This window comes from Muntiacus reevesi, chromosome 9, assembly GCF_963930625.1.
Source record: "Muntiacus reevesi chromosome 9, mMunRee1.1, whole genome shotgun sequence".
In the NCBI taxonomy this organism is placed as follows: domain Eukaryota; kingdom Metazoa; phylum Chordata; class Mammalia; order Artiodactyla; family Cervidae; genus Muntiacus; species Muntiacus reevesi.
In genome coordinates this window covers 13,181,714-13,238,196 of record NC_089257.1, presented here as the reverse complement: position 1 = coordinate 13,238,196, position 56,483 = coordinate 13,181,714, and the positions used below count along the sequence as shown (strand labels likewise).

The 56,483-nt window shown below is 38.7% G+C and overlaps 3 protein-coding genes and 3 pseudogenes across 3 annotated transcripts; 5 read left to right on the top strand and 1 right to left on the bottom strand.

The window, feature by feature from the left end:
• Positions 1 to 839: 839 nt before the first annotated feature.
• On the top strand, positions 840 to 1,725 carry LOC136174062 (olfactory receptor 4C3-like; annotated as a pseudogene).
• A 6,351-nt stretch (positions 1,726 to 8,076) lies between these two features.
• Positions 8,077 to 9,005, bottom strand: LOC136173973 (olfactory receptor 4C45-like; annotated as a pseudogene).
• An 11,152-nt stretch (positions 9,006 to 20,157) lies between these two features.
• LOC136174033 (olfactory receptor 8I2-like) lies at positions 20,158 to 21,087 on the top strand. The gene has a single exon (XM_065943824.1). The coding sequence runs from the start codon at positions 20,158 to 20,160 to the stop codon at positions 21,085 to 21,087; it is 930 nt and encodes a 309-aa protein (XP_065799896.1).
• Positions 21,088 to 26,814: 5,727 nt separating this feature from the next.
• LOC136175214 (olfactory receptor 8H3-like) lies at positions 26,815 to 27,762 on the top strand. Its single transcript, XM_065945539.1, has one exon. It carries the CDS (start codon positions 26,815 to 26,817, stop codon positions 27,760 to 27,762), a length of 948 nt encoding a protein of 315 aa, XP_065801611.1.
• Positions 27,763 to 42,382: 14,620 nt separating this feature from the next.
• LOC136175218 (olfactory receptor 8H1-like) lies at positions 42,383 to 43,330 on the top strand. The gene has a single exon (XM_065945543.1). It carries the CDS (start codon positions 42,383 to 42,385, stop codon positions 43,328 to 43,330), a length of 948 nt encoding a protein of 315 aa, XP_065801615.1.
• Positions 43,331 to 46,981: 3,651 nt separating this feature from the next.
• Positions 46,982 to 49,385, top strand: LOC136175682 (olfactory receptor 8H1-like; annotated as a pseudogene).
• The last annotated feature ends 7,098 nt before the right edge of the window (positions 49,386 to 56,483 follow it).

Below are 56,483 nucleotides of genomic sequence, written 5' to 3'. Positions count from 1 at the left end.
ATTGGTTAAGACAGAGTATCTCTTCTCCCTCCTCCTGTAGCTTCCTTTATGTAGTGAATAGGTGGATAATCATAGAATCTTTCACTGCTGGTCACTTTTTTTTTAACTTTGACTCATCCCTGTAGACTCTAGAAGGACTGGAAGCCTTTAACTAGAAGGATTTCACCAGGTCCAGAGAAAGTAAAGCCCAGACATACATATAATGTGTGAATCAAGAGGGAAGAGTAATTTAACTTATACATGATACTGCCTGCAGCAGAGGCAGAAGTGGGAGTAAATGAACAAGCAGAGAAACAGAGAACTTGGGCTTCTCCCTACCCTACTTCAGTTTGCTTTGCATAATTTCTTTTACTATTGGAAGCACAACAGAAAATGTAGCAAACCTCACTGCAGAGAAGAAAGAGTTACTTCAAAGGGTATGAACTATGCATGCAGAGATTTCAGAAGATCCTAAGTATTCACGGGTTTCTTGAGAGCCCTTGTATCTATGTGGAACCCCACTGAAAACTGTCAAGAGATGTTCTCTGGTCAAGTTAGAAAATCGATGTCCACCAAATGTTCCACTTAACAAAATGAATTCTAGATAATTAAATAATTATTTTCATACAATAACTTAGGTATCTATTACCCAGTGATGCTAAAGTTAACAGACATGCTTACATTTTGTAGTTAACAGGATGAACTGGTACACAAATTTTGAAACAGAAAGGGTTAAGAGGGATAAAAAGAAGTGGGTTTGGTCAAAGGAAATCTTGTAACATTTTGTTTCTCTCTTGACTTTATAGCCAATACTGGACTTGCATCCTCAGTGTCCTTGGACTCTATGGAAATACCATACAATGTCAGAATTTTTCATGCTGGGACTCACAGAACCCAGAAGTACAAGAGTTCTCTTTGTGGCCTTTTTGACCATATATGGGATCACAGCTTGAGGCAATATTCTCATCGTGATCACCATCACCTTTAGGCCCACCCTGGGTTTCCCCTGTGTATTTTTTCCTGGCCAACCTGTCCTTTACTGATACCTGTTATTCTTCTTCTTCGGCCCCTAGACCCATAGCTGACTCCTTGTATGAGGGGAGAGCCATCTCCTATGAGGGCTGCATGGCTCAGCTCTTTGGAGCTCATGTTTTTGGAGGGACTGAGATCATCCTGCTCACGGTGATGGCCTACGACCTACGTGGCCATCTGCAAGCCCCTGCACTACACGGCCGTCATGACCCGGCATCTCTGTGCCCTGCTGGTGGGGCTGGCTTGGCTGGGGGGCTTCCTGCAATCCCTGGCGCAGCTCCTGCTGGTCCTGCAGTTGCCCTTCTGTGGGCCTCACGTCATCAGTCACTTTGTCTGTGACTTGTACCCCCTGCTGGAACTTGCCTGCACCGACACCTCTGTCATCGGCCTGCTGGTGGTGGCCAACAGCGGCGTGATCTGCCTGCTGAACTTCCTCCTGCTGGCCGCCTCCTACCTCGTCATCCTGCGCTCCTTGAGGTCCCACAGTGCAGAGGGGAGGCGCAGAGCCCTCTCCACCTGCGGGGCCCACTTACCGGTTGTTGCCTTGTTCTTCGTGCCCTGTATGTTTACCTACATGCGTCCATCATCTACTTTGTCTGTAGACAAAACCATGGCAGTGTTTTATGGTATCCTGACTCCAATGTTGAATCCACTCATTACACTCTGAGAAATGAAGAGGTAAAGAATGCCTTGACAAAGTTCTTCACACAGTAAGATCTTAAATGTAGCTAATAAGTTGGAAAGTAGGAAATAAAATAACTTTATTTTGGAAAGAGGAACAAACCAAAACCTCTTCCTTATTGCCATATACATCTTAATCCATCTTATCCATTCTTTCATCTTCACAGACTTTATGATTTACTTAGACTTTCATATGAATTGCCTAATTTGATAATAAAACAACTATATGAAATGCATATGGCATGAATGATTATTATTCCTGTTTTAGAAATGAAGAAACCATATCTATTGATGTGGTTAACTGATTCATTAAAATTATCTAGCTTTGAACTGCGTGAAACAAAACTCAGAATCAGTTATTTCTGATCCGTCTTACCGATCTTTAAATGGCGATCTATGCTGACATCATTGGAGTTTGTGATAATCAATTGAGTTATAGAAATGAGAGGCAAAACCTTAAAGCAAATAACCACTCACAACGATATGTAGTAGTCTGTGTGCATACAAGTCTGGCTTCTCTTCCTTCTCATCACCATTTATAGCATCAGCAGTACAGTTACTACAATACAGCAGAGGGTGAGATCTCAGTTCTGGAGACAGATCAACCTGAGTTTGAGTCTCATTTCCCATACTTCTTCACGGCACAAACTAGAGCAAGTGACAAAACCTTTGTAAGCTTCTGGTGCTTGTCTTGAAAATAGACATAAAATAAACATGTCCAAAGAATTATCATAAGAATTAAATTAGACAATCTATGTAAAGCTTTTAATCCAATTTATGGCACATATGGCCCCATAAATTTAGCTGCTATTTCTACTTCAACCTTCTGTAACCTTCCATAAAGAGGCTGTTTCTTTCACTTTTCTGTATCTATTTAAAGTTCGCAATACATACTTCATTTAGAACAGAATGGTTTATTTTTCGACCAGTGATGGAAAGTGACATTTCCTTATATATTTACTGACTCTTTCTGTTTCAAACTCTAAGGGATCCTCGTGTTCTGAAGTTTAAAACATGCACCCATGTTCATTTCATTCCTTTCCTGGAATGAGAGGAATGAAACTCTGACCATATCCATCCCAAGCTGCACCCTTTAGAAGTGTGGATTCCTATAATTTACAATAAGCTTATACCTTGTTTGACAAATAACTTGTAATTCACCATGCCACAAATATTGATTTTTTACATTAAAAAACCCCAAAAAACTAGAAATTAGCATGGAAAAATAATTTTCCTCCTACAAGTATTCAAAATCAGTCTCCAAGAACCATTAAGTTCAAGAGATAATTAGGAAATACTTATTGCTTTACCCTGAACTTCTATGCATAACAAAAACAACAGTTGCAGAATTCTTAGGCAAAATAATTGTCTTTCTTAACTTTACCACATTAGTTAATAGTTAATAATAGCTAAGTATAGCATATCTTGAGCTTTTACCAATTCATTTTTGCTGTTAGATTATAAAAATATAATTAAGCTAATTCTCCAATTAACTACAAAATATGAAATCATTGGGAGGGTTACTAAAAAGTAGCCAAGCCAGCTTCCCACAGTTAAATCTCAGGAAGCTTTATAGAAAAGAATACTTTTGAAATTCAAAAAGCACTTTTATTCTTATTACAGTTAAAATAGCAAATAGCCAAAAGGACTGATCTTTTTTTGTTGTTCACGTTATGATTAACAGTGGCTCAATTATCTTATGAATACTGCTCATTTTTGAAAAATTTCAACCTGTTGGAATAAACACATCACTAAATACCACCAGAAGTTTTCTAGATGATTTATAAATTATTGCTGATCTTGTTTACAAAGGAAGTGTTATCTCCAAGACCATGTAAGATTTTTTTTCCTCCTAAACACATATCTCTTAGAATTTAGAAAATAAGACACATGTGTGTGTGTGTGTGTGTGTGTGTGTGTGCATGTGTGAGTGACTGTTAATCCATTTATAAGCCCACTACCTAGAGGTAATCACCATCAACAATTTGATAAATATCCTTTGAATCATCACCATCTTTTTCTTCTCTTCCACTTATTCCTTCAGCTATTTCTACAAACTTGGTTAAGCTTCTACCATTCTAAAAGTCACTCTCTGGGGCTAAATTATTTATTTGTTTAGTTTACAAGGCATCTTAGGCAAACAAACATTTCTGATCCTCAGTTTGCACACCCAACAATGGGCAGTTTAGGGACTTCCCTTAGGGTCCAGTGGCTAAGACTCCACGTTCCTACTGCAGGGGGCCCAGATTCAATCCCTGGTCAGGGAACTGATACCACAACGAAGCCTGAGAGCACAGCTACTGAGCCCTAGGGCTCTGGGGCCCACAGGCCAGGACTAGAGAAGCCCACGAGCCTGAAGCAAGACCCAGTTCAGTTCAGTTCATTCGCTCAGTCGTGTACAACTCTTTGCGACCCCATGGATCGCAGCACGTCAGGCTTCCCTGTCCATCACCAACTCCCGGAGCTTACCCAAACTCATGCTCATAAAGTTGGTGATGCCATCCAACCATCTTATCCTCTGTTGTCCCCTTCTCCTCCTACCTTCAACCTTTCCCAGCATCACGGTCTTTTCAATGAGTCATCTCTTTGCATCAGGTGGCCAAAGTATTGGAGCTTCAGCTTCAGCATCAGTCCTTCCAATGAATATTCAAGACTGATTTTCTTTAGAATTGACTGGTTGGATCTCCTTGCAGTCCAAGAAACTCTCACAAGTCTTCTCCAAAACCACAGTTTAAAAGCATCAATACTTCTGCACTCAGCTTTCATTATAGTCCAACTCTCACACCCATACACGACTACTGGAAGAAGCATAGCTTTGACCAGATGGACCTTTGTTGGCAAAGTAATATCTTTGCTTTTAAATATGCTGTCTTGATTGGTCATAGCTTTTCTTCCAAGGAGTAAGAGTCTTTTAATTTCATGGCTGCAATCACCATCTATAGTGATTTTGGAGCCCAAGAAAATAAAGTCTGTCACTGTTTCCATTGTTTCCCCATCTATTTACCATGAAGTGATGGGACCGTATGCCATGATCTTAGCTTTCTGAATGTTGAGTTTTAAGCCAAATTTTTCACTCTCCTCTTTTGCCAAAATAAATATTTTTTAATTTTTTTTAATTAAATTTAATTTTTAATTTTAAAAAATTAATTAAAATTTTTAATTTAAAAATTTAAAAAGCAGGGCAATCTCATCCTTATGACCTTATGAAAGGAGATTGACTATGAAGAACTTTGTATCTAATAGGTGATACGAGTCTAATGAATTGTTGAAAATATACTTGTGGAATAAAAGCAAACTGTATCTGGTGTTATTATCCCACTGGTCATGGCTACACGGCTGTTGCTCAGCTGCCTAATAAAAAGCTCACCATCTCTCTGGAACTCCCCTACCTCAGGCAGAGCATTATTTTATTTATTTTTATATATTTTAATGGACAACAGCAGGATGAATACATATTCATACCAAATACATTTGTTAATTTTAAAAAATTAACAAAGGAAAGTACTACAGTATAAGCCAATCGTTATGTACAAACTAGTGCAGATGGAGAAGAAAATAATTTCAAAGGAATTTCCTGTTATATGGGAATCAAAAATTTTTGGAATCACCACCCAGTCACTAGGTGGGTCTTCTCAGACTCATACATTTCAGGTCTGTGAAAGAAAGTCCACTTTCCAATTGGTTAACACATGAAGGCTAAAAGGTTTCAAGAAGAGAATTCTAAAGATTCAAGGGAAACATGAGAGATTTAGTTTATTGGCTGTTTATGTTAGAGGGGTGCAAAATGGTTTTGGTAAAGCACTAAGGCTGTGGGTCACATAGGCTTAGATTTAAATTCTTTTTCAGCCCAACTTTAGATTACTGATCTCTAGTCATATAATTAACCTCTCTGACACTTCGTCTCCTAATTTATGAAGTGGGAACATTAATATGACTGCAATTATTGGGCTGTAGTGAAAATTAAATAAAACGAATATAAACCACTTTGCACAGGGTGAAAACACAAGTAAGAAAAGCTGTCATAATTCTTTACAGTAGCATTGATTTATTTACATTCACACCATCCTTAGCATAGGTTCACCATTATGTTCAGGTGAAGAAATATTTAAGACAGAAATAAGTTCTACAGTTTGAGACAAATTAAAGAAGGACATAAATTAAGGTCACAAATCTATTTCCTCCAAAACATATAAAATGAGTGAGTGCTCAGATGAAGACTTTATTCACAGAAAGGGCTCAGTAAACAGCTATCATTATCATCACTATTGTCTTTGCTTTTACATCATCCTGTTTTACTCCAGCTTTCTTGGGGACTACGACTAGATGTTTAAAAGATATATGTGATTTTTTTTAAACACAGTTGCTTACATATATTTACAAAATGATCACTCATAGGAGGTTATGGCAAAATAAAATATCTATTTTTAAAGCCTTTACATATACAGTGAGATCTAACCTGATAATAAAGTCCAAAGAACATGAGAAATGCAAAGCCAGCATTGCCTGATATTCAAATCCTTGGTTGAGAAATCTCATGAAAACAAGTTTCTGAGCTCTCCCTCAGAAATCGCAAGCTCTATACGGAGATCGGCCTTTTGGTCTCTGGAACTGAGCTGTCCCTTCTCTTTCTTCCAGAGGATGGAATCAGGACAGGATCCACCATCAGTGAGAGCTTCTGAAATAAGTGCTGCTCAAGTATCTCACAGCTGATTCCACCGGCTCTCCCACTTGTCACTGTACAGATATTTAAGGACATTTTAATCCCAGAATAGGGCGTCGGTGAGGACTAGCTCTCAATATTCAGAGACCTGCTCACGGGCTGACATGCCGCATTTTGCAATGAAGTGAGGCTGGGATGGACGTTTGGTCTCCCTGTGGTTGTGGTTAGTGAAAAACAGTGGTGGTTTCTGGGCTCCTCCGTCAGGAACCACTGTTCCCAGCATCCCATGTGTTCTGGTGGCATCTCTGAAGGCTACAACGTCTGAGCTATTTTAGATTTTCAGCAGACTCACTTTCCCAATTCAGTCATTTAATCCTCACAACTTAAGCAAGTGCATAATGTTAATTCCCTTTTACAGATGAAAAAACAACAACAAAAAAGCAGAGAGGTGAAGCAACTTGCTAACACAGACAAAGCTCATTCACGCTGTAGACAAGATGCGAAATCAAGACTTTTTAAGCCAAAGCTCTTAATCTCTGATTTCAAAACAACTGCCTGTTTCTAAATCTCTTGGAATTTCACTCCATTTATGGTACGGACTCTTTGCTGCAACGCAGATTTGTGATTGCTACCAAGTTCTGGGCACACATTCTTGCTCTTGGTCACTTAGTCATGTCCCACTCTTTGTGACGCCATGGACCGTAGCCCACCAGGCTCCTCTGTCCGTAGGCTTTCCCAGACACGAGTACTGCAGTGGGTTGCCTTTCCTTCTCCAAGGGATCTTTCTAAACCAAGAACTGAATCCACGTTCCCGGCTTGGTAGATGGATTCTTTACCACTCCGCCACCAGCAAAACCCTCTATGACACACACTTGTTCTTAAATCACTGGTAATTTCCCAAAAGAGCTGCTTCATTTTCAGACTCTTCTTTTCTTTTGTTGGAGTCTAAAACTACTTTAACATACAGGTACTTTCTGCTTTAACTGTACAGACTTTATAAATGATGTTTCTTTTATGCTCGCCAATATTCTATTTCCAGTTCTTTTTGTGAACTATGGTATACTGCAAGGAATGATGGAAATTTAATTTTTGAAAACTACTTCTGTGTGCAAATTCTCTCTTCTTGGGAAAGTGATAAGTAAAAAGTTGTTTTTTTTAATTACTGCAGTGGGAGAACATTTATAAACCTCGCAAACCTAGGGTGATCAGAAAAAGTATACTTTGATAAATGTACTTTTGGAAGATTTCCTTTACTGTATAACATTTTTTTCACGTGTAGTTGCTTTCCCTCTTTTAAAATAAAGCTTCACTCTAGCTGTCGTGCTGGGTATAGTGAGCATTCAACAATATTGCTGTTGGTCTCTTTCATACCCACAGTCAGGGCAACGTTATGACCTTTGTGAGCCCTTGGCACTTTCATCCTCATGGACTATTTCCTCCATAAAATATTAAAAATCATATTTTCTGACTGCATTGTTGTATAGAGGACTATAATCTGAGTTGAATTTAAATTATGTTAATTTTTTCTTGTTGCTTTAAAATTAAACCATTTCAGGGGTTTTTAAACTATTGTGGGCTGTAGGCACTGTGTCAACTATGCCTTAATGGATATCAGCCCTGGCTTACAAAATATGAGCCCCTGAAAAAAAACTGATCCAGACTAAAACAGGAGATCAGTTTCTATAAAATATCACTCGTGATTTTTTTTTTAACCTGCACAAGGTTTATTCATCACCAGTTTTCATTATTTGTCCCCAGAGCTTCTTCATGATATTTTTCACTTATGCATTTCTCAGGGTGTAGATTAAAGGGTTCAGCATAGGAGTCACTATGGTGCAAAACACAGTCACAGCTTTGTCAGTGGGGAAGGAGGTCGTGGGTCTGAGGTAGAGGAATGAACAGGGTACAAAGAATAAGACGACAACTGTGACATGAGAGGCACAGGTGGACAGGGCCTTGCGGCGCCTTTCAGAGCTGTGGGTCCTCAGGGAGCGCAGGATGGCAGCGTAGGAAGCCACCAGCATTGAGAAAGTCAGCAAACACAGTGACCCACTGTTGGCAGAAATCAGGGGCCCCAGAGTGTGCGTGTCCGTGCAGGCTAGCTCCAGGAGAGGTTTTAAATCACACATGAAATGGTCAATGACATTGGGGCCACAGAACGGCAACTGAGCCAGGAACAAAATCTGGACCCCTCCATGGAGAAAGCCTAAAGCCCCAGCCATTCCAACCAGGGAAGCACACACAGGTCGACTCATATCGGTCCTGTAGCGCAGGGGCTTACAGATGGCTACATAGCGGTCGTAGGCCATGACAATCAACAAGACAATCTCGGCTCCAGCAAAGAAGTGCTCAGCAAAGACCTGAGTCATGCAGCCACTGAAGGAATGGTGTCCTTTCCAGAGACCAAGTCAAAGATCAACTTGGGTGCTATGGAGGAAGAGTAGAAGCCGTCTATCATGGACAAATAGGACAGAAAATAGTACATGGGAGAGCCGAGGGCTGGGCTGGTGAAGATGGTGACTGAGATGAGCAGGTTCCCTGCCAGTGTGATCAAGTAGAGGATTAAAAACACAGCAGATAAGAGTGTCTGCAGCCCTGGGTTCCGGGTCAGGCCCAGGAGAATGAATTCTGTTACATTGCTCATCCTCTCCATCAGTTCTTCTTGGTCCATCTGGAAAGATTGCAATTGTCCTCAATGATGGTCCCAAATTCAATATAAAATAATTCACATGTACAGAATCAATCTATTTGCTGATACATAAATACTAACCACAGTTTTGTAAAGTGACTTTTGTAGTTTTCAGCAGCATCTTTTTGGGAACATTGCTGTTGTTTGGTCACTAAGTCATGTCCGTCTGTTTTGTGACCCCATTAACTGTAGCCCTCCAGGCTCCTTTGTCCATGGGATTTCCCAAGCCAGAATACTGGAGTGTGTTGTCACTTCCTTCTACAAGGGATCTTTCCAACCCTGGGATTGAACCCATGTCTCCTGCACTGGCATGCAGATTCATCTACCACTGAGCACCAGGGCACGCTTTATAAAAACACTGAGAAACATAATTCTGAATAAAATCTAAATTTGAACTAAAAAATAGATTTGAATTCTTGAGAAGGTACATGCAAATAAACAATCACTCTGCTAGTTTGGCTCTTATTTCATCCTGTCATTGGAAGGTGATATATGTATTTTCCATAATTGTCATCAAAACCACCACCATTTTCCCCACCAACTTCCTAATATGATAAAGGGTCCGTTATGTTAGAAATAGAGCTCTGTGATAACAAACACAGTAGCAGCAAAAAACAGCAACAGATCCAAGTTATCTTACTTGAAATTCATAGAGTTCAGAATTATAGTGAGACAAATATAGTTATGTGCCAAAAATTATGATGAATTTTGCAAGTATTAAATAATGTTTTGTCTTCCTACTGTCTGATCATAAACCTGAAAAAAGGTGGAAGTGTCCTGAATGAAAAGAGAGTTTCCTTTTGATGACTAAATCCCAGGTAAGTCTAATTTAACACCCTCTTCTTTTAATTATTGTGTAGTTATGTGTAATTCTCACATTGACACAGTTTTTATTTTTATACACCTGCACCTTCCAGTATGCTTTAAGAAAAGTGCCATTAATGACAGTCAAGACAAAATGTCTTCATTGACTAAATGCTGAATAAAGGAATGAATGGATAAATAAATAGGAGCACTGTGAACATGAGAGATACTAAGGGATTAGGTGTACTTTATATAACATAAGATTCCTTTGGGCTACTCAGGCAGAGTGCTGTATGTCTGAAATAAACCACATTATTATCATACCAGTTTCAGGGGCGGGGAGCCAAGACAGCAGAGGAATAGGATGGGGAGATCACTTTCTCTCCTACAAATTCATCGAAAGAATAACTGAACGCAGAGCGAAGTTCACAAAACAACTTCTGATCGCTAGCTGAGGTCATCATGCGCCCAGAAAAGCAGCCCATTGTCTTTGAAAGGAGGTAGGACAAAATATAAAAGATAAAAAGCGAGACAAAAGAGCTAAGGACGGAGATCCATCCCGGGAAGGGTCTTAATAGAGGACGTTTCCAGACACCGGGAAACCCTTGCACTGGCGGGCCTGGGGGAAGTGTTTGAATCTCAGAGGGCAACCTGACTGGGAGGGAAACAATAAATAAAATCCACAGATTACGAGCCTAAAAGCAACTCCCAGCAGAAAAGTACCCCAGACACCCGCATCCGCCACCAGCAAGTGGGGGCGGAACGGAGAGGAGCGGGCGGCATTGCTTGGGGCAGGGTCCGGGCCTGAGTGCCCTGAGGACAATCGGAGGGAGCTTTTGTGAGTTCCCAGCTTGAACTGTGGGAGAGCAAAGAGAGAGAGAAAATAAAGGGATCGAGATTCTGGATGGTCGACATCCGCCGGGAGGGTCGAGGCGAGACACAGGGCGCAGGCACCCCACCGGGGCGGGCGGAAACTGAGACTGGGACCACAGAAGGGAGTGGGCGCGCGCACCCGGGGAGAGTGCTCCCATCAAGCGTCAAGCCCCTGGCTGCCTGGACCGCTCTGACGGGGAGGGCACAGGGAGCAAGCGCAGCTTTCTGTTCCGCGCTTTTGTGGATCACCCGAGGGCTGGAACCCCCGCGCAGCGCGGGGCCGCTCCATACAGAGCAGCCGGAACCCTGAGCAGCGCGGACGGAGAAAACAGCACCAGCCCATCGCCGCAGCGCGACGGAACTAGCAACCTGAATAAGAGTCCACCTCCACCCGCCTATGTCAGGGCGGAAATGAGGTCCTGAAGAGACCGGCAAACAGAAGCCAAATAAACAAAGAGAACTGCTCCAGAAGGGACTGGTGCAACAGATTAAAATCCCTGTAGAAAACACTGACTACACCGGAAGGGCCTGTAGATATCGAGAAGCGTAAGCAGGAACGAGGAGCTATCTCAAACCGAGCCGAACCCACACTGACCGCAACAGCTCCAGAGAAATTCCTAGATATATTTTTACTTTTATTTTTTTTTTAATTAAGAAAAAAAAATTTATTTTATTTTATTTTTTATTTTTTCTCTTTTATTTTCCTTTAAAATTCCCTATTACTCCCCCATTACTCCTTAACTTTCATTTTCATAAATTTTTACGATTTTTTTTAATTAGGGAAATTTTTTTTTCTCCTTTTTCTCCTCTTTTTTTTTCTTCTTCTCTTCTATTTTCTATTTTTCTTTTTCTCTTATTTCTTTTAAAGTCCTCTAGTATTCCTCTACTACTCCGTAATTTTCATTGGCAATACACTATAACCTTACCAAAAAAAAAAGTAAAAAAAAGAAGAGAAGCCCTATTTTTAAACTGAACCTTATATATATTTCTAAAATTTTTTTGGGGGTGTTTTGGTTTTTGTTTTTAATATAGTATTTTTAAGAGTCTAACCTCTACTCTAGATTTTTAATTTTTGTTTTTCAGTATATGATATAAACTGTGAACATTTAAGAATCCAATATTCAGCTCCCATTTTTATTCAGGAGCGTGTTGATTATTCTCTCCCAATCTTGACGCTCTGTTTTCTACCACAGAACACCTCTATTTCCTCCTTTCCCCTTCTCTTCCCAATCCAATTCTGTGAATCTTTGTGGGTGTCTGGGCTACGGAGGACAATCTAGGAACAGACAACTACATAGATCTGTCTCTCTCCTCTTGAGTCCCCTTTTTCTCCTCCTGCTCATCTCTATCTCCCTCCTCCCTCTCCTCTTCTTCATGTAACTCTGTGAACCTCTCTGGGAGTCCCTAATGAGGGAGAATCTTTTTGCCATTAACCTAGAAGTTTTATTATCAGTGCTGCATAGTTGGAGAAGTCCTGAGACTACAGGAAGAATAAAACTGAAATCCAGAGGCAGGAGACTTAAGCCCAAAATCTGAGAACACCATAAAACTCCTGACTACATGGAACTTTAAGTAATAAGAGACCGTCCAAAAGCCTCCATACCTACACTGAAACCAACCACCACCCAAGAGTCAACAAGTTTTAGAGCAAGACATACCACGCAAATTCCCCAGCAATGCAGGAACATAGCCCTGAAAGTCAACAAAGAGACTGCCCAAGGTCACACCTAACACATAGACCCATCTCAAAACTCATTACTGGACACTCCATTGCTCTCCAAAGAGAAGAAATCAAGTCACGCTCAAGAACACTGACGCAAGCTTCGCTAATCAGGAAACCTTGACAAGCCAATCGTCCAACCCCACCCACTGGGTAAAAACTCCACAATAAAAAGGAACCACAGACCTCCAGAATACAGAAAGCCCACTCCAGACACAGCAATCTAAACAAGATGAAAAGGCAGAGAAATACCCAACAGGTAAAGGAACATGACAAGTGCCCACCAAGGCAAACAAAAGAGGAGGAGATAGGGAATCTACCTGAAAAAGAATTTAGAATAATGATAATAAAAATGATCCAAAATCTTGAAAACAAAATGGAGTTACAGATGAATAGCCTGGAGATAAAGATTGAAAAGATGCAAGAAATGTTTAATAAAGACCTAGAAGAAATAAAAAAGAGTCAATTAAAAATGAATAATGCAGTGAATGAAATCAAAAACACTTTGGAGGGAACCAAGAGTAGAATAACGGAGACAGAAGATAGGATAAGTGAGGTAGAAGATAGAATAGTGGAAATAAACGAAGCAGAGAGGAAAAAAGAAAAAAGGATCAAAAGAAATGAGGACAGCCTCAGGGACCTCTGGGACAATGTGAAACGTCCCAACATTCGAATCATAGGAGTCCTAGAAGAAGAAGACAAAAAGAAAGGCCATGAGAAAATACTCGAGGAGATAATAGCTGAAAACTTCCCTAAAATGGGGAAGGAAATAGCCACCCAAGTCCAAGAAACCCAGAGAATCCCAAACAGGATAAACCCAAGGCGAAACACCCCAAGACACATATTAATCAAATTAACAAAGATCAAACACAAAGAACAAATACTAAAAGCAGCAAGGGAGAAACAACAAATAACACATAAAGGGATTCCCATAAGGATAACAGCTCATCTATCAATAGAAACCCTCCAGGCCAGAAGGGAATGGCAGGACATACTGAAAGTAATGAAAGAGAATAACCTACAACCTAGATTACTGTACCCAGCAAGGATCTCATTCAGATATGAAGGAGAAATCAAAAGCTTTACAGACAAGCAAAAGCTGAGAGAATTCAGCACCAGCAAACCAGCTCTTCAGCAAATGCTAAAGGATCTTCTCTAGACAGGAAATGCAGAAAGGTTGTATGAATGTGAACCCAAAACAACAAAGTAAATGGCAACGGGACCACACCTATCAATAATTACCTTAAATGTAAATGGGTTGAATGCCCCAACCAAAAGACAAAGATTGGCTGAATGGATACAAAAACAAGACCCATATATATGCTGTCTACAAGAGACCCACCTCAAAACCAGAGACACATACAGACTAAAAGTGAAGGGCTGGAAAGAAATATTTCACTCAAATGGAGACCAAAAGAAAGCAGGAGTCGCAATACTCATATCAGATAAAATAGACTTTAAAATAAAGGATGTGAAAAGAGACAAAGAAGGACACTACATAATGATCAAAGGATCAATCCAAGAAGAAGATATAACAATTATAAATATATATGCACCCAACATAGGAGAACCGCAATATGTACGGCAAACGCTAAAAGTATGAAAGAGGAAATTAATAGTAACACAATAATCGTGGGAGACTTTAATACCCCACTCACAACTATGGATAGATCAACTAAACAGAAAATCAACAAGGAAACACAAACCTTAAATGACACAATGGACCAGCAAGACCTAATTGATATCTATAGGACATTTCACCCCAAAAAAATCAACTTCACCTTTTTCTCAAGTGCACACGGAACCTTCTCCAGAATAGATCACATCCTGGCCATAAATCTGGTCTTGGAAAATTCAAAAAAATTGAAATCATTCCAGTCATCTTTTCTGACCACAGTGCAGTAAGATTAGATCTCAATTATAGGAAAAAAATTGTTAAAAATTCAAATATATGGAGGCTAAATAACACGCTTCTGAATAACCAACAAATCATAGAAGAAATCAAAAAAGAAATCAAAATATGTATAGAAATGAATGAAAATGAAAACAAAACAACCCAAAACCTATGGGACACTGTAAAAGCAGTGCTAAGGGGAAGGTTCATAGCATTACAGGCTTACATCAAGAAACACGAAAAAAGTCAAATAAACAACCTAACTCTACACCTAAAACAAATAGAGAAGGAAGAAATGAAGAACCCCAGGGTTAGCAGAAGGAAAGAAATCTGAAAAATTAGGGCAGAAATAAATGCAAAAGAAACTAAAGAGACCATAGCAAAAATCAACAAAGCTAAAAGCTGTTTTTTTTAAAAAATAAACAAAATTGATAAACCATTAAAAAGACTTATTAAGAAACAAAGAGAGAAGAACCAAATTAACAAAATAAGAAATGAAAAGGGTGAGATCACAACAGACAACACTGAAATCCAAAGGATCATAAGAGACTACTACCAGCAGCTCTATGCCAATAAAATGGACAACTTGGATGAAATGGAAAAATTCTTAGAAGAGTATAACTTTCCAAAACTGAACCAGGAAGAAATAGAAGATCTTAACAGACCCATCACAAGCAAGGAAATCGAAAGTGTAATCAAAAATCTTCCAGCAAACAAAAGCCCAGGACCAGATGGCTTCACAACTGAATTCTACCAAAAATTTAGAAAAGAGCTAACACCTATCTTACTCAAACTCTTCCAGAAAATTGCAGATGAAGGTAAACTTCCAAACTCATTCTATGAGGCCACCACCACCCTAATTCCAAAACCAGACAAAGATGCCACAAAAAAGAAAACTACAGGCCAATATCACTGATGAACATAGATGCAAAAATCCTTAACAAAATTCTAGCAAACAGAATCCAACAACATATTAAAAAAATCATACACCATGACCAAGTGGGCTTTATCTCAGGAATGCAAGGATTCTTTAATATCTGCAAATCAATCAATGTAATACACCACATTAACAAATTGAAAGATAAAAACCATATGATTATCTCAATAGATGCAGAGAAAACCTTTGACAAAATTCAACACTCATTTATGATTAAAACTCTCCAGAAAGCAGGAATAGAAGGAACATACCTCAACATAATAAAAGTTATATATGACAAACCCACAGCAAGCATCACCCTCAATGGTGAAAAATTGAAAGCATTTCCCCTGAAATCAGGAACAAGACAAGGGTGCCCACTCTCACCACTACTATTCAACATAGTGTTGGAAGTTTTGGCCACAGCAATCAGAGCAGAAAAAGAAGTAAAAGGAATCCAGATAGGAAAAGAAGAAGTGAAACTCTCGCTGTGTGCAGATGACATGATCCTCTACATAGATAACCCTAAAGACTCTACCAGAAAATTACTAGAGCTAATCAATGAATAGAGTAAAGTTGCAGGATATAAAATTAACACACAGAAATCTCTTGCATTCCTATATACTAACAATGAAAAAACAGAAAGAGAAATTAAGGAAAAAATACCATTCACCATTGCAACAAAAAGAATAAAATACTTAGGAGTATATCTACCTAAAGAAACAAAAGATCTATACATAGAAAACTATAAAACACTGATGAAAGAAATCAAAGAGGACACAAACAGATGGAGAAACATACCGTGTTCATGGATTGGAAGAATCAATATTGTCAAAATGGCTATTCTACCCAAAGCAATCTATAGATTCAATGCAATCCCTATCAAGCTACCAACGGTATTTTTTACAGAACTAGAACAGATAATCTCACAATTTGTATGGAAATACAAAAAACCTCGAATAGCCAAAATAATCTTGAGAAAGAAGAATGGAACTGGAGGAATCAACCTGCCTGACTTCAGACTCTACTACAAAGCCACAGTCATCAAGACAGTATGGTACTGGAATAAAGACAGAAATATAGATCAATGGAACAGAATAGAAAGCCCAGAGATAAATCCACGAACCTATGGACACCTTATCTTTGACAAAGGAGGCAAGGATATACAATGGAAAAATGACAACCTCTTTAACAAGTGGTGCTGGGAAAACTGGTCAACCACTTGTAAAAGAATGAAACTAGAACACTTTCTAACACCATACACAAAAATCAACTCAAAATGGATTAAATATCTAAATACAAGACCAGAAACTATAAAACTCCTAGAGGAAAACATAGGCAAAACACTCTCCTACATAAATCTCAGCAAGATCCTCTATGACCCACCTCCCAGAATATTGGAAGTAAAAGCAAAAATAAACAAATGGCACCTAATGAAACTTAAAAGCTTCTGCACTACAAAGGAAACTATAAGTAAGGTGAAAAGACAGCCCTCAGAATGGGAGAAAATAATAGCAAATGAAGAAACAGACAAATGATTAATCTCAAAAATATACAAGCAACACCTGAAGCTCAATTCCAGAAAAATAAATGACCCAATCAAAAAATGGGCCAAAGAACTAAACAGACATTTCTTCAAAGAAGACATACAGATGGCTAACAGACATGAAAAGATGATCAGCATCACTCATTATTAGAGAAATGCAAATCAAAACCACAATGAGGTACCATTACACACCAGTCAGGATGGCTGCTATCCAAAAGTCTACAAGCAATAAATGCTGGAGAGGGTGTGGAGAAAAGGGAACCCTCTTACACTGTTGGTGGGAATGCAAACTAGTACAGCCACTATGGAGAACAGTGTGGAGATTTCTTTAAAAACTGGAAATAGAACTGCCATATGACCCAGCAATCCCACTCCTGCGCATACACACCAAGGAAACCAGATCTGAAAGAGACACGTGCACCCCAATGTTCATCGCAGCACTGTTTATAATAGCCAGGACATGGAAGCAACCTAGATGCCCATCAGCAGACGAATGGATAAGGAAGCTGTGGTACATATACACCATGGAATATTACTCAGCCGTTAAAAAGAATTCATTTGAATCAGTTCTAATGAGATGGATGAAACTGGAGCCCATTATACAGAGTGAAGTAAGCCAGAAAGATAAAGAACATTACAGCATACTAACACATATATATGGAATTTAGAAATTTAGGGTAATGATAACCCTATATGCAAAACAGAAAAAGAGACACAGAAGTACAGAACAGACTTTTGAACTCTGTGGGAGAAGGTGAGGGTGGGATGTTTCAAAGGAACAGCATGTATATTATCTATGGTGAAACAGATCACCAGCCCAGGTGGGATGCACGAGTCAAGTGCTCGGACCTGGTGCACTGGGAAGACCCAGAGGAGTCGGGTGGAGAGGGAGGTGGGAGGGGGGATCGGGATGGGGAATACGTGTAACTCTATGGCTGATCCATGTCAATGTATGACAAAACCCACTGAAATGTTGTGAAGTAATTAGCCTCCAACTAACAAAATAAAATTTAAAAAAAAATATCATACCAGTTTCAGTTTTACTTATTATCACATGCTTATGTCAATATAACTAGGAAAATAAGTTCTTTAATTTTTAGTGAAATCACTTTATATTTTAATTTTCTGTTTTAAATATAACAAATCATATTCATTTTACCATTTGTAGGCTTCTTCGCATCATATTATTGAGTTGAATCCTGCTATTGGCAATGAATTAGTTATTGCCTTATGTTGTAGATAACCAAGTGCTTCATGCTGGCAATAAACCTGGTTCCAACCACAGAGACAAAACGATTTGGCTGCATCATAGACTATGTTCCCCATTTAGAAATGTTCACTAATAGAAAGAAAGGGTATGTGATAGAAAAAAAAAGTAGAGAGGATTTTAGCATTAACATATAAAATAAACACGGAGAAGGCAATGGAGAGGGAAATGGCAACCCACCCCAGTATTCTTTTTTGGAGAACCCCAGGGATGGGGGAGCCTGTGGGCTGCCATCTAGGGGGTCACACGGAGTCGGACACGACTGAAGCGACTTAGCAGCGGCATAAAATAAACAAGATGTTTCTTTCCTTTTATATTAACACATAAGCCCTCTACATATGAATGAGGTCTGTTCCTACAGCACATTGGTAAGTCCAATTTGCTCATTAAGTCCAGCAAAGTTAGCCTAGGTATGCAGCTAACACAGTCAGCTATATAATTTTGTCCTGCAGTCGGTTTATAATAATTTTTGCACAGCTAATGCATAAAAACAAACACAAAAGAGGAAGGGCATTTTTAATCTTACAGTGCAGTGCCTTGAAAGTGCAGTGCTGCAGAACAAGAGCCGGCATACAGGGGCCGGCGCAGCGTGAGCAGGAAGAGAAGCCACCGCCGCAGAGCAGCGAGGAGCCGGGAGGCGGCAGCGCTGGCGGTCTGCGGCGACAGTGACAGGGCAAGCGGCGGGTCGCTCAGGCCTGACGCCGACCACAGGCGTTTGTGCCTTGCGGGTTCAGTTCCAGCGATGAATGCCCTCCTGAAAAATCTGTGCAGAGATGTCTGAGCAGTCGCTCTTTCATTCTTCTCGCAGAGCCCGGCTAGCAACGGACTGCGCTCTGAACGGCGGCTGCAGCTTTCATGCGCCATCTACACCCGGTCCTGTGCCTCCAGAAACTAGCGGTGTCTCCTCAAATAAATCAGATCCGCTCGCCGTCTCCTGATTCCCTTCCGAGCGGTACCAGCTCCATCCCTGCTGCTTTCACGCTTGCTTCCGCCCAACCTGCGCTTGGAATAAAGATTCTGCGCTACTGTGCTCCACATAGCAGTCAGTGCAGCAAAATGCACAAAAGCGCAGCGATTGTAGAGGACGGACAAGGCTCGCCAGGCGTGCAAACTATGTGATTGAACATGTGAACGCACGTTTACGCCTTCGAAAGTCCACAGCTTGGGGGTTTGTGTGAGGGGACTTACATACATACGTACATACATGCACACACACACACACACACACACACACACATATATATATATATATATATAGAGAGAGAGAGAGAGTGTGTGTGAGTTAGTCACTCGATCGTGTCCAAATCTTTGTGACCCATGGACTCTAGCTCACCAGGGTCCTCTGTCCATGGGGTTCTCCAGGCAGGAATGCTGGAGTGAGTTGCCATGCCCTTCTCCATTATATATATATATATAATATATATACACATATAATATCTCACTTACTATATGTAAATATAGACATATGTTTATATGTAACATTTTGTAAAATATATATTTTATAAATTATATACATATATATTTCCAAAATTTAGCAAGTTTTATTGAGTCCAAGGAACTATTAGATATGCCCATAGAAGATCTCATGAAGCACCTAAAACAACCCTGTAAAGTAGTTATTGGCTGTTGAAATCTTGTGACTGCCACATAAGGTAGCATTACATATCAAAATTTAAATTCCCAGCTGAGTTTCATGTTTTCTAAGAATAATATATAATCAATTACAGTATGTAAGTTTCTAAGCATATGAACTGGGCCCCAGTAATAGATAAGGGAAGAGGATGGTTTATCTCTAGAGAAATTTCTCTAAAAAGCAATCCAGATAGATTTGGGTTTTTTTTTTTTTAGAGTGCAATCAATTCCAATGAATGTGAACTTAGAATTTTGATTATTGTTTGTTAGTTCTATTTTTTAAAAATTAAAATCATGCCCAAATTCTCAATTAACTTGAAGTCATTTAATATTTGCTTCCCATCTGTTACTCTCTCATTATGGGAGTCTAGGTTAGTGCTGGTTATCATTCCTTTGGGCTTGAATTTCCTCTAACTTTTCCTATCATTTTTCAGCAGAGAAGTCAAGGGTCTGAGTGGACAGAAATGGCTGGGAACAACTTCACGGAGGTGACATTCTTCATCCTCTCTGGATTTGCAAATCACCCTGAACTACAAATCAGCCTCTTCATGATGTTTCTCTTTATTTATCTCTTCACTGTTTTGGGGAACCTTGGACTAATTCTGTTAATCAGTATCGACTCTCAGCCCCACACACCTATGCACTTTTTCCTTAGCAATTTAGCATTCATTGATGTATTTTATTCCTCTACCGTAACACCCAAGGCACTGGTAAATCTCCAGTCGATCCGGAAAACCATCTCCTTCGTTGGCTGCTTTCTTCAGATGTACTTTTTTGTGGGTTTGGTGTGTAGTGAGTGCTTTCTTCTGGGGTCCATGGCCTATGACCGCTATGTAGCTATCTGCAATCCCTTACTGTATTCTGTGGTCATGTCCCAGAAGGTGTGCAGGGGGTTGGGAGTCATGCCTTATATGATCGGCTTCACCAATTCTCTGGTCTCCATCTGTGTGGTCAGCAGGTTGGCATTCTGTGATGTCAGCATCAATCATTTTTTCTGTGACACAGCAGCTCTTCTGGCCCTGTCCTGCGTGGATGCATTCAGCACAGAAATGGTGATCTTTGTTTTAGCTGGCTTCACCCTTCTTAGTTCTCTCTTCATCATCACAGTCACCTACATGGCCATCATCTCAGCCATCGTGCAGATCCGGTCTGCAGCAGGCAGACAGAAAGCCTTTTCCACCTGTGTGTCCCACATCATGGGGGTGACCATCTTCTATGGGTCCCTGATTTTCACGTATTTGCAGCCTGAGAACACATCCTCCTTGACCCAGGCACAGGTGGCATCTGTATTCTATACCATTGTTATTCCCATGCTGATTCCGCTTATCTATAGTTTGAGGAACAAAGATGTAAAAAATGCTCTTCTGAAAGCATTTCAAAAACTGTTTCCATGACAAATCTGTGCATGTTGCAATTAAAGCAAACCTGGAGTGTTTCAGGCATTCAGTGGCTCAAACATTTGGGAACTAGTGGAGTAACACCCAAAAGAATAAGACGAAATAAATGGTAACAGAGTCATGAAATGCAGGAGGTGAATTATCATTTTATTTGTTGATATGGAATACTGGATCATCATGTAAGGAGTTCATTTCAGTACATAAATTATTCAGACTTAGACATGCCCAGATTTGTAAAATATCTGAATGGTGACTGAATCCCACCCTGATGTGATTATGCCATCACACTGCAAAATGTTGAAATACTATTAAATTGATTTTTCATAAGTTTTGACATGCTGTTTTCTCCACTATCAACAAGTTGAGAGTATAAAATTGGTAGATTAAGAAATGATGACTCAAATATTATTAACAAGAAATGATTGACTGCTGATTAACTGAGAGGAAGTGAAAGCATAGAAAAATAATAAAAACAATTATAAATCTGTGGTTGGAAGAGAATGGTTAGGGTTAGAGTTGTTAATTTTCATGAGGTGTAAATACAAGTGATAAGAGGACATTGGGTGATACAGAGAAATCTCTCGGTAATGTTCATTCATTTTGCTGTGAGAGTTAAAATTCTTACCATTTATCTGTGAAACCTCATCTTGTGAAGCAGAGAATATTTCAAAAACCACAGAGCTCCATTTCTTAACAAATACAATGTGCTTCCTTAAGTTCAAAGACTGAATAAACTGTGTGCATGTGCGTGTGTGTCTGTGTGTGTGTGTGTGTGGATTAATAAAGCACTGGCTATAGCACAATTCCTGAAGCATTTTGGAGATATCTATAGAGTTAGTGGCTCAGATTCTAAGGAGTCTGCCTGCAGTGCAGGAGACCGGGGTTTGATCCCTACATTGGGAAGATCCCCTGGAAAATGGAATGGCCACCCTCTCCAGTATTCTTGCTGGAGAATTCCATGGACAGAGGAGCCTGGCAGGCTACAGTCCATGGTATCCCAAAGAATTGGACATGACTTAGCAATTGAGCACATTAGCACTCAAAAACTATTAGTTTTGTTGAAAATTCTATTTAAGAAATTATTTCAAAGACATCTGTCAGGGTCTGGGTGTGGTTTGGAAACAAATTTCTAGACATGAGGCAGAATGAGAGGGAAATAAAGTTCATTAGAGTGGGAGATGCTGTTAGAACAGTGGACCAGCTCAAAGGAGAACTGACCTTGAACAGGGGTCCTTAGTCCACCTTTACACCCAGGGTACAAGGGGTGGGGTAGGGGTCTGGCGGGTCATTTGCTGACTGGATGAGGCAGGTATACTGAGCGGGGGCAGAGTAAGGCAAATGCCTTCTCCCTACGGAGTAGGAGGGGAGACAGGTTATACTGCTCAGGAGGACCTGAAATCTGTTAATAGTTACAACCTGGGGCGGGAAGGACCATAAAGGTCTGGTGTTTCTGTTCCTGCATGCCAGGACCGTCCTTGGTTTTATCTGCTCTTTCGTCCTTGGCTCACCACAATATCTTTTATTTATAAATATCTTTCCAAATCACATGTTTCTTAGTGGTTAGGACATTGAAATATATAGAATTATACATTGTATAGGTGATTTTAAGTAGTTGAAATCAACCGGTTAGGTATTGTTGAGAAATGTTGCTGTTTGGAGCAAAGAAAGCTTTATTCTAAGGTTAAGTAAGGTGGATGTGGTGCTCATATTCAAAGGGCTTCTCAGGTGGCTAGTGGTAAAGAACTCGCCTGCCAAAGCAGGAAACATAAGAGATGGGAATTCGACCTCTAGTTGGGGAAGATCCTCTAGAGGAAGGCATGGCAACCCACTGCAGCATCCTTGTCTGGAGAATCCTATGGGCAGAGGAGCCGGCAGAATACATTTCATTCCATCGCACAAAGTCAGACACAACTGAAGTGAGTTAGTACACATGCCCACATGTTCAAAAGACCCAAGCTCCCAGAGGATTTTCAAGGAGAAGTTTTACAGGCAAAATTTGCAGGCAGTCTGCAGGATACGTGGCCTTGCTCTGATGGCTGGTGGTGAGGTCACAGGGTGGTGCTCCAGGGATCTGCCTTCTGGTACCAACCGGTCTGGGGTCCTGGTTCTTGCGCTTAGCCTGAAGCTTCCGTCCTCCACCTGGGTGGGGTCTTAGTTCCTACAGGAGATCTCAGTGGCATGCACGGTTATGTGCCTCCCTTGTGGAGGAAGCTGGACGCTGGCCCATTACTACACTACTGTTTCTTTCCCCATGTGTTCACTGACCTAAACAGTTACTGTTTGAATATGCCCTTCAGAACTCAGGAAAGGTCAAGGACGATGAAAACCTTCTTTCTACAAATAGGAAACTGTGGACTAGAAACTGCATTTGTACCTGGGAGGGCCCCGCAAGGTCCTGCTGGGTCTCAATCCCTCTTTTCTTTGATAATACTCAACTTTGTGGGGAACAGGTGTTGGACAAGGAAGGGAATAACATTTTGGATAGCTATTAGTTGTAAACTCAGCAGCAGAGCTCAGATTTATGAGGACTTGGTATCAACATGATAAAATAAATGGTCATGGTCAAATAAATAAATATTCTGAAAGCATAATCCTAAACTTTAACAAAATGAGTTTCAACATTGGGACATTACTGAGCAAGAACTTGCTTCTGGTAATTTTGCAATCACCATGGTTCTTGAGGTGACTTTACACTGAAAACAACTGAGAGTTTCTCAGTTGGTTTAACTCCCAAAGTTTCTGTTGTCAGATAAGTTTACACTGGCATTTTAATTTCTAGAGATTCCTGTTTTAGTAGCACTGTCTTTTGAGGAATACAGTTGCCTTGCATCAAATGTAAAACACATAAAAATGTAGCTTCTTAATCAATACCAATAAATTATTACCTGAAATTCTGGATGTATAGGCAAACTTCCCTGGAAAAGTCACTTTTAAATCTACATAAACATTGATTTCATTATCATTAATCAGCAGAAAATTTATAATAATATTGTAATCTGATATTTAGTCTACCCCTTTTTAGAGTATTCTTCATCTTGGGCAAATAATCCTCAATGAAATATTTAATATTTGATGAACATTTCTGGAGGGGCCGAAATTACTTTGCTGACAAAGGATCATACAGTCAAAATTATGTTTTTTCCGGTAGTCATGGAAAAAGTAGTAGTAGTTTTTTCCAGTAGTATGAATGTGAGAGTTGGACCTTAGAGAAGGCCGAAAAGCAAATAATCAGTGCTTTTGAACTTGGTGTTGAAGAAGACTCTTAAGAGTCCCTTGGACTGCAAGGAGATCAAACCTGTCAATCTTGAAATAATTACTAAATATTCATTGGAAGGACTGATTCTGAAGCTGAAGCTCCAATATTTTGGCCGTCTGATGTGAAAAGCCTACTCATTAGAAAAGACCCTGATGCTGGGAAACATTGAAGGCAGGAGGAGAAGGGGACAACAGAAGATGAGATGGTTGGATGGCATCATCAACTCAGTGGACATGAGTTTGAGCAAACTCCAGATGATGGTGAAGGATAGGGAAGCCTGGCATGCTACAGCCCTTGGGGTCACAAAGAGTTGATATGATTCAGTGACTAAACTGAACTCTGGAGGAAAGTTGGTCAAGGGGTATCAGTCAATGCATAAGGCATTTAATTATGGGATTTATGAAAGGCTAGTATAAAATTGGTCACATTATATTGTGAAATTTTAGTTAAAAAATTCAGATGCATACTAAGTATGCAGTATAAATGCATATTTAGTATGATAAGTATGCAAATATAGCAGAATACAATTAAGCATTCAATGAACAAAAATAGCTCAGACATTCACCAAAATTTGAGTTTGATTATTTTCATATCATTTTTGAATTTTGTTATGTATTCATTTTATTTTTGTGCACGCTATATTTTAGTATATGATGGTTATCTTTAGAAATCATTTTTTACCACAAAACACACACATGCATAGAAGAACACAAGGGAATTTTTTGGAGATGATGGCTATGTTTAGAACCTTGAATGTGGTGATGGCATTTGGATATGTGCAGATGTCCAAATTCATTAATCAGTATATAGTAAATGTGTATAAATCTTCCTGTATCAATGATGCTTCAGTATAGCTTAAAAAATCAGTTCTGATCACCGCTAGAAGAATTTTCCTTTTCATATTTGGGGATTTCATTTTGTATCTAATGGACATATTTACTCTTAGTGTCACACATATATTTAAATTTAAAATTTCATTGTAAAAAATGTATCTTTCCATTCCTGATGGTTACAGTCATAGATTAATCATTTCTCTAGAAATAATTACTACCACAGGAATAAATTTAGAACATTACAAAGGAAAACTAAAGCATTGGGCTCTTCATTGTGTGGCTCCTAAGGGAAAATGCAACCACCTTTTCAAAGCTTAGCACAGCTACATTTAGTCTTTGAACTCTTGTCCTTGGAGACATGCAAAGCAATCTTTGATGGAAATTGGTCCATAGGGATGACCAGATATTGCATAATCACCAGTCCCCAGTATATGAGGTTCCCTGGAGTTACCAGAGTGAAAGGCAAGGCGTATTCTACTCTGTATTCATGCACAATTAGACCCCTGATATTCTTTGTAGACACAACTTCCTGACAAATTTTACATTTGAACAGCAGTTTACAAAATTTCTACATTGATTTACTTTTCTCACAGAATAAACAAAAGAACTAAAATTTAAAAAGAACTTATCAAAAAATATTATGTTACAGAAACGTTCAGCTGAAATGGTCTCTATATTTTATTTGTGAGGGAACCTTTGTCATACTTCTAGTCAGATAATATTGGAATAGTTTTTTTCTAGCAACTCTGGCTGCTGGTAAGTATTATTCTGAAAATCAGAAAATTTTAGTTAGGTTCAAATAAAACAAGGACATTAGAGAAACATGCATGCAGATATCATTTAACCTTACCCTAGGTACTCCCAGGACTTGTGGAGGATAACATTGATGTAATCAGGGTCTGCAAGGAATGTGTGTATTTCAGAAATATAATTTCTTGAAGAAATTTGATTTTGAATATCGTTATGAAAACTCATATTTTTTTGGAAATTAGTGCTAACATGTGATTTATCACTTTAATACACCCTACTGAATTCCAAAGCTCGGATTTATATTTCATTAGTATTAAATAATATTGGAAAAAAAGAATTGTGCATGATATATTGAAGCAATTCTTTCATCATTATTTTATATCTAGCATTTGTTTTTCACGGTTGCTGAAATTAATTATGAGTAGAATTAGTATTATGGGCATACACTATGTGATCAATCTATCTTCATAGAATTACTGAGACAACATGTACTAGCTCTGACTGTTGGTAAATTACCTAAATTATCTATGTACTTTTTTTCATCTAAAAATGTGACAAATATTAATATCTATGGCATAATTTTCTCAATGGGATTAAAAGCTTTAATAAAATGAAATGTTTAGAACACTACAAGGCTATTTCTAATTTTCCAGTACAGTAGCTTTTAATATACTACATCTAAATGTCAACTTATACACATTTCTATATTTAGAAATCAAGTAAAGATTTTTCTCTTCATACTTGAGACACCCCTCAATATTATCCCTTTTCAGAAAAAGCTAATATAAATATGCTTTGTTGTTCATAGAAACACAACTCTTTTTTGCAGCGATTCCTGGTAAGAACCAACTTTGATTGCTCAACAGTTTGAAGCATTTGAACACTATGGGCAGAAGGAATATCACTCACGTGTCTGACTTCATCCTCATGGGACTGACAGACTCTGAAGAGATCCAGCTGGTTCTCTTCACCCTATTTCTCTTGATGTACCTGTTTACTGTGCTGGGCAATGCAGGAATGCTGTTGGTAATCTGCCTGGATCTCCAGCTTCACACACCCATGTATTTTTTCCTCAGTCACCTGTCATTTCTTGACCTCAGTTTCTCAACTGCCGTCACCCCTAAAACTTTAGACAACTTACTGACTTCCAACAAGCATATTTCATACCTGAACTGCTTCATCCAGATGAATTGTTTTGTCTTTGTGGGTGTCACTGAATGTGTTCTTCTCTCCTCGATGGCCTATGATCGCTATGCAGCCATCTGCAACCCTCTGCATTACCCCGTCGTCATGTCCACCAGACGCTGCTGCTCTCTTGTCTTTGGATCCTTCTTGATTGGCTTCATGGACACCTTTGTCAATGTGCTTTGCTTGAGCAGATTGCATTTCTGTGACTCCAATGTAATCTATCACTTCTTCTGTGATGCACCCCCAGTTTTAGCCCTGTCCTGCACAGACACACGTGATATTGAAATCACAATATCCATTTTTGCTGGCTCCACCCTCGTGGTGTCTCTTATCACAATAGCTGTGTCCTATGTGTCCATCCTGTCCACTATCCTGAAAATTACTTCCACTTCAGGGAAGCAAAAAGCCTTCTCTACCTGCACCTCCCATCTCCTGTCAGTCACCATCTTTTATGGCACTACGATTTTTACTTACGTAAAACCAAGTAAGTCCTACTCTTTGGGACAGGATCAAGTAGTTTCTGTTTTTTATAGTATTGTCACCCCCATGCTGAATCCACTTATATACAGTCTTCGAAATAAAGAAGTAAAAAATGCTCTCAGAAGAGTCTTACAGAAGAGAAAGAGCTCCAAAAAATTAAAGTAACATTGATCCTGAACTTTTAAGCTCCTCTGTTTGTTTGTGATTTTTTTTGTCCCTATAGTGTATTTCCTTGCTCTTTTTCCAAATACACATTGAACTATTTATTTCTTTATTCTATTGATCCAACCTTTGCTTGAATAAATACAATCTCAGGCCTTTCTAAGAATATGACTTAAGAAATCTACACTATAATTGGAAACCATGAAACATGTTTAAACCATGGTCTCAATATCTATGTTTTTAAGGGCAAATGATTTGCAAAATGAAAAGCATAGTTGTCAGTTTTTGAAGGCTCCTGTACAAATTCCCATGCATAATCAAACCTTAGAGAATTTTATGATTGAAAAGAGTTCCATTTGGGAAAAATGATACCAGTTTCAGAAATCATTTCCTTTACTTGGTGGAGAAGCAAGAGAGCAGAGTGAATATGAGTACTTTGTTGAGAACCAAATGTTCAAGGATTTAGATTCCAAACTTTCTACACAATTACCTGTAGAATGCTTTAAAAAAATCACTGAAACTTTAAGCTTCAAGTTCCTAAACTGCACGGATAAACAACAATTCCAGGCCAAAAGAGTTGCTGTAAAGATTAAACCAGTTAATGGATGCTAACTTTTTAAGGCTAGATCATTGAAAAAGCAAGAGAGTTCCAGAAAAATATCCATTTCTGCTTTATTGGCAATGCCAAAGCATTTGACTGTGTGGATCATAATAAACTGTGGAAAATTCTGAAAGATACGGGAATACCAGACCACCTGACCTGCCTCCTGAGAAACCTATATGCAGTTCAGAAAGCAACAGTTAGAACTGGACATGAAACAACAGACTGGTTCCGAATAGGAAAAGGAGTACCTCAAGGCTGTATATTGTCACCCTGCTTATTTAACCTATATGCAGAGTACATCATGAGAAACGCTGGGCATGAAGAAGCTGGAATTAAGATTGCTGGGAGAAATATCAATAATCTCAGATAAGCAGATGACACCACCCTTATGGCAGAAAGTGAAGAGGAACTAAAGAGCCTCTTGATGAACATGAAAGAGGAGAGTGAAAAAGTTGGCTTAAAACTCAACATTCAGGAAACTAAGATCATGGCATCCAGTCCCATCACTTCTTGGCAAATAGATGAGGAAACACTGGAAACAGTAGCTGACTTTATTTCTCTGGGTTCCAAAATCACTGCAGATGATAATTGCAGCCATGAAATTAAAAGATGCTTACTCCTTGGAAGGAAAGTTTTGACCAACCTAGACAGCATATTGAAAAGCAGAGACATTACTTTGTCAACAAAGGTCCGTCTAGTCAAGGCTATGATTTTTCCAGTAGTCATGTATGGATGTGAGAGTTGGACTCTAAAGAAAGCTGAGTGCCAAAGAATTGATGCTTTTGAAATATTGTGTTGGAGAAGACCCTTGAGAGTCCATTGGACTGCAAGGAGATCCAACCAGTCCACCCTAAAGGAGATCAGTTCTGGGTGTTCATTGGAAGAACTGATGTTGAAGCTGACACTCCAATATTTGGCCACCTGATGCGAAGAGCTTACTCATTTGAAAAGATACTAACACTGGGAAAGATTGAGAGCAGGAGGAGAAGGGGATGAGAGAGGATGAGATGGTTGGATGGCGTCACTGACTCAATAGACATTGGTTTGGGTGGACTCTGGCAGTTGGTGATGGACGAGGAGGTCTGGCGTGCTGCGATTCATGGAGTCTGCAAAGAGTTGGACACTACTGAGCGACTGAACTGAATAAACATTGACCATTACCATCAGAACATTCACATCCCCGCAGTATTTTCATTGCTCAATGACTTTTTCTTAACAAATATTCATGTGTAGTTTTATAAATTAGTTTTGGTTGATTTAACGGACAAACACACAAAAAAAACGAAAGGAAAACAGCATTTCACAATTTTGCATTTAGAATGGAGTGTGTTAATATTGGAGATATTTGAAAAATTTAAGGAAATAGAAATGCCTAAGAAGTTATTCAGGGTTTTGTATGTGTTCTTCTAGATTGATAGTTTTTATTTATTTATTCATGTTAATTTGAGGCTAATTACTTTACAATATTTTGGTGGTTTTTGCCATAATAGGACATGTATCAGCCATGGGTGTACATGTGACCCACATCCTAAACCCCCCTCCCTCTCCCCTCCCCATCCCATCCTTCAGGGCTGTCCCAGTGCCCCGGCTTTGAGTGTCCTGTTGGCACGCATCGAATTTGGACTGGTGCTCTGTCTCACATATGGTGATATACATGGTTCAATGCTAGTCTCTCAAATCATCCCACCTCACCTTCTCCCACAGAGCCGGAAAGTCTGTTCTTTACGTCTGTGTCTCTTTTGCTGTCTCGCATATAGGGTCATTGTTACCATCTTCCTAAATTCCACATATATGCATTAATATACTAAATTGTTGCTTTTCTTTCTGACTTACTTCACTCTGTATAATAGGCTCAAGTTTCATTCACCTCATTCAAGCTGAGGTAAAAAAAATGCATAAAAGTGCATTGCTTTTAATAGCTGAGTAATATTTCATTGTGTATATATGTCACAGCTTTCTTATCCAGTCATCTGCCAATGGACATCTAGGTTGCTTCCAAGTCCTAGCTATTGTAAACAGATTGATAGTTTTAAATATATATAAGTGTGTGTGTGTGTTTATTATGTATATGAACAATATTCTTATCATTTCCTGTGTCCTTTTTTGAGGTTTTCTGTGTACACTTACAAGTTTAACCTTTGATTATTTCTCTATCATTGAAATCTAAAAGGACTGTGTTTTGTTTGTAGGAGAATCTAGGTTCTCATTTTGCAGTGTTTTGGACATGAAATATTTGTAAGTTTATAAGTTAAAATTCTGCATGCAGTGTTATCACTTTTACGGCTCCCAGAATATATCAATTCTATTTTATTAATATTTATTTTTTATTGATGCATAATTGTTTTGCAATGTTGCGTTACTTTCTGATGTACAACAAAGTGAATCAGTTATACTATGTATATTCCTTCAGGCTTGGATTGGAGTTCCCTTCCCAACTGAAAATATTTAAAAAGGCTACCTTTCTGTTACAGGTCAATGAGCTTCAGTAAATGCTACTTTGTTGAAATTCTGTGTATTTTAAAACATTACTGCCTTTCTGCTGATTTCTATAGATTTGATATGATTATTAAAAATAAATTATTAACTAAATGCTTGGTTCATCTAATTTTTTTTTTTTTTTTTAAGCAGAGGAAAGTTATAAAGCTAACAGTTTGCAACGACTTCAGAAGCTCTGGTAACGCATAATCTTTAATCATTTAGAATACTAAAATTTCTTATATTTTAAAGCTTTTCTTATACATAACCTTGAATTATAATTTTAATTTTCTCTATTGAAAGCATATTTCAGAAAGCATTTTTTTATTTTCTAGGTATTTCATATTTCTTGTTTAAACTTTTGTAACTACATAGATCATTTTATTCAAGCATCAGTGGTTATAAAAACATTTGTTATTTGAAATTTAGATTGCTTTCTACGTAAAACAATCTTTGATTTTTGTAACTATTTTTAAATGCTAAAAATAATATGCATAAGCATAAACTCTTTATTAGGAGATAATGTAAATGTAAATTACTTGTATTAATTCAAAATTCTCAACAAATTCAAATGTTTTAAATGTGCATTGTTTCACCTACCTAATTTATTTTAATTATTTTCTATTTTTACAAATTCTACTTGAGATTATTACGATTTATTTTTGCTCTGATATCCATGTTTTCTAGACTCTATATTTACAGCAATTGCTATTTATTTTTGCTTGCATTTGTTCAATAATATACCTTTTTACTCTTCTCTCATCTTTCAGAAGCATAATGCTTTTTCTTATATTTCTGGTCATTTTTCATTTTTCTAGTCTTTTGACAAGCTATATTTTTACCTTGTTTTCAAGATAAAGGTGATCACTTCTCGGCCTTTTGGCCAAGAACAGGTGTAGTATCAAGATAAAGGTGATGCCTTTCTGCAGTGGAGTACAGAATTTAATTTTTATTCACTGTAATGTGCTTCCCTAAGATCAAAGAGTTGATAATTTTTTAATGTGTGTGTATGTGTGTGTCTATGTGTGTGTGTAGAAACATGAAGTACCTTAGCATAGCATAATTCCTAAGCCATTTTGGAGGTATATTTAGAGATCTCATTTCTCCAAATCAGGCAGAAAAACTTCATTAAGTATTAAAAATGAAACTGTTTTTTTTTTTTTTTTTTCATTTATTTGTATTAGTTGGTGGCTAATTACGTTACAATATTGTAGTGGTTTTGCCATACATTGACATGAATCAGCCATGAATTTGCAGGCGTTCCTCATCCTGAGCCCCCTCCCACCTCCCTCCCCATCCCATCCCTCTGGGCCATCCCAGTGCACCAGCCCTGAGCACTTGTCTCATGCATCCAATCTGGAGAGGCGATCTGTTTCACACTTGATAATATACATGTTTCGATGCTGTTCTCTCAGATCACCCCACCCTCGCCTTCTCCCATAGAGTCCAAAAGTCTGTTCTATACATCTGTGTCTCTTTTTCTGTCTTGCATATAGGGTTATTGTTACCATCTTTCTAAATTTTTGCTTTTACTTTTCCTTGAAAAGAGACTTGAACATCAACCCAGTTTAATGTATTCTTCCCAACATTGTTACAAAATGAGCTCTGGAAAAGATGAAATCCCCATTGCTGCCTTCACTGTGCATGAATCATTGAGAAGTAATGAAACAAATTGAGCAGTCAAAACATTTATTGAAAGGAACCAAAGATTAATTTCATGAAGTTCTTTTAGGAGAAAATACATGTATTTAAAATATTTGTCTCTCCCTTCAACAAGATTGTAAGCTCTTTGAGAAAAATTTATTTAGTCATAGTTTTTCTCTCCACAGCATGAAACAAACGCGACACATGCAGCATATAAGTAAATGCTTTCTTTGCTTTTTTGGCTTGTGGAAACATAGTGATGGATTCATTAAGGTTAAGAATTCTATCTTATTCATGTTTATATCTTGCCTGGTATTTAGTCAATCCTATGCATATCAGCACTCAAAAAACATTAATTGAAAATTCTATTTCTAGAATTCTTTCAAAAACATTGCTTACTTATAGATTAAAAATGGCATAGTGATTAATAGATTTCTTTCCAAATGATTTTTTTCTTTAATGGTTAGGATAAGGAAACGAGTGTATGTAGATTTATACTTTGTTGATGTGTTTTGTAATCATCGCAGTCAACTGGTTAGGGCTTCTCATGTATCTTACATATATCACAAACCAACGTCCTGCAGAAATAAACAGTCTTCAGTCTTGGGGCTAGCTGAAGACATTTCATGTGAAAGGAAGACATTTCATGTGTGTGCACAATGTATACATTTGGCTTTAAAATTTTAATTTTCTTCTCTGATCTACATTACTGACATCTGACTCCTGAAAACTTCACTTTACAACGTGATTTTACATTATAAACTATTGCAAGTGACAGCTGATGAGATATACTATGTATTATTTTAGAGATTTATTAAGGCTGTCTTAACAAGTCATCACTCTTTCCCTTTCTTAAACCTACATACAGTTTTCCTTCTAAGCACAATATCAGATTTAGATAATTGCTTTCATCATATTTCACCATCATCACAGAAAATTATTAAACTATTTCCCTTTATTTTTTCTCTATCAAAGCTTTCCACTTATGCACTATAACTAAAATGGTCAAATTTTTACAATTGTGTGAAAAATGTCAGCTACTGAAATTTATTTATATTTACCTATATTTTCCTCAGTTCTAATTGTATGCACTTTCACTTGCACTGTGTATGTATTCTGTAGATCATTTCAGGCCTTTATATTTATTTAGTATTAATAAAATTATATATCAAATTGCTATTTTTATGTTTTAATGTTTACTTGTTAATCTCTCTCTAAGAGCAGAAACATACCACAAATTTCCAGTTAATCATAAAATGTAGAAATATATTTCACTTGTCGAGCTATGATTAAATGTCCATATGTATACATATTTTTATATACACCTCAAGTTTATCCTTGGTGACCTCTCCTCATTCTCTCTTTGAAGTGTTCTATCTGTGCCGTCCCTCAAAACCTCTAATATACATCTTTCCAGAATGGGCCAAGCAGGTATTACTAGGTGCTAGAGAAAAAACAATAAATTCATCCTGAAAGGGAACAGAATTTTCAATGCCAATAGGTGCTTCCTAGGCTCAAGTATTATCTTGTTATTAAGAAAATAAATAAAAATAAAACAGTAGACACAGAAGATGTTCTGGAAATTGAATAGAAGTTATCCTTTTGTAGGAAGCATTTACATTTAAAGGGGACATGTCCATGTAGCTCAGAGGGTAAAGAATCTGCCTGAAATAAAGGAGACCAGGGTTCAATCCCTGGGTGGGGAAGATCCCTTGGAGAAGGAAATGGCAACCCACTCCAGTACTCTTGCCTGGAGAATCCAAATGAACAGAGGAGCCTGATGGGCTACAATCCAATCCATGGGGTTGCAAAGAGTTGGACACAACTGAGTGACTAACACTCATACTCTTCCTGGTGGCTGAGACAGTAAAGAATCTGCCTGCAACACAGGAGACCTGGTTTTGATCTCTAGTCTGGGAAGATCCACCGGAGAAGGGGATGGATACCCACTCCAGTATTCTTACCTGGAGAATCCCATGGACGGAGGAGCCTGGCGGGTTACATACAATCCATGAGCTCACAAAGACTCACAAAGAGTTCGACATGACTGGCTGACTATCACTTTCACTTTGCCTCCCTTTATGTACGAGGAAGAGAAAGATGACTAAATCTCTATTCAGTGAAGAAGGAATGAAACTGAGTCTGCATTAACAACTGTACTCTTGGTTACTATTCTTTCGCTGGCTCCCACCCTCCCACATCTTCTTTTATCTTTAGCTGGAGATGGTATTTAAGGTAGTGGCTTGGACCCTTTTTGGAGAATTACTGTTTTCTTGGGTGTCTCCCATGTATAAAGGGGGCATACATGTTACTAAATTTCTATTTGTTTTTATTATGGTCATCTGCCTTTCATTACAAGGAGGTGGGTTTCAGCCAAAAAGCTGAACGGGCAGAGTGAAAATTATTTTTTGTTCCCCACGAATCTCATAAAGTAGGTGCAAAGTGATACAACTTAGATAACAATGAATGAATTAGAAAACAAAAAAGATAATTTAATAATATTTATCCAAAAAGACAGAGGAGCCTGGTGAGCAATCCATAGAGTTGCAAAGAGTTCGACATGAATAAAGGGATTAAGCAGCAGCAGCAGCATCCAAAGAGAAAAACAGAAACATTCTTTCATTCATTAAAGAAGAAAGAAAAAAAAAAAAATAACCCAAGAGAGAAAGGAATGCATGTGGATGGCATAGTTAAAACTAATAAATTAGAGAATGAAATTATATCATATTAAATCAAGAAAGTTTTTTTTTTAAAATCTATGATTAGACTTTGGTTTCTGCTACTATACAATAAACGGTATAATAATGGCCCCGAATCATAAAAAAAAAATTGAACATAATCAAGATAAATTTCAACGATGGGAAAATATTAAGCAAGTGACTTGCTCCTAGTAACTTTTCAGTCACCAAAATTATAGTCATCAAACTATAATCACGCATTTATAGTCAAAATTATAGTCACAAAATTATAGTCACCAAAAGCTACAGGGAAGCCCAGGTAGCTCAGAGGGTAAAGAATCTGCCTGCAATGCTCTCGACCTGGTTCAATCCCCAGGTCGGGAAGATTCCCTGGAGAAGGGCATGGCTACCCACTCCAGTATTCTCGCCCAGAGAATTAAGAGGACATAGAAACCTGGTAGGCTATATAGTCCATGGGGCTGCAAAGAGTTGGACACAACTAAGTGACTAATGCTAATATTATGGTTGTTGATGTGGCTTTTACATTGAAAATTACCATTAGCTTCTTATTTGACTTAACTCTCTAAGTTACCTATCATCAAGTAAGTTTATTCTGGCTTTTTAATCTAAAGAAGACTGGATTCCCTGGTGGCTCAGAGGGTAGAATCTGCCTGCAATGTGGGAGCCCTGAGTTTGATCACTGGGTCCAGAAGATCCCCTGGAGAAGAAAATGGCAACCACTCCAGTATTCTTGCCTGAGAAATCCCACGGATGGAGGAGTCTGGTGGGCTAGAGTCCGTAGGGTCTCAAAGAGTTGGACTTTCAGTGAAAAATTAATTGGTTACTCAAAAAAAAAAAAAAAAAAAAAAAAAGGAAAATTTTATTCAAGTCGAGGATTATAACCTGAGGACAACTCCTCAGAAATCTCCAAGAACTGTTCTGCCCATTGGAAGTCAAAAGACAGTTCCATAAGTTTTGAGACGGAGACATGTACATTAAATGATGTATATTTGACAGTGGATGCAATCTGGATCTAAGCAATAATGGGTCATGGTGCACGGGAAAGTGTTAGTTGCTCAGTTGAGTCTTACTCGTTACGACCCCACGGGCTGCAGCCCACCAGGCTCCTCTGTCCATGGAGTTTCCCAGGCAAGAATACTGGACTGGGTTGCCATTTCCTCTTCCAGGGAACCTTCCGGACCCAGGGATTGAACCCAGACCTCCCACATTGAAGGCGGATTCTTTACCATCTGAGCCATCAGGGAAGTCATGGGTCATAGTGGTCCCATATGAGATCAAGAAGGAATATCTTAAGGGGTTGCTCTGTTGATGCTAGAAAAATGTTGCTCTTTAAGGCTGAGCAGGTGCTTCTGTTGCTGGTGGAGGCTTGGCCAATGCATAATGCAGATACACATGCACAGGAGAGGGGAGAGAGGAGGTGAAAGGTCAGAGGAAAGCTTTTGTTTATAATTTTTCTTATCTCACCACAAAATATGAATTTTATTTCACACCTGTTCTAGCAGAATGAAGTTTGGGTGAGTATAATTGCTCTTCCAAAATTCATTATAAGTACAATAAATGCACAATTTTTTCCTTTTTTCCAAACAAACTATCTCCTAAAATTCTGGAGTATGACCAGAGTTTCCAGTAAGAGTCACTTTTAAATCTATATGAAAATTGGTTTAATTATCATGAATTAATGAAAGATTCATGAGTATTTTAATCTAATTAGTCTATCCCTTTTTATAGTCTTTTTTTGTTGTCTCATCTTGGATGAATAACATTCAATAAAATTCTTAACATCTGAAGAAAACTTCACTAGAATAAAGTTGGTCATGGGGTATCAGTTAATAAATAAAATGTGAAATTATTGGTTTTATGAGAGGCTAGAATAACATTGGTCATAGTATGTTATGAAATGTAAATTATCAAATAAGGGTAGATAATGAGCACTCAGTATGATAATAATTATGAAATTATACAGGTATGCAAACAAACTTTCTATTAAAAAAATCATCCTGAGAAATTTATCAAAATGCTACAAAAGTTTTGAAAATTTTCACATCATTCTTTCAATTTTCTTAAATTCTCAATTTGTTTCTAATGAAAATGCCTACTCCCATAATAGTGTCACACAATTAAATATAAAAGACTCATTGTGAATATGTATCACTCTTTCCCTGAAAGTTTCAGGCATAGAATAAGCAAGTATTTTTCTATAAATAGTTTCTCTACCACCCAGGGCAATATTTAGAGCATCACACAGGAAGACCAAACCATTAGGCCCTCCACTGTGGGTCTTGGAAAGGAAGACATCTAGTTTCTCATGACCTGGCACACCTGCATTAGTCCTTGAAGACATGCCAATTCCCTTTTGCCCTTGGAGATATGCCAAGAATTCTTCCTTGGAAACTGGTCCACAGGGATGACCAAATGTTGCAATCATCAATCCCCAGTATGTGAAGTGCCCTGGAATTATTAGGATAAGAGGCAAGGCATATGCTGCTCTGCTTCTGATATTCATTTTAGACATAAATTCCTGGCAGATGTTACATTTGATCAGGAACTGAACAAACTTTCTAGGTTGATTAATTTTTCCCTCAGAATAAAACAAAATGACTGCACTAAAACTTAAAAAGAATTTATCTCAAAGAAAAAATATTATATTACAGAAATTTTCAACTGAAATGGTCTTGATACTTTATTTGTGAGCAAATGTTAAAGTTGACATTCTTCTGGACAGATAATGCAGAAGAAAAGTGTTTTTTGATCAACCTTGCCTCCCGGTAAGCATTATTCTCAAAATTGGAAGGTTTTAGTTGAAATTAAATAAAGTAAGGATAATATCAGAAAAGTATGCATGTGAATATCATTTTGTATATCTTTGCCTTCAGTAGTGCCAGGACTGACAGACCCAGAAATATAGAGTTGTTATGATCATGGTATTTCATCAATTAAAAAATATAATTTTGGAAGAAATTTGATTTTGAATGGCCAGGTTATGATAAGTTTGTGTCTTTTGGAAATTAATACTAAGTATGTGGTCAAGCTACTAAAGTCCAAAGGTTGAATGTTATTTTTCATTAGTATTAAATAATATTGGGGAAAATAGTAGAGCATAGTATATTAAAAATATTCCACTATGATTGTTTATTATATGTATATAGCATTTTAATAGGCATATTTGAAATTAACTATGACAGGCATATTATGGACATGCTCTATGGAGTCAATCTATTTTGGTAGAAATACAGAGCCAACATCTAATAGTTGTAACTATGGATACATTACACAAATTATGGTCCCTTTTCTCATATGAAAAATGTGGCTAATAATACTATAATATAATAATCTCATGGTCATTATATGCATTAATAAAGGGAAACATTTAGAACTGTGTCAGGACTATACAAATTATTCAGTATACTACCTTTTGTTGTATTCAAATATCAATTTGCATCTTTTCCTATATTTGGGAATCAAATTATTATTTTTCTCTTTGTACACAGTCCATACTTCATTATCACCAATTCTAAGAAACATTCAGTTCAGTTCAGTACAGTTGCTCAGTCGTGTCCAACTCTGCGACTCCATGAATTGCAGCATGCCAGGCCTCCCAGTCTGCCGGGGTCCAGCCCCAGCAGAATCCAGGGGAACCCTCAGGGTGAACGGCATCGGCGAGAGAGAGACATGTAGGACCGGCCTTGATAGGGCCAAGTCTGCTAGGAGAAGAGAGAGAAAGAGAGAGAGACAGAGAGAGAGAGAGAGAGAGAGAGAGAGAGAGAGAGAGAGAGAGACCAGACCAGGAATGTGAAGCAGAGTCTGGCAGTTGCTTTATTTTTCACCATAGACTTTATGCCCTAAGTCGGTACATTTCTAAGGGGCAGATAAGCACACAGACTTAGTTTAACATTACATCAGCTTGTCCTTCATGAAAGCAGGTGTGCTCTGTATATTTTTGTTTATGAGAGTCTTTTCCCATAGATTTTTTGTACATTATCTTCTGGCCTTGAGGTTAGCAGAAAACAGAAAATTGGCAGTCTCATGGTACAGCAAGTTGTAACATAATAGAAAGACAATCCTGTTAACATAAAAGACAGTCTTTTTGCAGAAATTCTCAGCTAAATTTATCTAAAAAGTTTAGCACGCAAAGACTCTGAGGCTCTGGAGAGGCAGCCCCTGTTTAGCACTCTTGGTTAAAATTAATAATTATCTTATTGTTTTTACACGAGGGCTAAGCTCTTATTTTTCTAGATCTCCAACTATATTAACAATAGTTTCCACTGCACAACCTCAGCACATTAACATCAATCAAACGTTGATCTAATAACCACTTTTAAAACAAAATTTTTTTTTTTTTGTATTTTCTAATAGGGCTTCCTCACCCCCCAAAGGACTCTGTGCCTATTAGGGCCTTTTTTATGGCTAATCTCTATGTATAATATCTTTTGGCTTTCAGGCCTGTTGACAATGTGTGGCTTGCACCTGGTGCAACTTTTAGCAACTTCAGTAGCCAACCCTGTCTTTTTTGTGGTTAATCTATTTCCTTTCTATTAGGTGTCATCTCCAAGGGAACTAGATAGGATTACATTTTTACAGAACAGAAATGCAAAGGATTGCAAAAACAGCAGATATGGCACAAAACAGGCTCTTAGTCTAAAAGTTAATTACCTGCAAGAAGTCTCCAGCTAATCTCTATCTAAAGTATTTTCTATTAGGCACATTTGTGGCTATTATTTTTGGAGTTTTTCTCACCCCGCGGGGGGACCTATGTTTAATAGTTTCTTTTGTTAGTGTACTGTGCTTAGGATGTTTAGAACAATCATGAGCATTTTGTGCAAAGAGAGCACATATTTATCAAACAAGCCAGAATGCCAGCAAAAGGGCTTGAACTGAAGCATTTCCTTCATCCCTGGCCCGTTCATAGGGTACCAGCATCCAGGAGATTTATTAATTAGGATTTTAAGTTGGTCCTCATTCAGTGAAAGAGGAGCAGGAGAGCTCTCGGCAGGCAACACAAGAATCCGCAGCAGGGTAAACAAGAACAACAGTAGAAAAGGGGGGAGGATACAGGGTGGGGTGGAGGCCGAGGCCAACCTGGAGGGTCCCTTATCCTAGACAGCCTTGCCTGTCAGCTTCTTTCCTCATGACCTCGTCAAGGATGGGGTCCCGGACGGCCTTGCCTGCCTGGTATTTTCTTCATGACCTCGTCATGGATGGGGTCCCGGATGGCCTTGCCTGCCTGGTATCTTCTTCATGATCTCGTCATGGGCAGGACCTCCCATAATGGCTCCTGACACCTGTCCATCACCAACTCTTGGAGTCTACTCAAACTCATGTCCATCAAGTCGGTGATGCCATCCAGCCATCTCAACTTCTGTCATCCCCTTCTCCTCCTGCCCTCAATCACTCCCAGCATCAGGGTCTTTTCCAATGAGTCAACCCTTCACGTGAGATGGCCAAAGTACTGGAGTTTCAGCTTCAGCATCAGTCCTTCCAATGAACACCCAGGACTGATCTCCTTTAGGATGGACTGGTTGGATCTCCTTGCAGTCCAAGGGACTCTCAAGGGGCTTCTCCAACACCACAGGTCAAAAGCATCGATTCGTCCATGCTCAGTTTTCCTCATAGTCCAACTCTCACATCCATACATGATAACTGGAAAAACCATAGCCTTGATGACATGGACCTTTGCTGGCAAAGTAATTTCTCTGCTTTTTAATATGCTGTCTAGGTTGGTCGTAACTTTCCTTCCTAGGAGTAAGCATCTTTTAACGTCATGACTGCAATCACCATCTTCAGTGATTTGGAGCCTAAATAATAAAGTCTGACACTGTTTCCACTGTTTCCCCATCTATTTCCCATGAAGTGATGGGGCCAGATGCCATGATCTTAGTTTTCTGAATGTTGAGCTTTAAGCCAACTGTTTCACTCTCCTCTTTCACTTTCATCAAGAGGTTTTTTAGTTCCTCTTTACTTTCTGCCATAAGGGTGGTATCATCTGCATATCTGAGGTTATTGATATTTCTCCCGGCAATCTTGATTCCAGCTTGTGCTTCTTCCAGCCCAGCGTTTCTCATGATGTACTCTGCATATACATTAAATAGCAGGGTGACAATATACAACCTTGACGTATTCCTTTTCCTATTTGAAACCAGTCTGTTGTTTCAGGTCCAGTTTTAACTGTTGCTTCCTGACCTACATACAGATTTCTCAAGAATCTGGTATTCCCATCTTTTTCAGAATTTTCCACAGTTTATTTTGATCCACACTATCAAAGGCTTTGGCATAGTCCATAAAGCAGAAATAGATGCTTTTCTGGAACTTTCTTGCTTTTTAGATGATCCAGCAGATGTCAATTTGATCTCTGGTTCCTCTGCCTTTTCTAAAACAAGCTTGAACATCTGGAAGTTCACAGTTCACCTGTTGCTGAAGCCTGGCTTGGAGAACTTTGAGCATTACTTTACTAAGGTGTGAGGTTAGTGCAATTGTGCAGTAGTTTGAGCATTCTTTGGCATTGCCTTTCTTAGGAATTGGAATGAAAACTGACCTCTTCCAGTCCTGTGGCCACTGCTGAGTTTTCCAAATTTGCTAGCATATTGAGTGCAACACTTCCACAGCATCATCTTTCAGGATATGAAATAGCTCAACTGGAATTCCATCACCTCCACTAGTTTTTGTTTGTAGTGATGCTTCCTAGGGCCAACTAGACTTCACATTCCAGGATGTCTGGCTCTAGGTGAGTGATCACACCATCATAATTATCTCGGTCATGAAGATCTTCTTTGTACAGTTTTTCTGCGTATTCTTGCCACCTCTTCTTAATATCTTCTGTTTCTGCTAGGTCCATACCATTTCTGTCCTTTATAGAGCCCATCTTTGCATGAAATGTTCGCTTGGTATCTCTAATTTTCTCTAGTCTTTCCCATTCTGTTGTTTTCCTCTATTTGCACTGATCACTGAGGAATGCTTTCTTATCTCTCTTTGCTATTCTTTGGAACTCTGCATTCAAATGGGAATATCTTTGCTTTTCTCCTTTGCTTTTCACTTCTCTTCTTTTCACAGCTATTTGTAAGACCTCCTCAGGAAGCCATTTTGCTTTCTTTGCATTATTAAAGAAATATAAATATGTCATGACATATATGGCAACACAAACATTTTTGAAGTAATTTCTGATAAGTTTCAACTTTGATATCTTAACAGTTTGGAGCATTTGAACTCTATGGTCAGAAGGAATATCACTCATGTGTCTGACTTCATCCTCATGGGACTGACAGACTCGGAAGAGATCCGGCTGGTCCTCTGCACCCTCTTTCTCCTGATATACCTGATCACTGTGCTGGGCAATGTGGGGATGATCCTGATAATCTGCCTGGACTCTCAGCTTCACACACCCATGTACTTTTTCCTCAGTCACTTGTCATTTCTTGACCTCAGTTACTCAAGTGTCATCACCCCTAAAACCTTAGACAACTTATTGACTTCTATCAAAAATATTTCATACACCAACTGCTTCACCCAGATGTATTGCTTTGTCTTCTTGGGTGCCACTGAATGTTTCCTTCTCTCCTCGATGGCCTATGATCGCTATGCAGCCATCTGCAACCCTCTGCATTACCCCGTCGTTATGTCCGCCAGGAGATGCTGCTCTCTTGTCTTTGGATCTTATTTGTTTGGCTTTACAGATTCCATTGTCAATGTGCTTTGCATGAACAAACTGCATTTCTGTGACTCCAATGTAATCTATCACTTTTTCTGTGATGTACCCCCAGTTTTAGCCCTGTCCTGCACAGACACACGTGATATTGAAATCACAATATCTATTTTTGCTGGCTCCACCCTCGTGGTGTCTCTTATCACAATATCTGTGTCCTATGTGTCCATCCTGTCCACAATCCTGAAAATTACCTCCACTTCAGAGAAGCAGAAAGCTTTCTCTACCTGTGCCTCCCATCTCCTGGGGGTCACCATCTTCTACAGCACTATGGTTTTCACTTACTTAAAACCAAGAAAGTCCTACTCCTTGGGAAAGGATCAAGTGGCTTCCGTTTTTTATACTATTGTCATCCCCATGCTGAATCCCCTCATTTACAGTCTTAGAAACAAAGAAGTAAAAAATGCTGTCAGTAGGGTCATTCAGAAAAGAAAGGCTTCCAAGCAATTAAAATAACAGTGATGATGAAATTTTAAGCTATTATCTTTTCTTCTTCCCTCTATGGCATTTCCTTCCTCTTTCTCCAGAAATGAATTGAAGACTTTACTTGTTCTTTATTTATTCATTTATTCTGTAGAATTATCTTTTGCTTGACCAAATATTTTCTTGGACATTTTTTAGAACATGCCTTTAGAAATCCACATTATAATTGGAAACACTGACACATGTTAAATCAATGGTGCAAATGTATCTGTTTTTAAGGGTAACTGATTAGCAAAATAAAAATTATATTTACCATCTTTTAAAGTATATCATGCAGATTCAGAGAATTCTATGATGGAAAAAAGCTTCATTTTGGGAACTATGATAACAGTTTTATAAATTATTTCATTTACATTGTGGAAAAGCAGTATGCCAGAGTGCTCTTGTTTTTGAACCAAACACTCCAGACATTTGATTCTAGATCTGCAACTCTTTGCACTGTGTAACTCTTAAATAAAGCATTTCCTCAATCAGACATAATTAATTATGTTTCCAGGTCCATAGAGTTTTTATAAAGATTAAATCATATAGCTGATGAAGTGTTTAAGGTAGTACTATTAAAGGCAGACCATTGTCATCAGAACACTCTTATTTCTTCAGTATTTTTAATGCACAGTGTCTTATTCTAACAGAATATTCTCTTGTTTGTAAAAAATTGCTTTTGGTTCATTTAAAGGACAAACACACAAACAGCTAAGAAAATACTCAGCACCTCACAGGTTTGGATTTAAAATGGTACCTGTCAATATTGCAGAAAACTTGAAAAATGTTGAAAATGTAAGGAAATAGAAATGCCCAAAAAATTAACAACTTTGTATATTTCTTCTAGATTGATAGCTATGTGTGTGTGTGTGTATACATATTATATGCTAGAACAATACTTCTGTCATTTCACATGTACCTTTTTGCAGTTTACTGTGTACACTACCAAGATTAACCTTTGACTATTTCTTTGTCAATGAAGTCTAAGATGAATGTGCTTTTGATACATGGGAAAGATTTAGACTTTCATTTTGCAATTCTTTGGATATGACGTGTTTGTAAATTCAAGTTAAAATCTGCAAACAGTTATATCTCTTTGGTGACTATCTGAAAATATTAAAAAAAAAAATCCTTCCTTTCTATGATGTGTCAACAAACTTCAGTAAATTGCTTTTTAATTGAAATTCTGTGTATTTCAAATCATAATTGCCTTCTCCTGATTTCTACAGATTTATTATGGTCATTAAAAAATTAAATTTATTAAATTAAATACCTAACTCATTTGTTTCAAATTGCTTACCAGAGATAAGCGGTTAAGTTCAGTTCAGTCACTCAGTCGTTTCCGACTCTTTGCAACCCCATGGACTGCAGCACCCCATGCCTCCCCGTCCATCACCAACACCCGGAGTCTACCAAACCCATGTCCATTGAATTTGCGATGCCATCCAGCCATCTCATCCTCTGTCATCCCCTTCTCCTACTGCCCTCAATCCCTCCCAGCATCAGGGTCTTTTAAATGAGTCAGCTCTTCGTATCAGGTATCCAAAGTACTGGAGCTTCAGCTTCAACATCAGTCATTCCAATGAACACCTAGGACTGGGCTCCTTTAGGATGGAATAATTGGATCTCCTTGCAGTCCAAGGGACTCTCAAGAGTCTTCTCCAACACCACAGTTCAAAAGCATCAATTCTTCAGTGCTCAGCTATCTTTAAAGTCCAACTCTCACATCCATACATGACCACTGGAAAAATTATAGCCTTGATCAGACGGACCTTTGTTGATAAAGTAATGTCTCTGCTTTTTAATATGTTGTCTAGTTTGGTCATAATTTTCCTTCCAAGAAGTAAGCATCCTTTAATTTCATGGCTGCAATCACCATCTACAGTGATTTTAGAGCCCCCAAAATAAAGTCAGCCATTGTTTCCACTGTTTCCCTGTCTATTTGCCATGAAATGATGGGGCGGGATGCCATGATCTTAGTTTTCTGAATGTTGATCTTTAAGCCAACATTTTCACTCTCCTCTTTCACGTTCATCAATAGGTTTTTAGTTCCTCTTCACTTTCTACCTTAAGGATAGTGTCATCTGCATATCTGGGGTTATTGACATTTCTCCTGGCAATCTTGATTCCAGCTTGTGCTTCCTCCAGCCCAGTGTTTCTCATGATATACTCTGTATATAAGTTAAGTAAGCAGGGTGACAATATTCAGCCCTGACATACTCTTTTTCCTATTTGGAACCAGTCTGTTGTTCCAGGTCCAGTTCTAATTGTTGCTTCCTGAACTGCATACAGGTTTCTCAAGAGGCAGGTCAGGTGGTCTGGTATTCCCATCTCTTTCAGAATTTTCCACAGTTTATTGTGATCCACACAGTCAAAGGCTTTGGCATAGTCAATAAAGCAGAAATAGATGTTTTTCTGGAACTCTATTGCTTTTTTGACAATCCAACGGATATTGGAAATTTGAGCTCTGGTTCCTCTAACTTCTAAAACCAGCTTGAACATCTGGAAGGTCACGGTTCACATATTGCTAAAGCCTGGCTTGGAAAATTTTGAGCATTTCTTTACTAGCCTGTGAGATGAATACAATTGTGTGGTAGTTTGAGCATTCTTTGTCATTACCTTTCTTTGGGATTGGAATGAAAGCTGACCTTTCCCAGTCCTGTGGCCACTGTTAAATTTTCCAGATTCGCTCACATATTGAGTGCAACACTTTCACGGCATCATCTTCAAGGATATGAAATAGCTCAACTCGAATTCCATCACCCCCACTAGCTTTGTTTTTGGTGATGCTTCCTAAGGCCCACTTGACTTCACATTCCAGGATGTCTGGCTCTAGGTGAGTGATCACACCATCATGATTATCTGGGTCATGAAGATATTTTTTGTACAGTTCTTCTGTGTATTCTTGCCACCTCTTCTTAATATCTTCTGCTTCTGTTAGGTCCATACCTTTTCTGTCCTTTATTGAAAATCTAGAGGTCTACTAATAAGAATTTTATGAAGTAAAAGATAATTGGGAAATTATAATCAAAATGTTGCATTAGTTTTGAATTTTATTATATTTACATTTTGTTTCCAAAATGCTTATTTACTACCCTAATGCATGTGTGTTAAGTCACTTCTCTTCAACACTAAGGACTGTAGCCCCCCAGGCTCCTCTGTCCATGGGATTCAATAGGCCAGAATACTAGAGTGGGCTGTTAGTTCCTCCCCCAGGGGATCTTCACAGGCCAGAAACTGAACCCGTGCCTCTCATGTCTCCTGCACTGGCCAGCGGATTCTTTACCACTAGTGTCACTTGGGAAGCCCACTCCTATAATATTGTCACAATTTAAATATAAAGGTTGCATTGTAAAAAATGCATCATTCCTTCCCTGATAGTTTCAGTCACAGAATAAGGAAGTATTTTTCTAAAAATAGTTTATCTACCACAGCAGGCATAAATTCAGAGCATCACATTGGAAGGCCACAGCATTAGGCTCTTCACTGTGTGGCTTCTAAGGAAAAAAATTAGTTTCTCAGAACTTAGCATAGCAGCATTTAGTACTTGAACTCCTGTCCTTGGAGACATGCCGAGTAATCTTCCTTGGAAACTGGTCCACAGAGAGGGCCAAAGTTTGCATTATCTTCAGCCCCCAGAATATGACGTACCCTGGAGTTTTCAGGATGAGAGCCTTCACTTACGTATATGTACACAGTTGATCCCTGATATTCACTTTAAACATAACTTCCTGGCGAATTTTATGCATGATCAGGAGTTGAACAAAACTTCATTTGATTTATTTTTGCCTCAGAATAAAACAAAATGAATGCACCAAAATTTTAAAAGAGCTTATCTCAAAGAAAACAGATATTGCATCATAGAAATTTTCAACTGAAAAGGTCTTCATGTGTTATTTGTGAGAAAAATTGGAGTTTGACATACTTCTAGAGAGAAAATATTGGAAGAAAGTGTTTTTTCACCAACTTTGGGACTGAAAGTAAGTATCATTCTCAAATTTGGAAGGTTTTAGGTAGGATCCAATAAAACGGGAACTTTATCAGCAGGATATGCATGCAGATATGTTTTAGACATTAAAAAGTGTCAGGATTTGTGGAAGGAGAAGTCCAGAGTTGATATAATCAGGGTCTACAAGTCATTAGCATTTTTTAGAGATATAATTTTGGAAGAAATTTGATTTTCAGTGGTCAAGTTAGAAAAATATCATATTTTTTGGAAATTAGTACTAACATGTGGTCTATCATTTTAATACAACCTATTAAAGTCCACTAAGTTTGGATAGTAGTCATTAGCATTAAATAGTATTTGAAATGAAAGGATAGAACATGGCACATAAAACTATTCATTTATCGTTCTTTATCATATAGCTAGCAGTTTACTTTGGTTTTGTTGAAATTAACTATAAATAGGAGTACAGTATTATGGAGTGGTGTAGTGGTAAAGAATCTGCCTGCTATGCAGGAGACATGGTGCATACTATGCACCCAGACATTGATCTCTGAGTGGGGAAGATACACCGGAGGAGGATACAGCGACCCACTCCAGTATTCTTGCCTTGAAAATTCCGTGGACAGAAGAACCTGGAGGGCTACAGTGCATGGGGTTTGCAAAGAGTCAGACATGACTGAGCACACACACAGATAGTATCATGGACATGCTCTCTGGAGTCAATCTATCGAGGTGGAATTGTGGATCCAAAATTTAGGAGTTCTAAATCTGTTAACTAAATTATCTGTGCCCTTTGTCTCATCAGAAAAATATGGCTAATTATGGTATAAAAATCTCGTGAAATGCATTAATTAAGTGCCTTAACGGAAGCATTTAGGGCCATGTCAGGCTTATTCTAATTCTTCTAACTCTTCAATGTATTAGTTTTTGTTATAATATATCCAAACGTCAACTCACGCCTATTTTTATATTTGGAAATCAAAATAATTTTTGTCTCTGTGTACACTATACACACCTCCTTATCATCACTTCATGGAAACACTAAATTAATATAAATAAGTGATGTCATTCATACATACACAAAGTAATTTTTTTTTTTTTAATTTCTGAAGTAATTCCTGCCGAATATCAACTTTGATTTCTCAATAGTTTGGTGCATTTGAACACTACGGGCAAAAGGAATATCACACATGTGTCTGACTTCATCCTCATGGGACTGACAGACTCGGAAGAGATCCGGCTGGTCCTCTTCACCCTCTTTCTCCTGATATACCTGATCACTGTGCTGGGCAATCTGGGGATGATCCTGATAATCCGCCTGGACCCCCAGCTTCACACACCCATGTACTTTTTCCTCAGTCACTTGTCATTTCTTGACCTCAGTTACTCAAGTGTCATCACCCCTAAAACCTTAGACAACTTACTGAATTCCACCAAGAGCATTTCATACCTGAACTGCTTCATCTAGATGAGTTGCTTTATATTCTTGGGTGGGACTGAATGCTTCCTTCTCTCCTCCATGGCCTATGATCGCTATGTAGCCATCTGCAACCCTCTGCATTACCCGCTTGTCATGACAGCAGACGCTGCTGCTCCCTAGTATTTGGATGTTACTTGATTGGCTTTATGGACTCTTTTGTTAATGGACTTTGCATGAGCAGATTGCATTTCTGCAAATCCAATATAATCTTTCACTTTTTCTGTGATCTATCCCCAATTTTAGCCCTGTCCTGCACGGACACACGTGCCATAGAAATCATCATATCCACTTTTGCTGGCTCCAGTCTAGTGCTGTCTGTCATTACAATAGCGGTGTCCTATGTCTCCATCCTATCTACTATCCTGAAAATCACTTCCACTTCTAGTAAGCAAAAGGCTTTCTCTACTTGCGCATCACATCTTCTGGGGGTCACCGTCTTTTATGGCACTATGATTTTTACTTACTTAAAACCAAGGAAATCCTACTCCTTGGGAAAGGATCAAGTGGCTTCCGTATTTTATACTATTGTCATCCCCATGCTGAATCCCCTCATATACAGTCTGAGAAACAAGGAGGTAAAAAATGCTGTCAGTAGAGTCATGCAGAAGATAAAGTGAAAGTCGCTCAGTCGTGTCTGATTCTTTGTGACCCCATGGACAATACCGTCCCTGGAATTATCCAGGCCAGAACACTGGAGTGGGGAGCCTTTTCCTTCTGCAGGGAATCTTCCTAATTCTGGGATCGAACTCAGGTCTCCTGCATTTCAGGTGGATTCTTTACCAGCTGAGCCACAAGGGAAGCCCAAGAATACTGGAGTGGGTAACCTATTCCTGCTCCAGGGAGTCTTCCTAATTCAGGGATAGAACTCAGATCTCCTGCATTTCAGGTGGATTCTTTACCAGCTGAGCAATGAAGGAAGCCCAGGTAAAGGGTTCTGAACAATTAAAATAGCATTGAAAGTAAGTGTTCATGCTCACCAGCTTATTTTTTTTTCCCTTATCTGTATTTTATTCCCCTGCTTTCTCTTTCTAGAAACAAACTGAACTATTTATTTAATTGCTTTTTTTTTTTTTTTTTTGAACAATTCTTTGCTTGATCTAATATGATCTTGGGCATTTCCTGGCATTGTGGTCATGCTCAGTCATGTTCGACCCTTTGCGACCCCATGGACCATAGCCCACCAGACTCCTCTGTCCACAGAATATTCCAGGCAAGAACACAGAAATGGGTTGTCATTTCCTACTCCAAGAAATCTTCCCAACCCAGGGATTGAAACATGCATCCTCTACATCTCTTTCATTGGCAACAAATTTTAACCTTGAGCCATGGCAAGTCCTTTTCCTGGAATATGCCTTAAGAAAATAATTTGAAATCCTGAAATATGCTAAATTCATGGTGTCCACAACTGATTTGCAGAATGATGAAGTATAGTTATTACCTTTTAAACAGTATCATACAAATTTGGAGAATTTTATTATAAAAAGAGGCCCATTTTAGGAACAGAAATAGCAGTTTTAGAAATTATTTCATGTACTTTGTGGAGAAGTAATGTAATAGAGTGATTAGTAGCACTTGCTTTGGAACTATCCGTTACAGGATTTCAGTTCTTGGTCTGCAGCCCTTGTAGCTCTGTAAGATTTGAAAAAGTCATTGAAACTTTTGGACTCAAGTTTCCTCAACCTCACCAAGTAAGTAATAATTCCAGGTCTGTAGTGTTATTGTAGGTATTATATCACACAACTGATGTAAAGCATTTATGGCCTTACAAAGAAATGCTAACTATTGTCATTAGAATGTTCACATCCCTGCTTATTTTTAACTTACAATGTTTTATTTTTTTCTTAAAGAATATTATTAATTTATAAATTACCTTTAGTTTATTTAAAAGACAAATACACAAACAACTAAGTAAATGCTCAACACTTCAAGATTTCTTTGAAAAACTTGGAAAATATAAAATTAAAATTTAAAAAAAAGTTTTCAATATATGTTCCTCTGGCCATTCCTGTTGGCTCAGTGGTAAAAAATTGGCCTGCCAATGAAGGAGATGATTTAGGGAGATCCTCCAGAGAAGGAAATGGTAACCCATTTCAGTATTCTTGCCTGGCAATCCCCATGGACAGAGGAGCCTGATGGGCGACAGTCCATGTGGTCACAAAGAGTCAGACACAACAGAGAAACTGAACAGCAGCAATAATATCTTCTTCTAGGGGGCTTCCCTGGTGTCTCAGTGGAAGACAATCCATGTGTCAATGCAGGAGTTACCAGTTTGATCCCTGGTCCCAGAAGATTCCCTGGAAATTGCCAGAAAAGGAAATTGCACTCACTCCAGTATTCTTGCTTGGAAATGCCCATGGATGGAAGAACCTGGAGGGCTAGAGTCCATGCGGTCACAAAGAATTGGATACCATTTAGGGACTAACAACAATATATGCTCTAGATCGATAGTTATGTATGTACATGGTATTACATTATATATATCATATTTCTCTCATTTCTTATGAATTTTTCAGCAGCTTTCTTTGTACTCTTACAAGTTTACCATTAGTTATTCTTTTGTCATTGAAATCTAGGGTGAATGTGTTTTTGGCAAATGGGAAAACTCCAGACTCATTTTGCAATGCTTTGGACATGAAATGTGTGCAACTTCATCAAGTTAAAAATCTGCATGCAGTGATATTTCTTCAGTAGCTATCTGAAAACATAGAAAACCTCTAAATGTGTGTGATGTGCCAAAAAGGTTCAGAAAACTGCTTTTGTTGTTGTTGTTGTTGTTGAAATTCTGTGCATTTTACAATAGCATTACCTTTCTCTTGATTTCTATGCTAATACTGCTACTAAGTCACCTTAGTCGTGTTCGACTCTGTGCGACCCCATAGATGGCAGCCCACCAGGCTCCCCCGTCCCTGGGATTCTCCAGGCAAGAACACTGGAGTGGGTTGCCCTTTCCTTCTTCAATGCATGAAAGTGAAAAGTGAAAGTGAAGTCGCTCAGTCGTGTCCGACTCCTAGCGACCCCATGGACTTCAGCCCACCAGGCTCCTCCGTCCATGGGATTTTCCAGGCAACAGTACTGGAGTGGGTTGCCATTGCCTTCTCCACCTGATTTCTATAAGCTTGTTATGATCATTAAAAATAAATTCTTGAATTAAAAGTTTCCTTCTGTTAACGGACTTACAGCTTGTTTCTATGTTCTGGCCTTTATAAATAGTGATGCAATGAACATTTGGGTGCATGCATTTTTTGAAGTATAGTTTTTTCCAGGTATAAGCCTAGGAGTGGAGTTTCTTCATCATACGGTTGTTCTTTTTTGTGCTGTAATCTGCATAGTAGCCCACTGCTCCACAGTGACCTTGTCCCCACTCCTTACCTTCATGAACTCACTTATTATTCTATCAATCATACTCACTTTGATTTGACCACTGGCATCCTAACTCCTCTGTTCACACTAGTCCTGATAGTTCTTGGAATTTTTCCATTTTCCCTTTCATTCAGAAATTTCCTATTCACAGAGAATTGCATGCTTTCTTTTCTATTTTATTCTTAATAAAAATATTGAGAAGTGTACCTATTCCCTTCCCCCTTGCATGTTTCATTTATTTTCCATAGCAGTTATCTACATTTAACCTTTTATAATATTTTGCTAGTGTATTTTGGTTCTTGTCTGCTGCACTTCACTCACTTTCTAAGTTTAATGAATGAAGATTCTTGTTTAGTTTGTTCAGCATCATCTCCCCAGCACCTAGATCTAAACCTCAATGAATGTATCTTAAGATTGCAATTTATAGAGGATGAAATTAAAGAACACAACAAACAACTGGTCCATAATCACTCACTAGTGAAAGAACAAATTCACATTTGAACACTGATAGTCTAACTCCACTGTTAATATTTCTCATCATTGTCTGACTGGACATTTTCAACAAAATTGTACTATGATTACCAGAACTTAGAAAATAAAATCCATTACTATATTAAAGAAAATATTACATAAAATACCAGGGGCTGTTGAAAGGCTTATATGGCTGGCAGACATTCTTTAAAACATGCTAATACCAGCCAGCATGATTTGGACAATGCTAGCTAAGTCTTCTCAAACATCCAGGCTCAGCCCTATTAACAGAAGGAAAATTCCATTAAGCAAAGAACAGCTTGCCCAATGATGATATTTTTCTAGGAAGAGAATCTGTAATAGTCAGGGTACAGGCTAGCCTGATATAAAAATGGGATTCAGAAAGACTGGCTCAGCAAAGAAAAAGTATCCTTGGTTATAAACTTTCAGATTTTAGCTGACTAGGGTATGTGGATGAGTCCTTTTCACAACATAATTCTAGAAACTGGGCTTCCTTGGTGAATCAGGGGTAAGAAATCCTGCTGCCAATGCAGGAGCAGCAGATATGGACCCTGGTCAGTAAGATCCCCTCAAGAAGGCCCAGTCTAGCATTCTTGCCTGGAAAATCCCACGGAGAGAGGAACCTGGTGGGCTACAGTACATATTACCAAGAAGAGTCTGATATGATTTAGTGAATAAATGACAACAATCCTGCAAACTAAGTTTCTTCTATGTTGCTGATCATTGTCCTCCCAAATGCTGTCCTCTTCTGCACTGTTTAATGATTGATTTTTTAAAAAGTAATATTTGGTACATTTCATCACAAAGCCATCTGGTTTTGGTCTAATCTTCAGTATATAAAGTTAATTGAAAGCATAAATTCACTTAAGTGCATGCATGAAAATGTTCATAAGCACTATGAATGAAAGCCAAAGAATAGAAACAACTCAAATGACCATAAAGTGATTCATTGGAAGGACAGATGCTGAAGTGTTGCAGCTGAAGCTTCATTATTTTGGTCACCTAATGAGAAGAGCTGACACATTGGAAAAGACTCTGATGCTGGGAAAGAGTGAAGGCAGGAGTAGAATGGGACAAGAGAGGATGAGATGGTTGAATGGAATCACGGACTCAATGCACATGAGTTTGAGCAAACTCCAAAAGTTAATGGAAGACAGAAAAGCATGGCATGTTGTGCTCCATGGGATCACAAAGAGCTGAACATGACTTTGTGACTGAGCAACAACAAAATATTATTTACATGAGATGAAGGAAAAGAGATTATGGGAATTTTTTTTTTTTTTATGAATAAATTCCATTAAAGTCAGGAAAATAGAAAAAAGGAAAAATATATAGACAAAGAAAGCAAGACATCTTTTAAAGATGCTCAAAGATGTTCAAAGATGAACACCAAGCCAAATTAAGAAAACATATCACAAGGTACAAATAAGATATTTTTTTCCTCTGAAAAGAAAAAATAAATAAATTTGCTAATTAAAGGATATAATATATTCTAGGTTAGTGAAAAGTGATCAGTACTAAAGTATTTATTAAAGTCATTTTTTGTTATTTATTACATTAATTTTTATACAATTTTAAGAAGTAAATTTCTTTAAAGTTTCTTTACATTATTTCTTATCTAGCCATAAATATTATTTTTATTTCACACTTGTCTTAGTAAGACAAACATTTCATGATTAGAATTGGTCTTCCTAACTTCATCAAATTTACAATAATTTATTACAACTCCTTTATACAAACCTACAAATCCACTCCTGAAATTCCGGTGTATAAGCGGAGTTTCCCGTAAGAATTCCTTTCAAGTCTACTTGACAACTGGCTTAATTATAATTAATTAAATGGCAATCCACTCCAGTACTCTTGCCTGGAGAATCCCATGGACGGAGGAGCCTGGCAGGCTACAGTCCACAGGGTCGCAAAGAGTCGGACACGACTGAGCGACTTCACTTTCACTTTCTTTAATGAAAGAGTCACAAGAATATTTTAATCTGACTTTCAATTTACCCCTTTTTAGAGTCTTTCTTTGTTTCTTCATCTTGGATAAATAATATTCAATAAAATTCTAAACATCTGAGGCAGACTAAACTAGAAAGAAGTTGGTTATGCGGTATCAGTCACACATAACACATGAAATCATGGGTTCTATTATAGGCTAGTATAACATTGGCCATACTATATTATGAAATTTAGAATAAAATGAGGGTGGATAGTGAATCAGCAGTATGATAATAACTGTGTAAATCTAAAGGCACAGTGCTGAGCGAGCAGCGTGAGGAGATACCCCACGTCCCAGGGCAGAGAAATCCCATTACGACAGTAGGCGCTGGAGCGGCGGTGAGGAGATACCCCACGTCCCAGGGCAGAGAAATCCCATTACGACAGTAGGCGCTGGAGCGGCTGTGAGGAGATACCCCACGTCCAAGGTCAGAGAAATCCCATTAGGACAGTAGGCGCTGGAGCGGCTGTGAGGAGATACCCCACGTCCCAGGGCAGAGGAGAAGCCCCAGCAAGATGGTGGCAGTGGCGATGTCTCCTTTAGAGTCGAGCCACATTCCCACCAGGGTCACTCAGGCGGCTCAAAGGTACCTTGTGCCCACCGGGGCCCAGAGTCCCCACAGAGACTGAGACAGTGAAGAAGGAATTCATAGGGCTTGGACTCCCATCTCAAATCATGCCAGGCCGCCTCTCCAATGGACTCTGAACGCTGTGCTTAGCGCCTGTGGGAATGACAATGGAAGGATAAGATCCCCTCTGGGCATGGGAATCTTGAAGATCACATCCAGGTTACTCATTGCCTAAGAGAAAACAGACACTAATCATCCCTGCCTCTGGACAGTATCTATCGGAATGTAGCCACAGGCTTATTGATTATTAACTGTTTGAACACAAAACACGTGAATGATGAGGTTATTGTGATTGTATTTACCCTTCCTTTGTAAGCCTCAAGGGATTTGGGCTGGCGGGTTTGGACAGGTACACATGGGGTATAAAAGATTTTCACAAATACTGGTCGGGGCCCTTGGCTAAGAGGAGACTCTGCCTTGGGCCCACCAGTGTAATAAACTGCACTCCACTATCTGCATTGTCCTTCTGAGTGAGTTTGTTTCCCAGAAAGCATGGCTATAACATTTGGTGCGTTGACCGGGAAACTCCTCACTTTGAGGAGACAGGTCTCATTTGAGGCCACCCTGAGGCTTTGTTGCTTGAATCTCCTAGAGAGGGGAAGGCGCCTCGCCCCTCTGGAAGGATTCTGCTTTTCATTGCTTGGACCTTTCACGTCAACAGGTAGTGGACGGCAGCAGGGGAACTGAGTGCTCAGGTGAGGAGGAACCCACCTGGCAGGGTGGAAGAGGTCCCTGATCACTCCACTGGGAGGGATTAGAAGGAGTGGGGACCCACAGGAGCCTGGAATAGGCAGGCAGCGATTGCTTGGTACACAGGTTGACGAGTGTGCTAGGGTTTAAGAAGGAAATTTGTGAAGGTCATTTAGGAGGTATGTCCACGCCGTCTCAGGGAAAATTATTGCCAAGCAATCACCAGGGGATTTTTAGGATAGGAAACTGGTCCTTGTATGTGTAAGAACGAGAGCGCTGGAGTATCAAGAGGCTTTATTGGGCAATCGCTCCCGGGCAGAGCTCCCAGGCATGAGCAGGGGGAAAGCGGGAGTCTGCAACCTGCGGAAAGGGGGCGACACCTATATACCCTGGCGGATGCAGAAGTGGTGGGACCTTTCCATATATGGTTAGAATTGGGCTCTAGGGTGCTGAGTGGACTTTTTGGTCTCATGTCAGTTTTTGATTGGCCGGAGTCTTGGCGCCTTCACGTCCATCAGTCTGCCTGGCTGTTGATTGGTGGATGTCTGT

Coding starts and splice junctions, on each gene's coding strand:
- LOC136174033 (XM_065943824.1), top strand. CDS start 20,158: ATGGCTGGGAACAACTTCACGGAGGTGACATTCTTCATCCTCTCTGGA.
- LOC136175214 (XM_065945539.1), top strand. CDS start 26,815: ATGGGCAGAAGGAATATCACTCACGTGTCTGACTTCATCCTCATGGGA.
- LOC136175218 (XM_065945543.1), top strand. CDS start 42,383: ATGGTCAGAAGGAATATCACTCATGTGTCTGACTTCATCCTCATGGGA.